This window comes from Amyelois transitella, chromosome 24 (genome assembly GCF_032362555.1).
Source record: "Amyelois transitella isolate CPQ chromosome 24, ilAmyTran1.1, whole genome shotgun sequence".
In the NCBI taxonomy this organism is placed as follows: Eukaryota; Metazoa; Arthropoda; class Insecta; order Lepidoptera; family Pyralidae; genus Amyelois; species Amyelois transitella.
In genome coordinates this window covers 1,460,421-1,525,034 of record NC_083527.1, presented here as the reverse complement: position 1 = coordinate 1,525,034, position 64,614 = coordinate 1,460,421, and the positions used below count along the sequence as shown (strand labels likewise).

General features: G+C 37.1%; 3 protein-coding genes across 3 annotated transcripts; 2 read left to right on the top strand and 1 right to left on the bottom strand.

The window, feature by feature from the left end:
* Window positions 1-17,632: 17,632 nt before the first annotated feature.
* LOC106137107 (uncharacterized) lies at window positions 17,633-21,222 on the bottom strand. Its single transcript, XM_013337871.2, has 3 exons — window positions 20,887-21,222; window positions 19,269-19,433; window positions 17,633-18,410 (listed from the first exon to the last, which is right to left on the bottom strand). The coding sequence occupies exons 1-3, from the start codon at window positions 21,133-21,135 to the stop codon at window positions 18,009-18,011; spliced, it is 816 nt and encodes a 271-aa protein (XP_013193325.1). The 5' UTR covers window positions 21,136-21,222; the 3' UTR covers window positions 17,633-18,008.
* Window positions 21,223-29,176: 7,954 nt separating this feature from the next.
* Window positions 29,177-33,499, top strand: LOC106137105 (trypsin). Its single transcript, XM_060951391.1, has 4 exons — window positions 29,177-29,400; window positions 30,713-30,965; window positions 31,974-32,162; window positions 33,254-33,499. The coding sequence occupies exons 1-4, from the start codon at window positions 29,177-29,179 to the stop codon at window positions 33,497-33,499; spliced, it is 912 nt and encodes a 303-aa protein (XP_060807374.1).
* A 4,156-nt stretch (window positions 33,500-37,655) lies between these two features.
* Window positions 37,656-52,530, top strand: LOC106137106 (probable metabolite transport protein CsbC). Its single transcript, XM_013337870.2, has 7 exons — window positions 37,656-37,956; window positions 43,927-44,111; window positions 44,768-45,079; window positions 47,031-47,163; window positions 48,046-48,254; window positions 51,650-51,838; window positions 52,269-52,530. The coding sequence occupies exons 1-7, from the start codon at window positions 37,776-37,778 to the stop codon at window positions 52,500-52,502; spliced, it is 1,443 nt and encodes a 480-aa protein (XP_013193324.1). The 5' UTR covers window positions 37,656-37,775; the 3' UTR covers window positions 52,503-52,530.
* Window positions 52,531-64,614: the final 12,084 nt, after the last annotated feature.

Below are 64,614 nucleotides of genomic sequence, written 5' to 3'. Positions count from 1 at the left end.
GACTCAGACAGATATAATATTGTTGTATTACTGTTCTATAAAATAAGTTTCATAACTTTCTTTGCTCTTAATATTACCCGCCCTATTCTTAGTGGCCGCCCGCGACTTCGTTCGCGTGGAATCAATCCTGCGGGAACTCCGGGATAGAAAGTATAATAATAAGCATATATGTTATTCTGGGTCTTCAGCTACCTACATACCAAATTTCATCGTAATCGGTTCAGTAGGTTTTTCGTAAAGAGTTACAAACATCCATACCTACTGACATACTCGCAAACTTTCGCATTTATAAATATTAGTAGTATAGAAGGAGAATGATGTTGTTTTTAACAATTGCAAATATTCACTTTATTGAAGATAAGTTTTTGAAAATATTCCCAAACACAAACCTTTTGTGTACAACGTTATATTATTTCCTTATAAGTAAATTTGCGAGTTCAAAGTGTGTTTCGATCAAAGATATTCCAATGTGTTTTTCCACGATACGAGTAGAATGGAATAAATGATATCAATTTAACATAGAAAAATAAGGAAATACGATAACGCGTTGGGCATTAAAATGTTGTTTGTTATCTTAAGTTGTTCATGGTTTTCCAAGAGAATAAAGTAAAATGTGAAATCTCGAGTGAAAGTCACCGACGTGCCCAGCAGATAAGAATCAGACTTATAATAAATAAATAAATAATCTAAACTAGTATTTGTTTACGAGTTTGTTTGTTTGAACGCGCTAATCTCAGTAACTACTGGTTCGAATTGAAAAATTCTTTTTGTGTTTAGTAGACCATTTGTCGAGGAAGGCTTTAGGTTATTTATTATCACGCTGCGCATTAGTATTAGGCGCGAAGAAATAATGGAGTGTTAAAAAAAAAATTTTTTTCCTCCTTGAGGGCTTCAATGATGCCCAAAATAACTATTCCACGCGGACGAAGTCGCGGGCACAGCTAGTTAGTTAAAAAAATATAGTGTGTGTCAGTTACTTTTCTGAATGTGAAGTTTGTAAAAGGCATTGAAGATAAAGGATTACAACTTTTCACTATGAATTTTGCATACCGACACTAAGCCGTTTAATTATATACCTTCTTACTAGCTTTTGCGCTTGGCTTCGCTCGGGAAATTCTAGAAAAAAAAGCCACTCTCACGCATAACTTTCTCGTGAATGTCGTTAAAGACGACGAGAACGATTAGGTACTCTTTTAGGCGATGGGCTGGCAACCTGTCACTGTTTGAATCTCAATTCCGTAATTAATAGCTGAAAGCTAGAGCTAGCTACTCCGCATACAGCATGACTATATGTATGTATGTTCTCAGTTTTATCATCCAAATATGCTGTGAAAATTCACCATGTATAATTTTAACCGAATTAATTAATAATGTAACAGTGTAAAGCGATATGGAAGAGATGAGACAAGGTACAAATCAGTGAGTCCAATTAATCGCTAGAATCGATGCATTTTTCAATCTAGTCATTACATGTGACGATTCGATGCCGATTTTTCTAAAAAAAATGTTATTTTTTTTAGTTTATGCTTTTCCACTAATAATAGCATGCATGAGGAGAGTTATGAATGTGGATGAAGCGAAGGAAGTGTGCAGAGATCGTGGCAAGTGGAAAGAGGTAGTCTCTGCCTACCCCTCTGGGAAAGAGGCGTGATTTTATGTACCTACGTATGTATGTATGTAATGACCATGCCCAGGATCAAATTTTTATCAGGGCTATGGTGTAGCCGATGTATCTTTATTTAATATGTTTTTTTTATTGCTAAGCGATGCTTTTACATAAGGAACACATCGTAAGGAAACTACATTGTGTAATTTATTTCTAAAACGTAGCAACTGCCTTCCCGTCTGACCTCCGTAGCCTTTGCAGACCAAACTAAGCCAAATTGGATCATGGTTGAAAGTTTCCTGAATGTGTACCTCACGATATTTTCCTCTTAATGTAAGAGCATCGGTTAACACTCAAACTAATGTACATAACTTAGAAAAAGAATCATTGGTGAATAATTTAGATTTGTAGAATTTGAGCCAAATCCTCCAAGCGCTTCGTGCATTTTTTATCGGGCACTTAAAAGGTCTATCAACTCTTAATAAGATCTAAATCAAATATAATTATTTATGTTTATATAAAAAAATACAACAGTAATACAAAGGATAGGATAGTTTCAAATATATATTTTTTTTGTTCATAAACGTGGTCATAAAACCAGCTGAACGTGGCCTTTCAGACTGTTAGCTCAACTACCATTTCTTTTTTTTTTACATATACGGGACAAATTATACAGATTGAATTAGCCTCGCAGTAAGTTCGAGACTTGTGTTACGAGATACTAACTCAACGATATTATAATATAATATTATTTTAAAATAGATACTTAAATAGATAAACATCCAAGACCCAGGCCAATCAGAAAAAGTTCTTTTCTCATCATGCCCTGGCCGGGATTCGAACCCGGGACCTCCGGTGTCACAGACAAGCGTAAGTACTACCGCTGCGCTACAGAGGCCGTCGCACTACGCCAAACTACAAGATATACATATATACGTCACAATATGTATGTTTTATATATATTTAGTCGTGATCGTAAAGTATAAACGACCCTAATCCGCTGACCGTTAATTAAAAGACCCGATCGAGCACCGTAGTATCAGGTGACACAAAGCGACATTTCTAATTATATTTCAATCGTTGATTTGTTATTACCTACGAGTAGATTCGTAATATAGTCAGCGTCGTATGGTTTACACTGTACCTATATAGCTTTGTAAGTTATAAACGCACAAGTTGCTAGGGGTTATCGGATATGCTTTTCTTTACCAATAAGTTAGAAAGAGAGAGCAAAATGAGACTTATGCTTTTTCCTTCTTTGTGAATAGAGAAATTAGTGCGGGTTTTATTCGATTAAATGTGAATTTGGACAACTGGTGGTAATTAGATGTTGTTTAATTCAAATGTGTGGGTCGTGTATGCCGTGTGGTTCCCGGTATCAACACAAAAAAGAATAGGACCACTCCATCTCTTTCCCATGGATGTCGTAAAAAGCGACTTAGGGATAGGCTTACAAACTTGGGATTCTTTTTTAGGCGATGGGCTAGCAACCTGTCACTATTTGAATCTCAATTCTATCCTAAAGCCCAATAGCTGAACGTTTCGTGTAAAAACCTGACTCACCTAATCCAGGCTCAAAACAAATGTACATAACTTCGAAAATAGTCATACGGTATGTGGCCGGGGTGGGATTCGAACCTGGGCCTAATTGCGCCCCACGCATTTTAACCCTTACCGATTCGACCACATACGCTCTTAAAAGTGTAATTAAGTACATACATACATATAATCACGTATATATCCCTAGCGGGGTAGACGGAGCCAACAATCTAGCAAAGACTGATAGGCCACGTTCAGCTATTTGGCTTTAAGGTAAAATTGAGATTCAAATAGTGACAGGTTGCTAGCCCATCGCTCTAAAAAGAATCCCAAGTTTGTAATTAAGTATTCTGTAGATATTTAAGATACTTAATTACATTTCGTTTCAATAAGTGGAAATCTTTATACTTACAAATTTTCAAGGAACTCGCTTCATTTGCGCTGTTATGCTACCGTAAGAGCATCGGTTGGTATTCAAACTAATGTACATATCATCGAAAATAATCATTGGTACATGGCCAAGGTGGGATTCGAGCCTGTGCCTTTTTGCGTCACATGCATTTTAACCGACCTGACCGATTCGACGACCGACACACACATACACATAATTACGTCTATATCCCTTGCGGGGTAGACAGAGCCAGCAGTCTTGTAAAGACTGATAGGCCACGTTCAGCTATTTGGCTTTAAGGTAAAATTGAGATTCAAATACTGACAGGTTGCTGCCCATCGCTCTAAAAAGAATCCCAAGTTTGTAATTAAGTATTCTGTAGATATTTAAGATACTTAATTACATTTCGTTTCAATAAGTGGAAATCTTTATACAAATTTTCAAGGAACTTGCTTCATTTGCGCTGTTATGCTACGATCTCAAATTCAGGATTTTCATTGAATACCTTTAGAAAATAGCCCCACCTTTTGTTAGTTACCTTTCCAGCCTCTTTACCATGCAGATGGGCTTTCAGCAAATCGTTTGATGTCTTTAATCTATTAGAGCGAGATTGGTATTAACCTCGCCCGAATTAGGACCAAGGAATGCGAATATAATGGAGTTGAAAAGTTGAACAGCTAAAACTCAAATATCGTAATTAAAATTTTGAAATTTGTGTGAAAGTTTTCATTTTTAATACTTAAAATTGGAGCTGATACTCATATAGTATTTATAAATAACACATGAATATCAACTTCAATTTTCGAGCATTGTAACATGACTCGAAACGTCCGAGATAAAATAAAGGTACGTTACATTACTTACTGTACAGAAGACTGTCATATTCTTACAAGCAAATTTTAGTCAAAAGTATAAGGCTAAGAATTTATTCCATTCCCGTTACGAACTTTAGAAAAACCCACTCTAAATTTATATTCTAAGGAAACACAATATCAGAAAATTTTCTAAAATCGAAAAATTTAAAAATCGAGACGATTAAGAAGTTTCCAGAACCACGAGCCCTCAATGAACATTTACACAATTACAGATCCTGCAAATCAATTTACGGACTCACATAAAGCGTTACAAGAGTTTATACGTAACGTACCTTTATTTTATCTCGGACATTTCAAATCATGTTACAATTTATAAATAAAGTAGTGTAACACGTAAGTTTAAAATCTATTTTACAAGAGATTTATGTACATTTATTGATAGCATTTGGTTTTCAAAACGCATCTTCTGTTTTATTACAAGCTCCTTGTTTTTCGCTTATTAGACTCCGCTATCAATTTCTTGAGGTCATTTTTCATAATTGTGACTTCAAACTGAATTTGAGGTGGAGATTGAACATAAAAGGTCAAATTTATCTTAAATATTTTTAATAACATTTTATTATTAAGTCAGACAAGAGTCTCTTCATGTTATAAACTCCTGGATAATGTTCAAAGGCGGACCAGAGATCACTTCATCTCATGGATGTCGTAAAAGGTGACTAAGGGATTATCTTATAAACTTGAGATTCATCTTTTAGGCGATGGGTTAGCAACTTGTCACTATTACAATCTCAATTCTATTATTAAGGCAAACAGCTGAACATGGCCTGTCAGTCTTTTCAAGACTGTTGGGTCTGTCTACTCCGCATGGGATAGAGACGTGATTATATGTTTGTAAGTATGTATATTTATTTATTGATTTTACCATGAACACATTACCTATTTACAAGTATATTACTTACTCACAAGTAACATACATACATTATAGTACGTCTATATCCTTTGTGGGGTAGACAGAGCCAACAGTATTAACAAGACTGATTGGCCGCGTTCAGCGGTGTGGCTTAATAATAGATAATACTTACATGTAACATACATACATACATAAAATCACGCCTCTTTTCCCGGAGGGGTAGGCAGAGACTACATCTTTCCACTTACAAGTAACGTGGCTATTTATTAAACGCCTTTCCTGTTACCTGAAGCAACACCGCTCAAACTTTTCTTACAAATCGAGTTCCCCTAAGGTGCTATGGCCGGGATTTGCTTGAACTTAATCGTGACAATTTAGAAGTTTCCAGAACCAACCTTTATGGACTCACAGAGCCTTTGAAAGGCCAATCAAGGGAGAGTTACGGCAATTTTCAACTTTCAAGCGAAACATCTTTGATTTTATATAGCAGCTAGCTGTGCCCGCGACTTCTTACGACGTTATTTTGGGCATCATTGAAGCCCTCAAGGATGAATTATTTTCCCCGCGTTTTTTCCTACTTTCTCCATTATTTCTTTGCTCCTTTTAGTTGCAGCGTGATGTTATATAGCTTTAAGCCTTCCTCGATATATGGTCTATTCAATGCAATTTTTTTCAATTCGAACCAGTAGTTCCTGAGATTAGCGCGTTCAAACAAACAAACTCTTCAGTTTTATTATATTATATTATATATAGATCTGTATTTAATTCTCGTGTTTTTGTTTGCTTAAACTAAAACAAATTGGAATCGTTTGGGCATTACCTATTTGAAATGAAAAATGATTAATGTATTTGTTTGTAACTTATTAACTCAATACCTAATACTGAACCAATTTATATAACTCAATAAAAAGAAGTATATGACCACTCCATCTGATACTCATAGATGTCGTAAAACGCGACTAAGGAATGGGTTTTTTTTAGGCGGTGGGCTAGCAACTTGTTATTATTGGAATCTCAATTCTATCATCAAGCCGAAAAGCTGAGTATCCTATCAGTCTTGTCAAGGCTCTGTCTACCCTGCAAGTGATAAAGACGTGACTATGTATGTATGAATGTTAAAATTTATTAATTTAGGAAATTGTTGTTCTTTAGTTCTGTAAAATATGTTTATTTTCCCTAATATTTTTATCAAAGTGCGGATTTTACGAGGCCCTTCGTGTAGACGTTTTGACATATAACATTGTTTATGGGGCGTTTTGTAGATCATTTTTCATGTTGCCCAGGTTTTACCTGAATTTGGTACAAGTGGCAGGAGATAAGTGGAAAGATGTTAGCTCTGTCTACCCTACGGGGGAGTGACATGATGTAATGTTTGTCAGGAGATATCCAGTTTAACGTGATCTTCGAGTTTTTGTGAATAATATATGTGTGTATGTGTATATGCCTGCCGTGGTATAACTAAAATGCCGTTATCTGACTTCAGGATTTACACCTTTTTTACCAGTAAAATAAGAAAAAAAAATCTCTTCCGATCTGTATATACTACTTTTTGGTACCTTTAAGTCATAAATAAGCGTTCTCATTGATGAATGGCATCAGTTTAAATTTTTACCGCAGTTTTTGACGTTTTACTTAAAACAAGGATTTGGCAGATAACGGCATTTTACTTATACCAGGGCAGATGTATGCATGTATTTATCTATATAGTGCCGTGTGGTTCCCGGCACCAATACAAAAAAGAAAAGGACCACTCTATCTCTTTCCCATGGATGTCTTAAAAGGCGATAATAGGCTTACAAACTTGGAATTCTTTTTTAGGCGATGGGTTAGCAACCTATTTGAATCTCAATTCTATCATTAAGCCAAATAGCTGAACGTGGCCATTCAGTCTTTTCAAGACTGTTGGCTCTGTCTACCACGCAAGGGACATAAACGTGACCATATGTATGTATGTATTTATTTATATATGTATGTACGTATGTATATAATACTCTGTTTTCTACAGCATTCAGCTTGTACCACACCGAGACGGAATGATACGTCATCATGTATGAATAGGCTTATTTGTTGTACCTTCAGAACCTGTCTGGAGTCGACCCTTGCTTGTTACCAAGCAGAAACTAAAAAAAAAACACACAATATATAAATACATTAACAAAGTAAACAACAAATTAAAGAAAAACATGTTTTGGAATTATGTAAAATTTTAATTTGTACATACCCACATACATACATATAATCACGGCTCGGGGTAGACAGAGCCGATAACGGAAATGACTGAAAGGAAACGCTCAGCTGTTTTGCTGAAGATGGAATTAAGATTGAAATAGTGACAGGTCGTTAGCCCATCGCCTACAAGAGGAATCCCAAGTTTATTAGTCCCTAAGTCGATTTTTACGACATCCATGAAAAACATATGTATTGGTTTCATTCTACAGTGGCGGGAACCACACGGCACCCGGTTTCCATGACTTGTATATAACAAATAGACTTGTCTGTTTGTTTGTTCAGTAACTAGTACAGTTTCACATGTGCCGTGTGGTTCCCGGCACCAATACAAAAAAGAATAGGACCACTCCATCTCTTTCCCATGGCTGTCGTAAAAGGCGACTAAGGGATAGGCTTACAAACTTGGGATTCTTTTTAAGGCGATGGGCTAGCAACCTGTCACTATTTGAATCTCAATGCTATCATTGAGCCAAATAGCTGAACGTGGCCATTCAGTCTTGTCAAGACTGTTGGCTCTATCTACCCCGCAAGGGATATAGTCGTGACCATATGTATGTATGTATGCACAGTTTCAAACTGTGATTTAACCGATAAACGTCATACGCCAAAACAGGGTGCGTCGCTGATTACAATACAAACAAGAAACACAATTCCAACAAAAACATTGTTGGAAATGACGCCAATTAGTCAGGACGGCGGACGCAATGGTAATTTGTTTGTGTCGGCGTGAGATTGCGCGTTGATGCCGATAGATTTGCTACTAAACTGATCTTAACCACATTATAAATAAATAAATAAATATATATAAATAAATATATACGGGTCAAATTACACTGATTGAGTTAGCCTCGAAGTAAGTTCTAAACTTGTGTTACGAGATACTAACTCAACGATATTATATTTTAAAATAAAAACTTATATAGATAAACATTTAAGACTCAGGCCAATTAGAAAAAGTTCTTTTCTCATCATGCCCTGGCCGGGATTCGAACCCGGGACCTCCGGTGTCACGCCTTTATGAGCCTTCAATCTCTGCCTACCCCTCCGGGAAAGAGGCGTGATTTAATGTTTGTATGAGAATTTATTTAAATGCCGCGTTCAGAATTGAGATTACAATGGCGGGGTAGATAGAGCCAACAGTTTGTAGCGGGAGCGATGATTCGGCTCGACCGCCACCAAAGGAAAGATCTTCTGCCAGTCTAGATGTGGGGTGCCGCGCGACAGACGATGTAGATTCAGAGATTTTATTTATGCTCCAATCCGTATAATTTGATATTGAACATACATACATACATACATAAAATCACGCCTCTTTCCCGGAGGGGTAGGCAGAGACTACCTCTTTCCACTTGCCACGATCTCTGCATACTTCTTTCGCTTCGTCCACATTCATAACTCTCTTCATACAAGCTCGGCGGTTTCGGGTACTCCCACTAGGTCTAGGTCTTCCCACTCCGACCTTTCCCTCCACACTCTCCTTGTATATCTGCTTAGTCAACCTGCTTTCATTCATCCTCTCCACATGACCGAACCATCTTAACATACCCTTTTCTATTCCTGTAACTACATCTTCTTTCACATCACAACATTCCCTTATCACGCTGTTCCTTATCCTGTCACTCAATTTCACACCCATCATACTCCTTAACGCTCTCATTTCCACTGCATTTATTCTGCTTTCATGCTTCTTTTGCCATACCCAACTTTCACTCCCATACATTAATGTCGGGACCAACACGCCCCTGTGCACAGCCAGTCGAGCCTTTTTGGATAGTTTCTGACTGCTCATAAAGGCATGCAAAGCTCCATTCACCATGTTCCCCGCGTTCACTCTCCTTTCAATATCACTATCATACTTGCCATCTGATGTAAACTTTGATCCTAGATATACGAACTCTTTCACTTGCTCCACTTTTTCTCCTCCAATCAAAATATTACATGCTGTCATTTCTTTCTCCATTTCAAAAACCAGTGTTTTAGTTTTACTTACGTTCACTTTCATTCCTTTCTCTTTTAAAGCTTCATGCATACAGTTTACCATCTCCTGTAACTCCTCCGCTGATGACGCCAGTATAACCTGATCGTCGGCATAGAGCAGACATTTGACGAGTAACTCATTCATCCTTAATCCACTTTTAGACTCTTTCAAATCTGTCAAACAGCTATCCATAAATAGGTTGATATTGAAATATTGACAAAATGATCATAATTAGACAGAGGCTTTATACGCTGCTTTTTTACAATATATGTATGTACATAATTCCAACGCCTTCAAAGGTAGATAATGTATTAACAGAAACTAAACTTTTTACTTAAGACCTATTGTAACCATATTCAAGGAATAAATAATTATGATTATAAAAAAAGATTTAAAAGCGTCTAATTCTATGACGTTACCGTGTATGCGAACATCGTTCAATGTCTGTAGCCATCAATACAGCTTTATTTTCATTTATTTGACGATATAGTCTAGAATATGGCGGATTGATAATAATCAGAATTAGCGGTTAACATAACATTTAATTCCGTCTATATCCTCTTGATAATTATAATAATCAGAATGAGTGGTTAATAACATACATACATACATAAAATCACGCCTCTTTCCCGGAGGGGTAGGCAGAGACTACCTCTTTTTACTTGCCACGATCTCTGCATACTTCCTTCGCTTCATCCACATTCATAACTCTCTTCATACAAGCTCGGCGGTTTCGGGTACTTTGGTAAATAATAGTGGTTAATAATTCCGTCTATATCCCCTGCGGGGTAGACAAAGCTAACAGTCACCAAGGGACTGAATTGATAATTATAGAATTGAGATTCAAATAGTGACACATTATTTGAATCTCAATTCCTATAAGTATATATATAGCTTCTTATACAATATATAAAGTATTCTTCTTGTACGCAACAAGAATCCGAAGTTCTTATTCTTCGTATAGCAAATGTCAAAAAAAAAAAACAGTCACAAAATAAGTACCGCCTGAATTCATCCAAAAAGTTTTCCCTACATTTTGCATTCTCAGTCTTGAGTTCATTGGCTCACATTTCATTCTTTCCATAGCGTTGAAATCTATACATTCTTGAGTATGGGGAATGTAATTTACGCTTCATATCGATTTGTCGAGCAAACGGGAATGCCAATGTGTCTGAGAAATGTTTTATTCAATTTCTCGGGTGACAGAAATAACATGCGTATACATACATATCATCACGTCTATATCCCTTGCGGGGTGGACAGAGCCAACAGTCCTGAAAAGACTGATAGGTCACGTTTCAAATAGTGGCGGGTTGTTAGCCCATCGCCTAAAAAAAGTATCTCAAGTTTATAAGCCTATCCCTTAGTCGCCTTTGACTTTATCCATTAGAAAGCCATTCTTTTTTATTTTAGTTCCGGAAACCACACGGCATTAAACAAACAAAAATATGTATATTTATATATATTTGTTACATTTTCACACAAAACACATTTGGCGTAGAAACAAACAATAATTCAAAGTATCCATACAAATTAATGAATCTTTTTTTAAGCAATTAGTGAGTCATATATGTATGAATGTACATAATAGTTGTCACATTTGTTTTCAGCACCGAAATTTACAATAAAACAATTCATACAGGAAGTAAAAACTAGTTAGTAGATAGTAATAAATAACCACAAATAATAGGGAAATGATATTACAAAAATATAACAAAGCTAACATACAATAACAGTTAATTAGCTATAACCACCTTTCCATCAATTTTGTTCAGTTAGCTCAATATTTAAGGTACGATCGAATCGAAGCTTTTTAAGAGAAATTTATTAGTGAAAAAAATAGATAGACAGATCAAACTCTTTATTGTACCAAAAAAGTAACCACTCCAACTCTTTCCCATGGATGTCGTAAAAGGCGACTAAGGGATAAGCTTGCAAACTTGGGATTCCTTTTTAGGCGATGGGCTAGCAACCTGACACTATTTGAATCTCAATTCTATCATTAAGCCAAATAGCTGAACGTGGCCATTCTGTCTTTTCAAGACTGTTGGCTCTGTCTATCCCGCAAGAGATATAGACGTGACCATATGTGTATGTATGTATGTAAGAGTAAAAAATACAAAACAGCACAAAACAGATAGAGATGGTACAAAGGCGGACGAATCTCTTCCAGTCAACCTTTAGGTGGAAGGAAACCAAACAGGAGATAGGCGTTAATATAGATGATAATAAATGAATAATCTTTTAATGCATGTTAGGAAAAATATCCCTCTTTTTCAAAAAGTTAGTGCAACAACTGATAGAAATTTTCGTAATAAACATAAATTAGTCATGCCATATGACTAATATAAAGTGACAGATTGCTAGCCCGTCGTCTAAAAGAAGAATCCCAAGTTTATAAGTCTGTAGCGGGAGCGATGATTCGGCTCGACCGCCACCAAAGGGAAGATCTTCCGCCAGGCTAGGTGTTATGCCTGGGGAACCGCGGCTCCGACGATGTTGTGTCGGAGGTTGTATATATAGCTCCAATCCGTGAAATCTTTGAAATCGCGTCTCAGATTCTTCGCTGCTATTGGTTGAGCGCGTCATTTTCTTTGCGATGATTGACAGTAGTTGTTTGATTTGATGTTTGTGGCGAATGGCGTAGAGATGTCGCCACAGTACTCCCCCCCAAGACCGGAGGTCTGAAGTCTTGATCTTGCTGTGCAATCTGTGCTTCAGTTGTAGCTTGCAAGTGCCAGTTGTCTTCCAGTGAGTCGGAAGTTGCTCGAAGTCCTAGTGAGTCAGGAGTGAGCCGTTGCGTTGCTCGTAGTCTGCGGTGAGTCGAGACAATAGAGAGCGAAGTCGACTTGTTGGCGCCGGGAGAAATCGTGCAGAGCTGCCACGCTGGAGAGAAGAGCGGCCGTCAAAGAGATCCAGGCGTGGGCTGCGGTAGATGCGTCGGTCTTGAAGTCGATGAGAATGAGTGCGGGTGGAGACAGGACCAGGAAGCTCGGTGAGTCGGCTGCGATGGACCTGCTGCGATACCCAGTTGCTGGCTTGCTGTGAGACTGCTTGCAGAGTGAGGAGTGATGCTGAGGATTGGAGTTGATGATGATGGAGAAGGTTGCTTCCGATCACGTCGGGGTCACCAATGTAGCGGGAGCGATGATTCGGCTCGACCGCCACCAAAGGGAAGATCTTCCGCCAGGCTAGGTGTTATGCCTGGGGAACCGCGGCTCCGACGATGTTGTGTCGGAGGTTGTATATATAGCTCCAATCCGTGAAATCTTTGAAATCGCGTCTCAGATTCTTCGCTGCTATTGGTTGAGCGCGTCATTTTCTTTGCGATGATTGACAGTAGTTGTTTGATTTGATGTTTGTGGCGAATGGCGTAGAGATGTCGCCACAAGTCTATGTCTTAATCGCCTTTTACGACATCCATGGGAAAGAGATGGGGTGGTCCTTTTCTTTTTCTATTGGTGGCCGGAACCACACGGCATGAAAATGCGTACTATATTTATTTATATTAAATATTTATATAATAAGTATTCAATTGAAAGTGACCTTAAAATAATCGGCTCTATGACTTAGTTGAAATCAAAGTCAATTACAGATGATAATTAATCTTTTCTTTCTTCTGTTCATTTCTTTATCACCGTGATTTATCAGAGGTAGATTTAATTTGTTAACCAATCTATATTAATATTATAAAGCTGAAGAGTTTGTTTGTTTGAACGCGCTAATGTCAGGAACTACAAGTTCAAATTGCTTTTTTTTTGTGTTGAAAAGATCATTTATCGTAGAAGACTTAAGGCTATATAACATCACGCTGCAACTATTAGGAGCAAAGAAATAATGGAGAATGTGAAAAAAAATCGGGGAAAATTATTCATCCTTGAGTGCTTCAATGATGCCCAAAATAACTATTCCACGCGGACGAAATCGCGGGCACAGCTAGTGCTTACATATTACGGAAAACATCGTGAGGAAACCTGCACATTCAGGCAACTGGATGTGTAACCATGATCCAATATGAATGTCGGTTACCCTATAAAGTAAGCGGAGGTCAGAACGCAGTCGCTTTGTGTAAAAACATGATCTGAGGCAAAAACGTGTAGTGGAAACCTTACCTAACACTGCCCGTAGCGAGCCGGCCATATTTTCCAATATGTAATAAACTTAAGCTAACTAACTAACTAACTTATGGGGTAATCCCGTATCCCAGTGCGTTAGTGGATAAATAAAATGTATGTTGCCGTGTGGTACATACATACATACCTACATAAAATCACGCCTCTTTCCCGGAGGGGTAGGCAGAGACTACATCTTTCCACTTGTCACGATCTCTACATACTTCCTTCGCTTCATCCACATTCTCCCTTCATGCAAGCTCGGCGGTTTCGGGTACTCTTGACCTGACCCTTTACCAGGACGTGCTTAATTTGACCAACATATGTTATTATTATTTATTTATGTACACAAAATTATATAAAGGAGCATTTAATACAGTAATTCTAGTACAAAGGTGCTACATATTTCAATAGAAATCTCTTCCAGTATACCCGTGAGAGGAGAGATGAATTTTGGAGCGGTATGGCGTGTGAATAGATAATATGGTATAGGTATGTATGTATGTTGCCGTGTGGTCTCCGGCGCCAATATATCCTGCTGCTTAAGTGGACACGAATTAAATACATTATTTTTGAATATGTATTTGTAGTGTAGACACCTACATAACAATCATAATAGCGGAAAATATCCTGCACTCAACACAACATTCAACAAAATGCACTTGCATCGTTAGCGCAGAAATCTCAGGTAAAGCTCTCTCAACTTGTCCAACCAGCACTTCGCTCTGAAATAAAATAGAAATGCCATATATTGAAATAAAATAGAAATGCCATATATGTATATAGTTTTGTTGCTTTCATTAAAAAAAAAATGTTTTCAAAATCATATTGCTATGCTGATTGGTAGCCCTTGGGTCGAAAATATATATATGTTTTTGTATGTTTTGTATAACTTTCGAACACTTGGTCTGATTTTGATGAAATTTAATGTGTACTATATAAAAATAGAATTTTTAAGTTCATATGGCATCAAAATCGGTTAAGTATTTTTTGCAGTATTCACAATTTTGGTAAAAATATAAAATGTACGCGAGGTCTTTCGCGACGAACAACTGGTATGTAAGTTAAAAAAGTAGATATCTTGAAGCGAGTAAAGAAAAATAAGCGCATACAATAATTTATTGGCATCTAAATATTTCACAGGCCCGCTTTTTTTGTACGTAAGTAAGTAGGTATGTTTGTAACGCGATAACTTTCCAACCGTTGGTCTGATGAAATTTAAAACGTTTGTAGGTCGTACGAGTACCAGTAGAATTTTTCAAGTGCGTGAGCCCACAAAATCGGTGAACTGATTTTTCGACACACTTAGATACTTACCTATATAATTTTGTGTAAAATTACAGGAGGCCTGAGTTCACGGCAAGCAAGGGTTATTATTCAGTGATACATACATACATACATATGGTCACGTCTATATCCCTTGCGGGGTAGACAGAGCCAATAGTCTTAAAAAGACTGAATGGCCACGTTCAGCTATTTGGCTTAATGATAGAATTGAGATTCAAATAGTGACAGGTTGCTAGCCCATCGCCTAAAAAAGAATCCCAAGTTTGTAAGCCTATCCCTTAGTCGCCTTTTACGTCATCCATGGGAAAGAGATGGAGTGGTCCTATTATTTTTTGTATTGGTGCCGGGAACCACACGGCAGTGTGGCATTCAGTGATATAGACGTGATTATATGTAGTATAGTTAAGTTTGGGATATCAAATAAAAATATTTCTCTTTCTTTCTTTCTTATATTAATGAATTAATTAACCACATTTAGCCGCTTGCTTATTCATCTCGGACTCATGGATAACCTATTAGTGTTCGTTCTGCTCAGCTTTGGAATAACCTCCCACTAGATACGACATCTGCTCTTAACCTAATTTTATTTAAAACACTAATCAAAAGACTGTATTCTGATGCATCTAACAATTGAACTTACTTATATTGGTTCTATCCTTTAGTGCCGGGAACCACACGGCACAGCAGGGTGATGTACAGATTCATTACGAACCACAGCCATGTTCTAATGAAGGGATAAGCTTATAAACTTGACATTCTTCTTTAAGGCGATGGGCTAACAACCTGTCACTATTAGCATCTCAATTTTATCATTATGCCTAACAGCTGAACGTGGCTTGGTGGTTCAATCTTTCAAGACTGCTGGCTCTGTCTACCCCGCAAGGGATATAGACTAGACTATATTATGTATGTATGATATGTAGTCTTCACAAAATTCATTGATTAATAAGTGCCTAGTAGTGAGTATAGGAAATTATGTATGTATGCAAGCATATTGTAATTTTGTGAAAAAATAAATAATAAAAAAAAAAGTTGGCCTCATTTCCTTTCATACAATTCGAGTGGAAAAGGGGATTGACTGTTTACGTGTTATTTCCACTTGTAAAATGTTGCTCGCATTTTTTCGTACGAAAAGCCTTTTTATACTTATGGTTTCACGAGCATGGTTCGTTGAGTTTCACACGTGTATGTGTTTTGTAATAAGAAAATATGTCAATGGTTTGAATGAAGGGAGAATGTATTACATACATATGGTCACGTCTATATCCCTTGCGGGGTAGACAGAGCCAACAGTCTTGAAAAGACTGAATGGCCACGTTCAGCTACTTGGCTTAATGATAGAATTGAGATTCAAATAGTGACAGGTTGCTAGCCCATCGCCTAAAAAGGATCCCAAGTTTGTAAGCCTATCCCTTAGTCGCCTTTTACGACATCCATGGGAAAGAGATGGAGTGGTCCTATTCTGTTTTTGTATTGGTGCCGGGAACCACACGGCACCTATTACATGGTAACACATAATATCAAGTATTTTCCCCAGCGTGGTTAGCGAAGACAATAGTCTCATTAAACTGAAAATCCACGATCAGGTGGATGGTATAAATGGAATTGAAATCCAGATAGTGAAAAGTTGCTAAAACATCGCTTCAAAGAATAATCCCAAGAATATAAACTGTGGCGACGTCACTTACGTCACGTGCCATCAGCCAATCACAGATAAGAATGCGACACGCTCAGCCAATATCAGCGGAGAGTCTAGATTGCTTAAGTAAAGATTTCATGAATTGATGCATAAATACAACTTCCGACGTAAAAGACGTCTGTCGCGTGGTTACAGGCATAACACCTAGCCTTTCCCTTGATTGACTTTAACAATCTGCATGGAAAGAAAATGGGAGCTGATGCACACTTATTTTATATGCTTTTTTCCCGGAGGGGTAGGCATAGACTACATCTTTATATTTGCCACGATCCCTGCATACTTCTTTCGCTTATTCCAAATTCCATACATTTCTATAAATGAAACATTACCTACTTACCTACATACATACGTAAGTTCAAGGTTTGCATAAACCATTATTTATTACAACTCAAAGGGAATCTAAGGTGTGATTGTATGATAAAAGGTGGGACATATGGAATGTAAACAAAGATACACTTTGTTTACGTTCCAAATGACCTGAAAACAAATCGTATGACGCATGAAAACAAATATATTTTTTTTGTGAATGTGCGTCTCGTGTGAATTGCTCTTGATATTGATCAGGCGAAGCGGATGAAAATTAGTTTAGTAGGCAGCCCATTATCTCATTTTTATTTTATATTAGCTATTGCTTGCGACTTCGTTCGCCGTAAAAGACTGATATTCTTAATACAAAATATCGGAGCCCCGCATTGCCCTCTTGGGGCGGGGTGAGTACCTAGAGTATCGGTGGTCGTAAGATTGTCCTGTTGAAATCCATGATGCGATATAGGCACAGGTTCAAATCCCACCTTGGCAATGTAACGATGACTTGTTTCGAAGTCATATGTAGGGTGACATTCAGGCTAGCTGAATGTGTAACCATGATCTAATACTTACGGGTTTATTTTCCCCTGCAAAATGGTGCGGTCGTCAAACGTTAGTTCCTTCTTGTAAATACCTGACTCGCCCAGGATCAATACTCAAGGCATACCCTGGGCTCTCTACTCTCTAGGGCGGTGTAGACGTAACCAAGACTAAAGCCAGGAGGAAGAAGATAGATTAGGTTCATTCTTATTTAGATTTCTATAATAAGGTTCCCTGTAAAAGTATAAAAACGGACTTACCCTCTAATGTTAAGAAAAAGTAAATAATTAAAACAAATTAATTATAAATATATACGGTACGAATTATACAGATTGGGTTAACCTTGAAATAAGTTCGAAACTTGTGTTACAAGATACAAACTCAACGATACTATATTTTATTATATTATAAATACTTATAAAGATAAACATCCAAGACCCGGGCCAATCAGGGAAAGTTCGTTTCTCATCATGCCCTATCCGGGATTCGAACCCGGGACCTTCTGTGTCGCAGCCTACCGCGCTACCGCTGCGCCACAGGGACCGTCACTCTATTTAACGAAACCTAATCCCAAATAAAACACAACACTGCATTTAATTGTCCGTAATAATATGAGAAGTGTGATTCAAATTGCCCGTTTCAGCGTAAAAAAGCGCGTCGTTTATAATTTTTTGACAATAAATCGCCACGTCTCTGGGCATACATCTCAACTTCTCAGCGACGTGTTCGCCGAAAGCGTTGAACAGAGGCCTTAGTTTCGTTGGAGAGTCAGCTTCTTCAGAGTCAAATAGGCCATCGTAATTAGACGATTCATACTCGGGTTTAACAAATTTCCTTTTTTTGTTGAAATTCTTTTTCGTCTCCTCCCGTGTAGGGGTGCTGGAGTCGAATTCGTATAATGTAGTTATTGGCTCTTCCTTCGAGTATTCCGCATTGGAACAGTCATCCTCATTGGAAAAATCCTCTTCTAGATATATCGCAGCCGTATTTTCGTCCTAGAAACATGCAGTATATATGCTTACACACATATAGTCACGTCTATATCCCTCGCGGGGTAGACAGAGCCAACAGTCTTACTAAGACTGATAGGCCACGTTCAGCTGTTTGGCTTAGTGGTAGAATTGAGATTCAACTTGTGACAGGTTGCTAGTCTGTCGCTCTGTATGTTTGTATGCTTGGATCTTCAAAACTACACGACATATCTAAATGCAGTTTTATTTTTAAATAGTGATTTAAAAGGAAGGTTTATAAGTGTAAATGCAAGTCATGCGAAGCCGGGGCAGGTCGCTAGTTTATACATATGAAAACTCCTCTTGAATCACTCTATCCATTTTAAAGAACTGTATCAAAATCCGTTGTGTAGTTTTTAAGATCTAAACATACAGACATAGAGACAGATACGGGCAGCGACTTCGCTTAATACTATGTAGTGATATAAACACATCTATTACATTGCAGGGTAGCCAAAAGTCTTGGAAAGTCTGAAAGGTAACGCTCAGCTGTTTAGCTTAATGAATAGAATTGAGATTCAAACAGTGACAGGTTGCTAGCCCATCGTCTACAAGAAGAATCCCTTGTGAGACTTTTACAATTCCATTCCTCGATTGACTTTTACAATGTGCGTTGGAAGAGAAGCAACTGGCACACCCTATGTTTTTTTCTTTAGTACCAGACCAGTAAGTATAGAAGCTTACACTAAATGAACATGCTGCGATTCCCTAAGTCGCCTTTTACGAGGTCCATGGGAAACAGACGGAGAGGTTTTATTCTTAAGTGCCGGTAAAAACACGGCACTCATACATACTTAAAAGCAAGCCTATTTCCCGGAGGGGTAGGCAGAGACCCGTACATACCTCACTGAACTCATGAGTCTCGCTGCCGGTTTTGCTTTCACTTTTGAACCTTTTTATTTTCGGGTTTCTGTCTATCAAGAACAGCAAAGAATTGTAGTAAAGTGGCGGCGCTTTATCGATCAAATCAAAGCCTTCCTCACCAAGCGAGGCTTTGGCCTGCATCAGCTGGAAAACATTAAAATCATTAACGTACAATCATTAAGTCGTTTCAAACATTCAAATCTTCATCCTTGGTGTGGATTTGAAAAACATTCTTTTTTTTTTAATTTTTTTTTCATTGCTATTTAAAATGATTTTTCAACAAAAAGACGTACTATGAAATATAAATAAATACATACATATATACGGGATAAATTACACAGATTGAGTTAGCCTCGCAGCAAGTTCGAGAGTAAGTTTACGAGATACTAACTCAACGATACTATATTTTATAATAATAAAAACTTATATAGATAAACATCCAAGACTCAGGCCAATTAGAAAAAGTTCTTTTCTCATCATGCCCTGGCCGGGATTCGAACCCGGGACCTCCGGTGTCACAGACAAGCGTACTACCGCTGCGCCAAAGAGGCAGTCAAGATTGTTTACTTTCATTTCAATACCTTAAAAAATGGAGACTACATTATTACTATACTACAAACATACATGTAATCACGTAAATATCCCTTGCGGGATAGACAGAGGCAACCATTTTGAAAGGACCGATATGCCACGTTCAGTTCAATAGTTATTATAGGTACATTTATTTATGAGTGCGAGCCTTTGGTGCTAACATAAGACATGACACGCACCGAGTGAACGACCCTTACCATAGAATATCAAACTTCAGCGCTAGAAGGTGCTATTCTTAAACCAGTTCAATTTATTTCCGACTTCTAACTACATTTCGTCGCGGATTCAATACACAAAATAGTAGTAACTATTTTAATCTCAATTCTATTCTAAAGTCAAACAGTTGAACGTGGTATTTCAGTCTTTTCAAGAATATTGGCTTCGTCTACCCCACAAGAGATATAGACGTGATTATATTCGTGTATGTAAGTAGCTACCCAATATGGTCTTTTGTGTTTATTTTGTTGTTGTCAGTATCAAAATGAAGTGATGTTTCTAGTCTAACACTATTTTTAGGTTATATCTAGCTTAATTTATAAATAAAATATGGTTTGAATTGCGCACGTAACGTAAGTAGGTATCTTTATTTTATGTCGGACGTTTCGAATCATGTAACAATGATCCGTGGTGACCGATTATTAATTTATAAATAGTATAATGAAACGCAAAAGTTCAATAACACTTACTAAGATTAATAAATAAATGCTTCAATTGTATGATAAAGTACTTATTGCTGTATCTAAACCGATTGTAGGTATTTTACCACGATTGTAAGTGTACTATCTAGATGTTAATAATCTATGACCTCAATCCATAGATATGGAAGGCCTTTCCCCCTCCCCTCCCCTCCGCCTCCTGCTCAAATCACAATCATACTTCATTGTCACTCGTCAAGCGATTACGACATTGACATGACAAACTAGCATCATAGCGTCACAATGTTTTTATAGAGATAATGAATACTAAATTGTTAATAATTATAATTTAATTTAGTAAACTTACATACCTTTTTGTGCTGCTTATTAAAGTTACTTCTGATAGAATTAATTTTTCTCTTTACTTTAGCCAAAGTAGCGAATGGGTCATTCTTCTGCATAATCTTCAACAGTTCTCTCAAACAATGAAGTCTTTTGTACCTATTTGTGTAATCTATATGATTAGTCTGCCACAAACACTCCAATTCTTTGTATTTTTGTATAAATTCCGTCATAAACTCATTTCCTTCCATCTCCGTTTCTTGATCGGAGGACGCCATTTTGTTTTACGAACTCGAAACGCGACGTAAGACTGTGGTGAGACGCCCGCTCGGCTAGCGGTTTCCCGCGGAATGAGATGGATGCATGACGGCGGGAGGGGATCGAACGGAGCGTCAGTTGTTCATTGTCAAGTGGTTGCTATCTCTTTCACATCTGCACGTGTCCTATTTTCTGTCTTTTTCACACGTCCGCGTCGACGCGGTAGGTCTAGGTAGCTTGACGCAGCGCTGTGTTCAAGTGATTTGATCAAAATAGATGACACAAGAAAAATTTAACACAGAGCACTGAATACCCCGATTGGTTGCTATACGTTCGTCAAGGCCTTCCTACTGTAGCGGCCTAGTCTAAAAAAGCGTTTATATGTTGGAAACATTAGAAGGGTTTATTGTTAAAATAAATAAATCTGTCTTTTCTTACCAACTTCGTTACTTTTTCTAGTTAAAGTCCATTCGTTCACAAACAGCGAACAACTTCAGGAAGAAAATATAAATCGAACCACTGAATCGGAATCTAATAAAACTCTTTAAAGTTGACGCGCGTTATCACGGCGGAATTTTAAATCGCCATTTTGTTTTTTTTTCACTTATACTATTTTATTTATATGACGTTTTTGTCCCTCGCGGAGTAGACAGAGCCTCTGAATTTTTTTAAACTGAATTCAAGCCATACATCTGAACGTGGTCTACCAGTCTTGTCTTGGACTGTTAATTCTCTCTATCCCGCAACGGATATAGAAGTGATTTATGTATGTATTTAGAGAGTAGTGCAACGAGGAAAAAGAAGCGTGTGAAAAAAATTTGTGTATATAAACATTACGTAGGTATCATAATATAATTGTAGTTATATGGAGCAAATCAAATAAATAATATATCTAGGTATCTACTTTTTATTCTGACTGAGTAAAATTGTTTGAATGTATGCTGGCAAAATTCCCAAACCATTATTGCGCACGATTGGTCTTAACAAAAATTTTCTCTAACTTAAATCGTCATATCGAAATATCTATGCGTTGCCAAAATTTTTGTGGTTTACTTATTTTTATTTCTTTTTGGTCAAGCAAACGTGGAATCTTTTCTGTTATTTAGTTAGTATTTTCGCTGATAACTATATGAAAATAGCTAACGCCCGCAACTTCTTCGACCTTAGATCCTAATATTTAACTTTTTATGTTAATCTAATGTCTTAACTATATTACTTAACTACTATACTTGTCTTAACCTATTTCAGAGTTTCATAAAAATCCGTTTGGAAGTTTTTACGTAAAAGAGAACATACATATATCCCTTGCGGTGTAGACAGAGCCAACAGTCTTGAAAAGACTGATATTGTGCGAGTTTACAAGCTATAATGAAGCGTCATTTGATTTCACAATCGGCATGAGGAACTAAAGAAAATGGTAGACATATTACCTATTTAAATTTTATTAAAAGAATTTCGAAATATTTTAAAATTTCTCGCCGTAAAGCGGGACATCAAAAACCTTAAGGCTTGTTCATTCGGTCTTATTACACGGCTCGAGTATTGATAAATTTATTATCGTATTTCAATGTTTATTGGCTTATTTCATTGTGGGTTGGTGTTTGTAATTCGAAGCGTTTGTGAAGGGAGTCGGGTGAAATTATTTTTGGTATAAAGGTGTATCTATACCAATACGAGCATAATTCGGAGTAAAAAAACACCAGTGTCAAGTATCCGTTGATTAAATTTGTTTCAGAATGTTAAAAAATATATTTAAAAGCCTTGTGGTTCCCGGCACAAATAGAAAAAGAAAACTAAGGCCTATGCCTATGCTTTAAACTTGCGATTCTCCTTTTGGGTGATGGGCTAGCAACCTGTTACTATTTAAACTCAATTCTATCATTAAGCCAAATAGCCGAACATGTCCTATCAGTTCCAAGAATGTTGGCTATATCCACCCCGCAAGGGATAAAAACGTGACTATATGTATGTATAAAATTCTCTAGTTTGGTTTTTATTAGACTTTACATGCAGTTCCTACCAAAAACCTTGATTTTTTTAAACCGGTTCCAAAAGAAATTTTGAGTGAGGTATGTAATCTTTTAGTTAGTGTTCATCTTTAATATCACACCGTGTCCGGGATTCGAACTCACCCTGAGTTTCACCCTTACATATCATATGTATATATATATATATATAGAGAAAATTAGTTAAAATTACAGATACTGACGGGGTAGCAACGCTGTCACTTTTTTCAGATGAACGTGTCCTTCCAGTCTTGGCAAGACTGCTGGCTCTGACAATCCCATAAGGGATTAAGACGTGATTATATGTACTTATGTATGTCAAGTTTCTGTTGATCTAGTAAGTACTGTACTTACAAGGAGGAAACACACCTTAAACTACAATTATAACTCACTTAAGTTCTTTTAAATTGACATAAATATAGCACGCATAATTTTGTTGTTTAAATGCAGGATGCATGCGGGAAAATAACATTAATATGACGTGCTTTGCAGGTATTTAGGTTAACGAAAAGTTTTAACAAACAAAGAGATGATTTTACTGCAATATTTTGTGCTCAGATCGCAAAAGTCTATCATAGAAAAAGTTTAGTTTGAGCGATGGTTTAGCAACCTGTTAATTTCTCCAATCTATTGTCTAAATTACCGATTCCATCATTAAGCTTTCCAGCAAAACTAGGTCTTAACATTATGTGACTTTTGCCTATGTTCCAATATGTCTTTTTGCAAATAAAATTTATCGTCAATATAGTCTATGACGTTTCAATTCCCGCCAAAAAGTCCCTGACTTTAAATTTAAAAAAAAGGCTAAAAAGAGTTTACGTTTATTATGGCATTCATTTGTCTATGAATTAGAAGAAAAATATAATAAGAAAAAAAAAAGAATAGACTTTGAATTTTATTGGAATTTATTTAAAAAAAAAAGGAACAGTAGATACTAACCAAAGAAAATGCGTTCCTATTTCCACAAAACATTTCAAAGTGTTACTGTTTGTAAGCAAAAGATGCAAATTTTGAGACTTAACACAGCACACGTTTCCCCACTGTTTGTTTATATTCCGTCTACATCCTAAACTTATGAAAGTTTCGCCCACATACTACTGAAACGATGTATCTACGTGAAAAATATTTTTATGTTGTTGAATAAGATTTGTGGAATGAATTATTTGCGCGCGGGAAAAAATTTTTCTTCGCCACACTTCACACAGTCCCCTTTTTAACGAATTGAACTTTTTTTAATGGTTTGGATCTTTGTAAGTACCTATACTTCGTTACATGAAATTATTACTTACGTGAATTTGTTACTTTCGTACAAATTTGGGGATATTAAAAAGGTTCACTAAATAAAGGCTATGAACTGACTACCCATAAAAGGAATTCCCATAACAGTTTATTAGGCATAGAACTTTTATTTATACGTATAAAACATTTTTAATTCAGGTGTTGTATAAAGCTTTTAAAGCACCTAGTTTTGCGATTTAAACACGTGCTAAACTTTATTTTCAGTCTGAAAATATTAACGCAAAACTTTCATGTTTCTGTTTTAGTGTTTTAAGGTTCCTTACTTAATATTACTAATCCTTCGCTGTCTGTCCGTCCGTTTGTCTTTCACAAGGCTGTAAGTAAGCCGTGATAGCTAGTTCACTAATTATGCATTTCCTTTGCCGCTATAAAAAGTTTTAAAACAAATACGTACGGGGGATTTCTATACATTAAACTTAATATTACAATTATGTACTTATATTAAAACTAAACCTCATTTAAATTCCTAAACTACAAAATAAAAAAAAACCTGTTATTGAAGGCCGACGGGTCACCCCGCTGGCCGCTCCGTGGAGAGCGGCCGAGCCGAGGCCGCCGTGGAAGCGGCCGCCGCGTCAGGAATATGAGCGAGGGCAGCTCACACTCCTGGCAACGAAGCGGTAGGCGATGGCACCGTGTGGTTTTAGTGGGTTCAAGCCCCACATAACCCGTCCGGCTTCCCGCAGCCGGCCGGGTAGACGAAGGTCTTTCCAAAAGTAAAAAAAGGCAGCATTCCCGCGCTGTATTGCAATAGCAATACGCTGCGCAAGAGAGCTGCCCGCGCGAGGGTCACCCGTCGCCTCTCTCATTATTTTAGATAGATAGATAAAAGCTTTAGTCGATGGGCTAGCAACATGACAATATCAGGAAAATCAATTTCATCAGCTAAATGTAGCCTTTCAGTCTTGTAACCATTGATTTTGTCTACACGGTAAGAGTTTGAAACGTGATAAAGGTATACTAATGTGTTCTAAGCTTCAACTGAAAATTAGCGTAATCCAGCAAAATAAAAAGAACACGTAAATGGCTATATTTATAAAGGACAGGTGTATCAAGCAAATAAATAGTATTATCACCTAGATAATATCACATTAATGTGTGGTGCTGGCGCGCTGGGGCGATAATTCTACTTTACGTGTGGTCCAAGTTAAAAGAGAAAGAGAGTCCAATAACAAATTTACAAATTATACAAAACAAAATTACAAATTCCAAACATACCTTTCATACTGCTTTCATGCTGCAGTGTAGTTTGTTCCGCCGCTTCTTCTACACACCCGCTTTTGAAGCGGTAGAAGTAATAATTAGATTTAATTGATGTGACGGCAATAAGTGATACCTAGTATCCAATTTTGAAAATAACTCTATTCTATTCTATATTATTACTAGCTGTCCCGGAAAACGTTGTTTTCTAAACAGTAGTTAAAAAAATTGTTAAGGGTGGACAACTTATATCATTAAGGGGTATGAAAATATGCTCATAAAATTTCATGACAATCGGCCAAGCCGTTTCGGAGGTGTACGGGAACGAAACACGAGAATTTTATATACATATAAAACTATAACACCGCTACAAAGCTATAACTTAGACCATTTTTCAACGTTACTGTATTCTCGTCTCAATTCAAGAGAGGCGAGCGGGAAACGCAAGCCTGATATATCGCGCCGACTGTACTTCCCAAGGAGATTGTGCTATTTGTCTAAAGCTGGGAAACTTGAAATAATAAAACATTTCTAAGAACTTCATCTTACTCATAGAAATAAACTTCGTATCAACGCTTTCTAAGGGATTTATTTTAGAAAATGTGTGCAGGGAATGCTTTTCACTGATATGTTTTATTTTTTGTTAAACTTCCGTTTATTTTGTATGTTGAAATAAAAAAATTAAATAAATATATACGGGACAGATTATACAGATCGAGTTAGCCTCGAAGTAAGTTGAGACTTGTGTTACGAGATACTAACTCAACGATACTATATTTAATAATAAATACTTATATAGATAAACATGTAAGACTCAAGCCAATCAGAAAAAGTTTTTTTCTCATCATGCTTTGGCCGAGATTCGAACCCGGGACATCCGATGTCACAGACAAGTTCGTTTGTAAACATTTCATTGTGTAAAATGGTATTTCAAAGAAAATGTATAAAGCAATATATAAAAGAAAATTTACAACTTAATTGTGTGTGTTACCTTATACATACAAAGTCTATATCGTTTGTTTGAATCGAGTTTTAAAGTAAGTGATTGTTTACAAGACCATTGCCTAAAAGAAAAATCCCGCGTTTTACCTTTTTGCCAAATAGATGAACGTGGCCATTCAGTCTTTTCAAGACCGTTGACTCTGTCCATCCCGCAAGGGATATAGACGTGACCATATGTAATGTAATGTATGTACTAGATAGATAGATAATTCATTAATTTGATTTGCTACACACAATTTACAATTTCATATGGAATACAAATTAATTAGGTTGTGAGTTGCAGCAATACAAAAAGGTCACAACTCTAGCCTAGTAGGTACCTAGAATTGACATAATACCTAAGCATTGACTTAATTAATCGGTTCACATGTTTCCCTATAATAGCTCCAATTGCCATTTCGCAAACAGTTTTAAAAACACCGCATGTTTGTAGTTTTTCCGATAAACGTTTGTGTTTTCAAAATTTGGGGAACGCATGTGTAAAGTATCGTAACTCTGAAACTAAGAGATTTTGAGAAATGAACTTGTGTTGAGTTTTTGTGAGAACTATTAAAAGAAGTGTTGTGTGGTTCCCGGCACCAATAGAAAAAGAATAGAACTACGCCATCTCTTTCCCATGGATATCGTAAAAAGTGACTAAGGGATACATACATATGATCACGTATTTATCCCTTACGGGGTAGACAGAGCCAACAGTCTTGAAAAGACTGAAAGGCCACGTTCAGCTATTTGGCTTAATGATAGAATTGAGATTCAAATAGTGACGGGCTGCCCATCGCTTAAAAAAAAGAATCCCAAGTTTATAAGCCTATCCCTTAGTCGCCTTTTACGACATCCATGGGAACGAGATGGAGTGGTCCTATTCTTTTTTTTTATTGGTGCCGGTAACCACACGGCATTAAGGGATAGGCTTATAAACTTGGTATTCTTTTTTTAGGCGACGGGCCTATCAGTCGTTTCAAAACTGTTGGCCCTGCAAGGGATATAGACGTGATTATGACGACGTATGTATTAAAAGTAGCAAGTAAGTAAAGTTTGCATTTCCTGAGATATTAACTATAGTACAGCCAAAACGGCTTGACCGATTAGAATAAAATTTTGTAAGTATATAATAAATTAACCTAGATCGAACAAGCTAAAGAAGAATACGGGGATCATGGCAAGTGGAAAATTACAATCTCTGCTTACCCCTCCGGGAAGTAGGCGTTTAAAATGTAGGATTTTATGTTTGTATCAAGCATATATAAATATATACATAACATCACATAGAGATAACATCTTTCTTTTTGACTCGATTCCTTCGTAATTTTTTAAACCATGATCTTAACTTTCTTTACATAAGCTGAGCGGTGTTTGTTTTTATTTTTTTTTTTGAGAATGAGAGGAAAAAAGATAATGAGTTAATAACTGGCGGAGCTGCGGGCAAAAGCTAGTATTTAAAACAAAAAATCGAGTTACCTACTTCTTGTCATATGTATAATAGTTGTGAAGTCGTTGTTGAAGAAAATGCTGCAGTGCAGTTTGTTACCATTTTTTCTGCACTGACACTTTGGGAGCGGTCGTTAACTAAGTTTTAAGTAATTTATTTGACGTCAACCAATGTTGTGAAACCAAAAGATATGACAATTATTAAATAATGTGAAGTGTCCCATAATAATGAATAAAATTTTTGAATCCTAACTTGATCAGGAGTTACACAATCTTATTTTGTCTGTGCAACATCTCATCATACCTACTCTTTAAATTCTTCAAGTAATCAACGGTTATTTTTTAAATTTTTACGAGAACAAGAGAATGGGAATTTTGTTTAGTTAATTGCGGGTAAAGCTCTTGACAAAAAGTTTGTAATAAAAACAAAAAATATTGAGTTACACCACTTCTTGATTAGGAGTGAGTTACGTACACAAACGTATTTCGTCCGTGTAATATGGATTTCCGTGGCTTGATTGAAAAAGTTCGTGAGCAGTTCTCGGCTCGAGCAATTATCATTTATTTCTTCTCTTTTTCATCCATAAATAACTTCTTAAACACGATATTGTGATAAAATGATAGCCATTATCTTCGTTGTTATTATGAAAAACACGATTTGAATTTAAAAAAATATTATTTTCGTTTCCTTCTTACAATGAAAGATATTAAAGGTATTCCATTAAAAAAAAATTGTGTTCAGAAATATTTGTAGGATCTTTTTTTCGTAAAGTCGTTTATTTTTGTTTAGTGATACTGATAAAAATAATGAGAAATCAGTTCATTTTCCCATCATACTCTTTTGAGTTTCTTAATTTTTATACGCATTTCGTCGTCATATCAATTTAGATGTTGTTCTGATACAATTTATCGAAGTTAGTCCATAGTTGCACTAATAAAATTAATGTGTTTTATAATTAAAACTGAAAATTTTCTTTCAGGTAACTACATACTAAACAAGAAAAATGATTGTTGATTTATTTTTAGATTTCCATCATCCATAATTCAGTGTATCCAGTTGCTTTAGAACCCGGGGTCCGCTTCCTAACCTAGCAAAGTAACTACGTAACAATCAAATACAGTCATTATGAATTCAGTTCTCATATTAAATATTATCCTACATTTATTACAAAGTGGTACAGTCCAAGTGAAAAGTGAATATCGCTATAGAGAATTGACAGATCACACTATGGTGACGGACAACGGTGTTTTTCCATTTGTGGCGGCCATTTTGTTTAAATCCGTGTATATTAGTGCCGGGGCGTTGATCAATGAGTTTTGGGTGATAACCGCCGCGGATTCTTTGTATTTGTAAGTATAATTCTTTATTTATCACTATTTATAACATTCTATGGCTAGGTAGGAAAAGGCCTCATAGGCTTCAATGGCTCTGTCTACCCCACAAGGGATATAGACGTGACCATATGTATAACATTCTGCTTCTGTCTGTGAGTAACAAGCCGATATTAACCTGCCCGCCGTTCCATATTATTTTAATTATTGCCCAACAGGGCGCATATTGTTATATAATAAACTATATTGTATATATGATAAACTAAGCATGATTTTCTTTTTTATGAATTTTTGCAATATAAAACTACTCTACTCCATGGTCAAAGGCATACCCCGGGCTCCTCTCCAGATTGATGAGGATACAACCAAGGCTTATATCCAGGAGAAATAAGAAGAAAATCAAATACATTGTTTTTTATTTTCAATATAACAAACACTTTTCTTGCAAACGATACACCGCACCTCAAAAGCATCGTAGTTTGGAATATCAGTCTTCTATAACGAAATTATAAATCCCATCTGTTCTAATTTACGAGCTCATAAATTTTAATTAAATATCTTTTTGGCTAAAACTAAACCACAAAAGCTTGTTATATGATGTAATTAATCCGTTCAAACGTTTTCAGAATTTGTTATTACAACTATTTCAATAGATACTATAATGACCTCTGTGGCTCAGCGGTAGTGCGCTTGTCTGCGTCAACCGGAGGTCCCGGGTTCAAATCCTAGCAAGGACATGATGAGAAACGAACTTTTCTGATTGGCCTGGGTCTTGGATGTTTATCTATTAAAGTATTTATTATAAAATATAGTATCGTTGAATTAGTATCTCGTAATTCAAGTCTCGAACTTACTTCGAGTACCGTGTGGTTCCCGGCACCAATACAAAAAAGAATAGGGCTACTCCATCTCTTTCCCATGGATGTCGTAAAAGGCGACTAAGGGATAGGCTTATAAACTTGGGATTCTTCTTTTAGGCGATGGGCTAGCAACCCGTCACTATTTGAATCTCAATTCTATCATTAAACCAAACAGCTGAACGTGGCCTATCAGTCTTTTCAAGACTGTTGGCTCTGTCTACCCCGTAAGGGATAAAGACGTGATCATATGCATGCATGTATGCAACTTACTTCGAGGCTAATTACCTATAAATTAAGTGACCTGTCAAAAAAAAAATTGAATGCAAAGGTTAAAAAATCAACTAACTAACCATTGAAATAAAAAGACAAGTCTCTGTTCCCTGTCCGAACGGGACTGACGTGTCATTATCAGTCAATCAATCAGTCATTATACTTTATAATAGATAGATTTCATTTCTTCTCTCATTCAGAGTAAGAGAATCAACACGCGTGATGAGAGTACGACTCGGCAGCGTGAACAACAAGAAAGGTGGACAACTCCACCCCGTGAAGACGATCGAAATTCATCCCAATTTCGATGACAATAAGCCCCAATTTGACATAGCACTGGTCTTGCTCCCGAGGAGAGTGAGGTTCACGCCCACACTGAGCCCAATAAAACTGCAGATGTTCCCGAAGAAAGCGGCTGCTACACATTTCTTGGTTAATTCTTGGCCTCCACATGTTGTAAGTAATTTCTTAAAACTATACATACATACATACAAATGGTCACGTCTATATCCCTTGCGGGGTAGACAGGGCCAACAGTCTTGAAAAGAACTGAATGGCCACGTACAGCTGTTTGCTTAATGATAGAATTGAGATTCAAATAGTGACAGGTTGCTAGCCCATCGCCTAAAAAGAATCCAAGTTTGTAAGCCTATTCCTTAGTCGCCTTTTACGACATCCATGGGAAAGAGATGGAGTGGTCCTATTCTTTTTGTATTGGTGCCGGGAACCACACGGCACAAAAACTTCTTAAAACTATATTTATGATTTTCCCTACAATGTCGTAATAGTGATGCTTCAAAATGGCAAGAACGCACGTACATACTATAATTACGTCTTCATCCCTTACCGTATAGACAGAGCCGACAGTCCCATAAAGCCTGAAAGGCCACGTCCAGATATATGGCTTTAGATAACCCATCGGCTAAAAAAGAATACCAAGTTTATTAGCCTATCCCTTAGTCGCCTTTTATGACATTCATAGGAAAGAGATGGAGTGGTCCTATTGTACGCATTTAAGGGGATTAGTGGGAAGGCTGCCAGCCTTCCTTTTTAGATGCCAGGAATTACGCACTTCGTTAGTCGTTCGTAATAAGGATTAACTTTTCGTTAATAATAAGGTTCTTATATTAAATTCTGCCGTGTGGTTCCCGGCACCAATAGAAAAAAGAATAGGACCACTCCATCTATTTCCCATGGATATAGTAAAAGGCGACTAAGGGATAGGCTTATAAACTTCGGATTCTTCTTTTAGACGATGGGTTAGCAACCTGTCACTATTTGAATGTCAATTCTATCATAAAGCCAAATAGCTGAACGTGACCTTTCACTCTTTTGATGACCGTCGGCTCTGACTACCCCGCAGGGGATATAGACGTGATTATATGTAATGTTATGTTTATAACGAGATAAATTTAAAAATGATATGTATGTTGGCAAATTCAAAGCTGTCTTAATCTCCAGATACCCTCAAGCGTGTACCCCAACCACACGGAGTCATTGGACAACGTCAAGAGGAGGCGAATGATGACTGTGTCCCATCTCCACCCGTCATCACAAGTGAACTGCTCGGATGTGTATCAGTATATGAATCTGTCAGCGGGAACAAGTATGCTGTGCCTGGATCCGGCATTAGGAACCGATCCTTGCGAGGTAATTAATTTTATTGTATAGGTTCTTACTGATAAGGAATTTGGGGTTTTTTTTACATACATACATATTGTCACGTCTATATCCCTTGCGGGGTAGACAGAGCCAACAGTCTTGAAGAGACTGAATGGCCACGTTCAGCTGTTTGGCTTAATGATAGAATTGAGATTCAAATAGTGACAGGTTGCTAGCCCATCGCCTAAAAGAAGAAACCCAAGTTTTTAAGCCTATCCCTTAGTCGCTTTTTACGACATCCATGGGAAAGAGATGGAGTGGTCCTATTCTTTTTTCATTGGTGCCGGGAACCACACGGGTTTTTTTAAGGAATAAATGATTGTGATTATGATACATACGATCGTATTATTACGTCTTGCGGGGTAGACAAAACCAACGGTCTTGAAAAGACTGAAAGGCCATCGGCTGTATGGGTTTATGATGGAATTGAGATGCAAATAGTGACAGTTGCTAGCCCATCGCTTATAAAAAGAATCCCAAGTTTATTAGCCTATCCCTTATTTGCCTTTGACGATGTCCATGGGATAGAGATATGCAGGAATAACCTACTGATGTGCTTGAATAATCAAGAATACATACATACATATTAACACGTCTATATCCCTTGCGGGGTAAACTGAGCCAACAGTTTTGAAAAGTCTGAAAGGCCACTTTCAGCTGTATGGCTTTTGGATGGATAATGGAATTGAGACTCAAATAGTGACGGGTCGCATTGCAATCCATTGCCTACAAGAAAAATCCCAAGTTTGCCTATCCCTTATTCGCCCTTTATAAATATAAACTGTGCCCGCGACTTCGTCCGCGTGGAATAGTTAATTTGGGCAACATCGAAGCCCTCAAGGTTGAATAATTTTCCCTGTTTTTTTTCACATTTTCCATTATTTCTTCGCTCCTAATAGTTGCAACGTAATGTTTTATAGCCTAAAAGCCTTCCTCGATAAATGGTCTATTCAACACAAAAATATTTTTCTAATTCGAACCAGTACTTCCTGAGATTTGCGCGTTTAAACAAAGAAACAAACTCTTCAGCTTTATAATATTAGTATAGATGATAAATAAACTAAACATTTTATTTCCAGCGAGACGTAGGCGCTCCCGTGGTTCTCAACGGGGTCCTATGGGGGATCCTGTCGTCTTGGAAGTCCGAAGACTGCGATGTGGACCCAAGCCCAATCCTGGTCACCCTGGTATCAGCTAGGAACATCTCCTCCTGGATTTACACCACGACCAGAGAGCAGAGGAGAAACTTCACAAGGACAGACAAGGCCCAAGTGGAATATGAAGATTATTATTACGATGAAGATGATGATATTAATAATTATTGATAGTGTTTATCGAGTTTTATTGATGTTAAGTTTTACTAAGAGCTGGTTGAAAGATTTGGAGATGATTAAGCAGCCCACAGAAGAAGAAGATGCTAACTCATCCGTGTGAGTTAGTTACAAGTCCATACTTGTAAATAAGAATTAATAATAGATAACTTTTGTACAAAAGATAGCCGCTTCTGAACGATATCCTCCGTTTTTGAAGTCGGTTAAAAATTTTAAACCATTTTCTACAAAAACAATTTCCTGAAAACCGCATCAAAATCGGTTCAGTGAAACGCGAGATAATCGTTAACAAATATATCATCATATCTCTCCCATGAATAGCATCAAAGAAGACAAAGGAATAGGCTTATAAGCTTGGGATTCTTATTTTAGGCGATGGGCTAGCAACCTGTGTCACTATTTGAATCACAATTCTATCATAAAACCAAACAGCTGAACGTGGTCTACCAGTCTCTTCAAGGCTGTTGGCTCTGTCTACCCCGCAAGGGATATAGACGTGACTATATGATAGTGAATGAAAGTTCGTTAATAAACACTGATACATACCTACACACGGTAGTAAATACAAACCTACTGCCTACCCCTCCGGGAAAGGCGTGTATTTAACTAGGTACGTAAATACTTGTGCCGTGTGGTTCCCGGCACCAACAGTGCCGTGTGGTTCCCGGCACCAATACAAAAAAGAATAGGACCACTCCATTTCTTTCCCATGGATGTCGTAAAAGGCGACTAAGGGATAGGCTTACATACTTGTCACTATTTGGATCTCAATTCCATCATTAAGCCGAGCAGCTGAATGTGGCCATTCAGTCTTTTCGGGACTATTGGCTCTGTCTACCCCGAAAGGGATATAGACGTGACTATATGTATGTATGTATGTAAATACTTACTTGCGTGTAAGCATTCAACGCTGTAGATATTTTTAAATAGTTCCTATAAATAGAATTTAATTAACTTCAAGTAAGAAACATGTGTGAAAACGTCGCATAATGCGGTTGAGGCATTACAGTTGCAATAAGTGGAGTATGTTATTTAAAACATAGTGCCGTGTGGTTCCCGGCACTATTACAAAAAAGAATAGGACCACTCCATCTCTTTCCCATGGATGTCGTAAAAGGCGACTAAGGGATAGGCTTATAAACTTAGGATTCCTCTTTTAGGCGATGGGCTAGCAACCTGTCACTATTTGAATCTCGGTTCTATCATTAAGCCAAATAGCTGAACGTGGCCATTCAGTCTTTTCAAGACTGTTGGCTCTGTCTACCCCGCAAGGGATATAGACGTGATCATATGTATGTATGTATGTATGTATAGTGTTTAAAGGATATTTCTATATTTAGTGTTGTTGATTGTATTTTCAAATAGCTTTCATGCTGCTACTTCACTTGGTGAGCGCCGGAGTAGACTAAAGGAGAGGACCCGGGGCGCGCGTTTTTATAGGGCTCCCGGGCTGTGAAGAGGGGGCGCCGGGGTAGACTAAAGGAGAGGACCCGGGGCGCGTGCGCACGCTTTAATAGGGCTCCCGGGCTGTGAAGAGAGGGCGCCGGAGTAGACTAAAGGAGAGGGCCCGGGGCGCGTGTGCACGCTTTTATGAGCTCTCGTGCTGTGAAGAGGGACTCAGGGAAGAACGCAGCGTCACGACGTCACATGAGATAAATACGTATATGTACATATGTATATGTGTGCATAATGCCGACCTACTGAAGTTTACATAATGACTGATGTGATTTAAGTCTAAAGATAATTATTATTTTATTGCTTATTTACTTTAAACATACGTGTGTGAGCACACGTATGTGTATTAAACTACTCATGTTTAGTAGGTACGTCTTTATAGACATCCAAATTATATAGACATTTCAATCTTTAGAATAGAATATAATAGATTTATTTTCAAAATTGGATACAAGGTATCACTTATTGACGTCACATAACTTAAATCTAATTATAACTACTACCGCTTCCAAAGTGCATGTGTAGAAAAAGCGGCGGAACAAACTACACTGCAGCATTTTCATCGGACGTCAATTTACAAATATAGATCTCTTAAATCTTAATCGTGGACGAATGCACATTGTCTACATTAAAAAACATGAATGAATGTAGAACTAACTGTAAGTACACATGTAGCAGAAGCGGTGATTCGGCTCGACCGCCATTAAAGGGAAGATCTTCCGCCAGGCTAGGTGTGATGCCTGGGGAACCGCGCGACAGACGATGTTGTGCCGGAGGTTGTATTTATGCTCCAATCCGAAAAAACTTTGTAGGTAATCGCGATTTAGACTCTTCACTGCTATTGGCTGAGCGCGTAATATAATTCGCTACGATTGAAAGTTGTTGTGTGATTGGCTGTTGTGACGTGTGACATTAGAGATGTCACCACACACACATATTTATTGTATTTATATATATATTTATGTAAAATTATTTAAAGTGCCGTGTGGTACCCGGCACCAATAAAAACAAGAATAGGACCACTCCATCTATTACCCATGGAAGTCGTTAAAGGCGACTAAGGGATAGGCTTAAAAACTTGGTATTCTTTTTTAGGCGTTGGGCTAGCAACCTGTCACTATATGAATCTCAATTCTACTCGTATCATTAAACCAAATAGCTGAACGTGGCGTGAAAATTCATTCATTTCACTAGACTGTTGGCTGTGACTTCCCCGCAAGGGATATAGACTTAACTATATGTATGTATGTATGTTTGTATGTACCTAACTAATTTATCAGTAGATGTTAAAGAAATAGTGAAGTTATCATAAATTTCACGATATTTTTGTCACGAACTGGCAACCAAGTTAACACTGAATCCTTGAGATAAACTTGACATTGATTTAATTTCATATATTCATAGCCTTAGATTATTTAATACATACATACAAACATATAATCACGTCTATATCCCTTGCGGGGTAGAACGAGCCAACAGTCTTAAAAGACTGATAGGCCACGTTCAGCTGTTTGGCTTAATGATAGAATTTAGATTATTTCGTAGGTAACTTATTCGTTCAATTGAGACATAATTGTATAGTTTAGTCACGTCTTTATCCCTTGCGGGGTAGACAGAGCCAACAATCTTGAAACTACATTGAACAACCTATTTTTAGGTGAGCAATTATACCAATATACTTATATACCTTAATTTCGCCCTAACCTTGTGACAGACAGACAAACAAAAATGACTCAGCATACATAAGGATGTACGGTTTGATTCGTGAATGAGTTAATTTTTCGTGGCACCGTGAATAGAATGATATGGAAAAAAAAATAAACTTGCAATATACCTAATACCCTCTTTCTTGTAGGGGTAGGCAGAGATTGCTCTTTTCCTAGTTGCAATTACGAAATTTCATTCATCCTTTTTTCTTTATCCTCCAAGTGTAGCACATAAATACATATACGTCACGTCTATGTCCCTTGCGGGGTAGACAGAGCCAACAGTTTTGAAAATACTGATAGTCCACGTTCAGCTGTTAGGCTTAGTGATAGAACTGAGATTCAAATAGTGACAGGTTGCTAGCGAAAATCTTATCCCTTTGTCGCCTTTTACAACATCAATGGATAAGAGATATAGTGGTACTTTTATTTTTACTATTGGTGCCGGGGTCCACAAAGTTTGGTTTGGTTTAACTTAAAAACTGGTGTACAAATTCTTCGTTTTATGACAAAGATTTTTGGACAAAGTCACCAGCAAAAACTAATAGAATAGAATAGATTTACTATCAAAATTGAATACAAGATCGCATCACATCACTTAAATCTAATTATAACTACTACCGCTTCCAAAGCGCATGTGTAGAAGAAGCGGCGGAACAAACTACACTGCAACATTTTCACCGGACGTCAATTTACAATTTTCCTCTCTGATGTCGAAGGACTCATCAGGAGAAGGCCACATGAATAAATGTAAAACTATTTATTTCAATACGAATATTTTGTCAAATAACGTCAAATAGTTCGAAACATCTGGATTTTTCACTGACCTCCAAAATTCTGTTTGAACTACCGTACACACGGCACGTGCCTTCCGATCATCATTCCGATCCTTGTAGCACAAAGCAAAGCAAACCCATCGGCGTAGCGTTCATCGCTCTGTGGCCTTTACAACCAACACGACTTACCGTATTGACACAAACGCTATCAACTTCAATGGAACACAACGTGCTATTTAAACTACGATTAATTAACAAACATAAAACGTATTTCAAACTTTATTCCCAAAACGATTCAGTGTAATTTCCAATGTGAAAGATAATTTAATTTTAATGTACGAAAACGGTGTGGATTTTAACGCTTTCAGGGCAGTGTTGGTCGGTAAAGCGTTGATGATACATGTTATTGAGAAAATTTATAATATTATGATCGTATTTACCGTGTCAAGTTTTGACGTGACCAAAGAAATTGATAACAGAGTTTATTGGAAGGACTTGTTAGCTGTATTGGCAGGTATTTTTTTTTTAATTTTTATTTTTCTAAGTTTTTAATCCTGGCTGGTTAGAATGAAACTATATTTGAAGTACGAACAAAACACACACGCGCGGGCGAAAACCAGTTACAACATATATTTTTTTTCTAAAATCATTCATTCTTTCATATGATCACCTCTATATCACTTGCGGGGTAGACAGAGCCAGGAGTCTCTAAAGACTGATAGGCCACGTTCAGCTGATAGGCTTAATGATAGAATCGAGATTTAAATAGTGGCAGGTTGCTAGACCATCGCGTGAAAGAGGAATCCCAAGTTTATAAGCCAATCCCTTAGTCGCTTTTTACTACATCCGTGGGAAAGAGTGGTTCAATTCTTTTTTTGCATTGGAGCCGGGAACCACACGGCGCTTATATTATAACCATCTAAACAATAATTAAAAAAACCGAACCATTAAACTGACCAGGATTAATTATAAAAATTTAATTGCGCCTCGTTAATTAGGAAAACTTTATGAAATTACGGTACAATTTCGCGCCGAAATACGGTAGAGTTTATTAAATTTCGGTGTTCTCTCGTTTTAGTATTTTGTTATCAATTAAGTAACCACAAAGAGGTTGATAAACAAACTTAAATTAGAATAATTTAATGTCAAACAGGTTTGTTTTCACACTGAGATGCGACGAATTACATATTAATAAATAAATATATGTATACGGGACAAATTTCACATATTGAATTAGCCTCGAATTAAGTTCGAAACTTGTGTTACGATAAACTAACTCAACGATACTATATTTTATAATAGATACTTATATAGATAAACATCCAAGACCCAGGCCAATCAGAGAATGTTCTTTTCTCATCATGCCCTGGCCGGGATTCGAACCCGGGACCTCCGGTGTCACAGACAAGCGCACTACCGCTGCGCCACAGAGGCCGTCTAGATTAAATTTATAGAAAGACTCAATTTTTTTGTACATACATACATACAGTCACGTCCATATCCCTTGCGGGGTAGACAGAGCCAACAGTCTTGCAAAGACTGAATGGCCACGTTCAGCTATTTTGATTAATGATAGAATTGAGATTCAAATAGTGACAGGTTGCTAGCCCAAGGCCTAAAAATTAATCCCAAGTTTGTAAGCCTATCCCTTAGTCGCCTTTTACGTCATCCATGGGAAAGAGATGGATTGGTCCTTTTCTTTTTTGTATTGGTGTCGGGAACCACACGGCACTTTTTTTGTACTCTATATGATAATACACTGGATGTCTGGTATTTCGCGTAAGTGATAAAGAAACGTATGCATATATGTTTAATATCATCTATCATCGCGGCTCCTATCGTTGTGAACTGACCCTTAGATGAGAATAATTCTGTTACAAACAAGTCTTAATTTTGTTTGAGGTTCACATAGAAATAATACCCATTTATAAATAGGTTGTTAATTGATTGAGTTCAGGCTTTCAAATAAAGTATAGACGAGGTTATATTGTATATGTGCCGTGTGGTTCCCGGCACAAATACAAAAAAGAGATGGAGTGGCCATCTCTTTCTCATGGATGTCGTAAAAGGCGACTAAAGGATAGGCTTACAAACTTGGGATTCTTTTTAGGCGATGGGCTAGCAACCTGTCACTATTTGAATCTCAATTCTATCATTAAGCCAAATAGCTGAACGTGGGCATTCAGTCTTTTCATGACTGTTGGCTCTGTCTACCCCGCAAGGGATTTAGAAGTGACCATATGTATGTATTATATTGTATACCTAGCGCAGATCGTAAAAGCCAATCAAGGGAATGGCTTGTAAACTTGGTATTCTTGTTTTAACTAGTCTGTCACCATCCATCCAACTAAAACCGGTTAGACTACTTATTTATTTATAACTTTCAAAAGTTACAGATTCAACTTATACCTACTACACAACACAAAAATAGCATTTTACGTGTAGGTGTATAATTAACAAACTCAATAGTTTTAAATATAACTTTCGGTCTTCTGGCTCTGTTTACCCCGTAACAAATGAAGACGTGACACGTGTATGTTGATGAAACCAATTGAAACTTCATTTAACATTGCGATCAGTGCAATTTGCAGTTTCATGCACATTCCAAAGTAAATTTGCATGTCAAAGTGCATTTCGGGTATTCAATTCATTATTCATTTATTCAATTCATGTTTGTTTCCCTAGAGCTTTGAACGAAGCTATAGGTTGACTAAACAAATATACAAGGACTGTGATAGAAATAGGTTTAGGTTTTTAGACTTTTACTTTTATAAAGACATATTTTACATCACCTACATAAAAACATTAAAGTTATGAATGTGGATGAAGCGAAGGATGTATGCAGAGATCGTGGCATGTGGAAAGAGGTAGTCTCTGCCTACCCCACCGCGAAAGACGCGTGGTTTTATGTATGTACATAAGAACAGATATACAAGGAGAGTGTTGTGGGAAAGGTCGGAGTGGGAAGACTTAGACGAACGTATCTTGATCAAATTAAGGACGTCCTGGTAAAGGGTTAGGTCAAGAGTACCCGAATGTAATTTACATCACTTACATAAGAACATTAAAGTTATGAATGTGGATGAAGTGAAGGAAGTATGCAGAGATCGTGGCAAGTGGAAAGAGGTAGTCTCTGTCTACCCCTCCGGGAAAGAGGCGTGATTTTATGTATGTATGTAAGTATATAATAAAAAAAAAATAAGTTCGTTGTCACACTAATAAACGAAATATAACTGCAAACGTTCAGTAAATTGAGATTATCGACTAATTGTCTCTTGAATACATCGAATTTTTGATAGCAGGGTATCTTGTTAAATAAGGCGCACACCTTTGCCAGAATTAAAAGTAGTTTTACTAAGCAAATTTTAATGCCGTGTTGTTCCTGGGACCAATACAAAAAAGATAAGGGCCACTCCATCTCTTTCCCATGGATGTCCTAAAAGGCGACTAAGGGATAGGCTTACAAACTTGAGATTCCTTTTTTCGGCGATGGGCTAACAATTTGTCACTATTTGAATCTCAATTCTATCATTAAGCCAAATATCTGAACGTGGCCATTCAGTCTTTTCAAGACTGTTGGCTCTGTCTACCCCGCAAGGGATATAGACGTGACCATATGTATGTATATATGTAATTTTAATGTACATGGGGACATCGGAGTAAGAAAACAGATGAACGTACTTTGGTCTAATTGAGGACATACATACATATAATCTAATTGAGGACGCTTAAACAAAAGTTCCAAGTACCCTATAACCGTCGAGCATGTTACAAGGAGAGTATGAATGGGAACCTTGGTGTGGGATGGCCTAGACCAGTGATTCCCAAAGTGGTCTATATTGACCCCTAGGAGTCTACGTCAGGGAAAAAAAAGTTAGGGGTCCATGAAATGAAAAGGAACTCTGGTATACAAAATCTGGGTAACCTATGTGTTAATCTGGGTGTTCAGCTACCCAAATAACAAATTTCATCGTAATCGGTTCAGTAGTTTTTGCGTGAAAGAGTAACAAACATCCATACTGACATCCTGACATACTTACAAACTTTCGCATTTATAATATTACTAGAGGCCGCCCGCGACTTCGTCCGCATGGAAACCCTATCAATCCCGCGGGAACTCTGGGATAAAAAGTAGCCTATGTGTTATTCTGGGTCTTCAGCTACCTACATACCAAATTTCATGGTAATCGGTTCAGTAGTTTTTGCGTGAAAGAGTAACAAACATCCATACAAACTTTCGCCTTTATAATAGTAGTAGGATTCGTAGGATTTTTGTATGTACAACTGGGAACACGACAGAATGAGAGAGAAAAAGATAGAGAGAGATAGACGATGATTCTCCTACAAAACTGACCTACATTCGTAACATAACGCGGGTAGATCCGCGGGAACTAACTAAATAATCTGTGCCCATAACTCCTTGTAGCAACGAAATGGTTCCTAATTGGAACCAATTTTGAAACCCGACTCAAGAAATTGCTGTCATTATATAGTTATATAGTACTAGTGTAGACGTACATTTTGTTAGGTATACTTACTCAATATTTCATCTACTTGCAATACATCTATACTAATATTATAGAGCTGAAGAGTTTGTTTGTTTGACTATTTATCGAGGAAGGCTTAAGGCTATATATGTATGTATAATCACGCTGCAACTATTAGGAGCGAAGAAATAATGGAAAATGTAAAAAAACGGGGAAAATTATCCATCCTTGAGGGCTTTAATGATGTCCAAAATAATTATTCCACGCGGACGAAGTCGCGGACACAGCTATTCTATACTAATATTGTAAAGCTGAAGAGTTAGTTTTTTTGTTTGAACGCGCTAATCACAGGAACTACTGGTTCGAATTGAAAAATTACTTTTGTGTTGAATAGACCATTTATCGAGAAAGGCTTTAGGCTATAAAACATCACGCTGCAACTATAAGGAGCGAATAAATAATGGAGAATGTGAAAAAAATCGGGGAAAATTATTCATCCTTGAGGGCTTCAATGATGCCCAAAATAACTATTCCACGCGGACGAAGTCGCGGGCACATCTAGTTTTTATATAAGACGTCGTTGTCACATCAATTCTTGTCAAATAAGGGCCGGAATCCCTTTGTTGATTCGTCCTTCAATCATTTTATTCTTATTGCTATGATTGAATTACATTCGCCGTTAGAGTATATATCCATAAATATAGTTACGTCTAAATCCCTTGCGGGGTAGACAGCAGTGAGCTTCAGCGATGCCTTACAGCCTTTTCAAAACTGTTGGCTGTTGGAATAAAGATGTGATGGTTGTATGTTATGTATTATGCAAACATTTCTAATTTAAAAGTCGTAAAAGGTGACTAAGGCATAGGCTTATTAATATTTTTCTATTGGTGCCGGGAATCACACGGCACTCAAGACTTTAGTACCTATCTTATATATTTATCTTTATTATAAGTTAGTCATTATTATAGGAAAACAACTTTCAGTTTATTAGTTTTGCGCGCTCTCTAAAACAGTATTCTTACTCTATTGACGGATTCGTATCACGCGCGTTGGGTTTTCAGACGAGATAAAAATATTTTATTGTTATTGAATGATGATGATACATGTAAGTTTTCTTTGCAAATTGTTAACCATACAATTTATAGATATGTGTATTTCTGTTCGTGATCACTATTTGTCATCTTTTTATTTTACATACATACATATGGTCACGTCTTTATCCCTTGTGGGCTAGACAGAGCCAACAGTCTTGAAAAGACTGAATGGCCACGTTCAGCTAAATTTGGCTTAATGATAGAATAGAGATTCAAATAGTGATAGGTTGCTAGCCCATCGCCTAAAAGAATCCCAAGTTTATAAGCATATCCCTTAGTCGCCTTTTACGACATCCAAGAGAAGAAATTGAGTGGTCCCATTCTTTTTTCTTTTGGTGCTGGGAACCACACGGCACAATTAAAATTATAATAAAGTAAAATAAAAAGTGCATGCCGTGTGGTTCCCGGCACCAAACAAAAAAATAATAGGGCCACTTCCCATGGATATCGTAAAAGGCGACTTAGGGATAGGCTTATAAACTTGGGATTCTTCTTTTAGGCGATGGGGTAGCAACCTGTCACTATTTGAATCTCAATTCTTTCTTTAAACCATATAGCTGAACATGACCTATCTGTCTTTTCAAGACTGTTTACTCTGTCTACCCCGCTAGGGATATAGACATATTATGGAGTAAGTCCTATTATTTTATAATATAAGTTCTACTAAAATTATAAATGCTAAAGTTTGTATGTCAGGATGTCATTATGGATGTTTGTTACTCATTTACGCAAAAACTACTGAACCGATAACGATCAAATTTGGTACGTAAGAAGCTGGAGACCCAGAATAACATGTAGGCTACATTTTATCCCGGAGTTCCCGCGGGATCGATAGGGTTTCCATGCGGACGAAATCGCGGGCGGCCTCTAGTTTATTATAATAATTGGTAATTTTATTTACAGTATGCCTTCCATTCTTGACCTTCGGCATAGCGACAACACTCCTCTCTTTATCGACAGTCGGTGAAACAATTTGGAACCAAACCGGTCTGATAATTGGAGCAGCCGTATCAGGTCCTGTGATGTGTTACGTCATAGACAAATGTGGAAGGAAAATCGGGATTTTCATAGTTTATTTAGTGCAAGGTGTGAGTACTTGTATATTACACTAGCGGCCCGCCCCGGCTTCGCACGGGTGGACATATTTTTGTGTTTTATGTTTTGAAATAAATTTATTTCAAAACAAATTTATGCCTATGTCATTTTTGAAGGTCTATTCTATATCTGTGCCAAATTTTATCAAAATCGGACCAGTAGTTTTTGAGTTTATTCCACACAAACATACAAAAATACAAATCTTTCGTCTTTATTATTAGTTTGGATTTATAGGTACATGTGCCGTGCGGTTCTCGGCATTTTAGAATAGTATCGGGAACCACAGATCTTTTTTACCATGGATGTCATCAAAGGCGACTAAGGGATAATAATCTAGAGATTATTCTTTTTAACCTGTCACTATTTGAATTTCAATTTCATCAATATGAAATGCATCTGAGCATGGTCTAGTCTTTGCGAGACATGCTCTGTCCACCCCTTACGGGGTAAAGACGTGATTAAATGTATTTCTGTAGGAACCTTATCCAAGATCGTGATTATAGCTGAATCCCTGGCTCCACTCCAGAGTAGTGATATCAAACCGCAATTTACGCCAGGAAGAACAAGTGACGTATCACTGGAATTGTAATTCCTCAGATTTTAAGAGAACAAAATAATATTGTGTATAATAATTTTAATCTTTTCACAGACAACATGCATCCCCCTCTTTTTGATACCAAGCACGGCCAGTGTCTTAACTCTGCACATCCTCACTGGCATATCATCTGGAGGTCTTTTCACGGTCCTACCAATTTACTTGCTGGAAACCTTCCCGACGAAGATCAGAGCATCAGCTCTAGCACTAACAACAGTGATGGTATCTACCGGGCTGTTGATGAAGTTGGCGATGAGCGAGGAGGCGTTGATGTTGGCTATGGTCGCTTTGGTGATGATTGAAATAATGACGTTGTCGATTATGGTGGAGTCGCCGAGTTATTTGGTGATTGTTGACAAAATTGAGGTGAGGATTATCTCTTAAGCGATGTTCCTTTCCTCTGGCTTTAGTCCCGATTGCAACTTTACCACTCTAGAGAGGAGCCCGGGGTATGCCTTTGACCATGGATCCTGGATTGGGCAAGTCAGGTTTATACACGAAGAGACTCCTGTCTGACCTCTGTCAGGATGCAATCGGGGCTTATGACAGGAGGAAGAAGCAGAAATCGTTACAATTCCCTAACCTTGCCAAATATCTTATTGAAAACCTTCACTTAAATTACAAAGTGAAAGGACTTAGAACCAATCTTATCTGTATTTATTAAACTTCAAGATATTTTCAAGCAACTGTATCAATAAATCATGTTGTATTTGAAATGGATGGGCACAAATTAAATACGTGATCTGAGAACCGAGTTACACCTGTATTGACGCAAAAATACGTTATGTATGTTGTGTGAACTTATGACATACAAGGTAGCTTTATTTATTTTCTAGACTTTCATCGGAGGCTTTGCTTCTGAAAGTATACAGTAAAGAGTTTTCTGTTACATGTTAACATACATATAATCACGAGCGTCTATGGTCGAATCGGTAAATGTGGCGCAAAATAGGTTCGAATCCCACCCTGGCCATGTACCTACCAATTACTATTTTAGAAGTTAAGTTTTGTATTCAAACTAATGTACGTTATATATATTAGTTTGAATACTAACCCATGCTCTTACGGTGAGGGAAAACATCGTGAGGAAACCAGTACATTCAGTCAACTGGATGTGTAAACATGATCGATCTAATACGGGTTAGGTTCCCTGCAAAGGTTGCGGAGGTCAGACGGGAGTCGCGTGTAAAAATCTGACTCACTCAATTCATTATCCATGGTCAAGGGCTTAACCCCGGGTTCTTCTCCAGAGTGGTGAGGATGCAACCGGGACTAAAGCCAGGAGGAAGACGAAGATAAATATAATCACTTTTATATCCTATGCGGGGGACAGACCAAACAGACTTGTAAAGACTGATAGACCACGTTTAATTAATGGCTTAATGATAGAATTGAGATTCAAATAGTGACAGTTTTCATAAACTTCAGGTGAGAATCGTGAGTTAAATAATTAAGGTCACATAACCTTGATTCGTTACATGTTTCAAGTTCAATACCAAAGGGTTTCACCCCAGAGAATTACGTGAGTCTCATTCGTAGTGAAGTTATTATGTAACTTTACTTATATTTAACACATATATAGACGTAAAACATCTGATACGAAGTTATATGACGTCACACATCAAGTATTGTTTATGTTTAAAGATATTTAATTCTCAAAAAATTATGATAACAATTCACTTAAATGAGACAATATTTTTTTACTAATTCGATAATTTACACATTATCTATGTGAAAATTAATTAAAACAATATAACGATTGTTAATTTAGATAATCTCTATTAGAACAATTTACGATCGAAAATTAAAATTCATTTAAGTATTTCAAAATTCAATAAAATTGGAAAAACAAAATTGAAACTAAAAATAGAAGAGTAACTTTGTTATTTCCTAGCAAAATTAGGACTGACATTAGGAAATTTTGTGTGAATAAAGTTTACTAATCCGAGGTTAAACATATAAGCGAATTTTCGTATAGAAGGGAAAAATTTTAAACTTGTTTCAACGCGCACCGCCAAAGCTGATTAAATATAGAATGATAAAAAATACATAGAATGATAGATACCTATACCAGATTTTAAACTTTTCTGTTGCAATATACAATTTGTAAATAATATAATTAAACGCGCCATTATTTTATTCTCAGTAACTACGGATCATTCGAACATGATTCGGAACGTCCGAGATAAAATAAAGGTACGTTACGTACGCTTTGAATCAAATTTCTAATTTTACCCTTCCCTACGAAAATTTGCTTGTATGTTGTAGTACCTCGGAAAATAGATATCTATAATTTTCATGTTTTAAATTATTTTAGGCTGCCGAAAGTGCTGTAGCGAAGCTAAAATATACAACCAAAGATGGACCAGCAGTTAAACATGAAGTGAACATGTTGAAACAAGAGAGTGAAAGAGCCAGGGCTAATGGAAAAATAACATTGTATAGTTTTTGTAAGTACCTATACTAATTGGGAATCGCAACCAAAATATGCGGCGTTTATGAAAACACTGGAGGCCGCCCGTGACTTCCTGTCATTCCTCCTGAAACCCTGTCAATCCCGCGGGAACTCCGGGATAAAATGTAGCCTATATGTTATTCTGGGTCTTCAGCTACCTAATTTTATCGTAATCGGTTCAGTAGTTTTTGCGTAAAAGAGTAACAAACATCCATACTGACATACAAACTTTCGCATTTATAATATTAGTAGAATAGAGCCGAAGTGTGGCCGGAACTATTAAATTGACTTTGAAAAATATTATATTTCAAGTTATGATAGTGCAAGTTCTAACGACGTAGGTAGTTATCTATTAGTCCAGAAGAAATAGGTTTATTGTAGAATAGAATAGAATAGAATAGATTTATTTTCGTTATTTTTTGTATTATTAAATACTAGGATTTAGTCGGCACCTACACCTTTTAGTTATTTATTTCTTTTTCATTTATTTATTACAACGTGTTAATAAGCTTATCTCAAAGAAACATCGCTTAAGTACTTACATGTAAATACACCTCGTTTGTGAATTTCGCCAAGGAACAGTTAGTATGATTAAGTTATATTAATTAGGTAATTGTATTTAGGTATTAATTTATAATTAAGTGGATAGTCTAAGACTACTACACCCACGAATTTAGCTCCTCCTGCAAAATAATAAATACAGATTTTTCTTTAGGTACTTAACCTGTAATTTACAGGTTATTTATTTATTTATTTCAATTTTATTTCAAGCATCTGAACTCATACAAATTTTGTTAGCATACATATTACAGTAGTTTAAAATCTAGGGTTGTTGTAACGTAACCTGACAATTTGTAAAACTTTTTTCTAATTCCAGTCAAAAACCGGATTTGGTTGGACATAACAAAAATTGGCATCATGCTCTTCACGATCAAAGAGTTATGTGGAAGCATCATCTTCCTCGATCAGGACAAGACGCTGCTCCAGCTGGGTCTACCTTCAGACCCTGACAGGATGCTGGTGGTGACAGCATGGTGCGCCGGTTGTATATTCTGTTTGGTCTTCGTTAGTTTTGTAGAGAGGAGGGTTAGTAGATACTAATTGTATATAGTATAGATATACTTACTCGTCACTATCACTACATAGTATAAAACAAAGTCGCCCATTTTGTCTGTAGTCCCTTCGTATGCATAAAACTTTAAAACTACGCAACGGATTTTGATGCGGTTTTCACTAATAGAAAGAGTATTTTCTCCGACAGGTTTTTATATATAATTGAAATACATTGAAACTATATTAGCTGAGTTATAGCGATTTATGTCCAAGAAGTCAGAAAAAAAATCTAATTGAAGATTGCATTTGTGCGTGCGCCGCTTATACCGTTGGATACAAGTAAGAACAATAGCAAAAACATTGGTCTTTATTAGTTCTACAAAAAAGTCCGCGATGACATATATCCAGCTTTTTTATTTAAGTCACAAAAACTACTTTTCTGTATTAAAAAAACATTTAATTCGTTGGGTGATGTTTAACTGGTGATATAACCAATAATACATATATCCTTATCAAAATAAGTAAGTTCATCATCACGAGCATTTAATTTAGATTATTTTTGCAGTTTACAGTGTGTTATTTAGACATATAGTTTAGGAGATATCACGATATTAGTATTGCGGCACGGTACGGGCCGGCCGCGGCGGCGGGGGCAGCGTCCCTATAAAAATGGTACATAAAAAATAAATAATATTAAAAAGTAGGTACTACGACTTTGATCTATACATATAAGACAAAAAAAATCTGTACATTACTTAAATATTTTTTCCAAAAACTGATAGGGGGGGCGATCAAAGAAGAGTCACAGAAACCAAAAAACATTTTAATATTTTAAACGCGGTTAAGGGAAAGAGAAGTTATTGTGAATTGAAAATTAGTATCCAATATGTGTTGGTGCGTTGACTGTATTTGTCGAAGTAGCGGGATACACGCAAACGAAGTTGCGCGGGTCAGCTAGTATGTTATAAAGCTGAAGAGTTTGTTTGTTTGAAAATTTCTTTTCGCGTTGAAAACACCGTTTATCGAGGAAGAAGGCTATACAACATCACGCTGCAACTATAAGCAGCAAAGAAATAATGGAATATGTAAAAAAAAAACGGGGAAAATTATTCATCTTTGAGGGCTTCAATGATGCAAAATAACTATTCCACGCGGACGAAGTTGTGGGCACAGCTAGTCAGTTATATTATGTATTCATAATTATGATCACTCCAATAATGATAGTTCCAATATAAGTGCACAAAAGCAGAATAAATTCGGTGTAAATGAGAGCCGAGCTTGCATGAAGAGAGTTATGAATGTGGATGAAGCGAAGGAAGTATGCAGAGATCGTGGCAAGTGGAAAGAGGTAGTCTCTGCCTACCCCTCCGGGAAAAAATTTTAAATAAATAAATATATACGGGACAAATTACACAGATGCAATTAGCCTCGAAGTTCGAGACTTGTGTAACGAGATACTAAGTCAACGATATATACATATACATATATGTATATACGTATATATGTATATACGGGACAAATTACACAGATTGAGTTAGCCTCGAAGTAAGTTCGAGACTTGTGTTAGGAGATACTAACTCAACGAAACTTTATTTTATAATAAATACTTATAAATACTTATATAGATAAACATCCAAGACCCAGGCCAATCAGAGAAAGTTCTTTTCTCGTCATGCCCTGACCGGGATTCGAACCCGGGACCTCCGGTGACACAGACAAGCGTACTACCGCTGCGCCACAGAGGCCGTATAGATATAATATAACTATTTTACCTATGTTATCGAGTGACAGTATCTACCCACTTTGAGGGATAACATTATTAACGTGCCGTGTGGCTCCCGGCACCAATACAAAAAAGAATAGGACCACTCCATCTCTTTCCCATGGATGTCGTAAAAGGCGACTAAGGGATAGGCTTACAAACTTGGGATTCTTTTTTAGGCGATGGGCAAGCAACCTGTCACTAGTCGAATCTCAATTCTATCGTTAAGCCAAATAGCTGAACGTGGCCATTCAGTCTTTTCAAGACTGTCAACCGCGCATGGGATATACATTCAGTCAAAAAAGTATCGGGAATGGATTATTTATTTATGGTTCCAAATTAAAATTTTTGTTTTTTTTGTTGTTGTTAGATTGGCACAACTGTTTTCCATTTTGGCGCGGAGTTTGAGTTGCATCTGTTGTTTACATTAAATACAGTGCTATTTTTAGTTATATCATATCTAGTGTGTATTGCTAATTTCATAATGGATAAAAACATCGAACAAAGAGTTTGTCTTAAATTTTGCATTGCCAATGGAATATCGTGTTCGGAGTCACTGAAAATGTTACAGAAGGCTTACGGTGAATCGACTTTATCAAAAACTCGTGCTTATGAGTGGTACAAAGCGTTCAAAAGCGGTCGAGATGTGATGGAAGATTTGCCTCGCTCTGGTAGGCCATCAACGTCTGCAACTGAAGTTAACATCGCAAAAGTGAAGGAAATAGTGACTGAAAATCCTCATTCAACTTTGAGAGAGATAGCCACCGAACTTTCTGTATCTCACGAGTCGATCCGTACCATTTTAACTAATAATTTGGGTATGAAACATGTTGCCGCTCGGCTAGTCCCAAAAGACCTGAATTTTTTTCAAAAACTCAATCGCATGAGAGTCGCTGAGGACATGCTAGAACGAGTCAATTCCGACCCAACATTCATGAAACGCATTGTTACTGGTGACGAGACGTGGGTTTACGAGTTTGACATGCAAACTAGTCAACAAGCTTCGGAGTGGCGCCTTCCAACTGAACCGAAACCGAAAAAACCACGCCAAAGTCGTTCAAAAGTCAAAGTCATGTTGACTGTTTTCTTTGACTATCGCGGTGTTGTGCACTCGGAATTCTTGCCGGAAGGTCAAACGGTAAATAAGGAATATTATTTGAGTGTTATGCGGCGTTTAAGAGAGCAAATCCGACTAAAAAGGCCAGATTTGTGGAAAGAAAATTCTTGGATTTTGCACCATGATAATGCACCTTCGCACAAGGCCATCATTGTGAACGAATTTTTAACCAAACACTCAACAAATACCATCGAGCAACCACCATATTCACCAGATATGGCTCCAGCCGACTTTTTTCTTTTTCCTAAACTCAAATTACCACTTCGTGGCACCCGTTTTCAATCGGTAGAAGACATAAAAGAGAATTCGCGGCGAGAACTGACCTCAATTCCGGAAACAGCGTTTAAAAATTTTTTTGATGATTGGATTATTCGTTGGCGTAAGTGTATCGTTTCTAAAGGAGCATATTTTGAAGGTGATAAAATAAATTTGGATGAATAACAAACAGTTTGTGTATTATTGATCTTTTCCTGCTACTTTCTTGACAGAGTAGTATATAGACGTGACCATATGTATGTATGTTTAACGTGTGTGTTTATATTGTTCTAGTACCTCCTTACCTTCGGCTACGTAGTGATGGTATTATCAATGGGAGTACTAGGAGTTTACACACAAGCTGACCTGACGGTGAAGACTCTGAGGTGGCTGCCTGTGGCTGTACTACCTATTTTGGTGTTCGGTTACGGCGTGACGTGGGGAATGCCAACTATTATAATGGTGGAGATGTATAACTTGGAGGTGATTTGATTGATTTTTTTTTTCATTATTTGTGGAGAATGCCTTGTGGCATTAAGTCCACCTGTTGTACTTTGTACGTGCATAACATTCAAACAAATTATTGAGTGATTGAGTGAGTATTGAGTGAATATTGAGTGAGTGATTGAGTGAATGATTGAGTGAGTGAGTGATTGAGTGAGTGATTGGGTGAGTGATTGAGTGAGTGATTGAGTGAGTGATTGAGTGAGTGATTAAGTGAGTGATTGAGTGAGTGATTGAGTGAGTGATTGAGTGTGTGATTGAGTGAGTGATTGAGTGAGTGATTGAGTGAGTGAGTGATTGAGTGATTGTGTGAGAGATTGAGTGAGTGATTGAGTGAGTGATTGAGTCGTTGTGTGAGTGATTCTCGCTCTTACCAAATATTACCTATCTATAACATATTCTTTTACAGATCCGAGCCACACTAATCGGAGTACTGTACGCATATTCAGAAATTGTGAAACTAGCCCACGTACACACCTTCAAATACATTGAAGATTACATGGGAACGTACACCGTGTTCTACATATTCGCGTGTGTGAACCTTTTTGCAGGGGTGTACGCTTTGTTCGCGATACCAGATATAAAAAATAAGAGTGTTAGACAGATTGAAAGGCAATTGAAAAGGATACCGATTTTGAAGTGATAAAAAATATATATAAAATTGATGCATTCACGATCATTTTATTTGAACCCTGATCTTTCTCGCCCTGTCCAGTGGTTATTTTGGATCCACCTCTGATCGTGTTTGAAAATATATTGCCGTGTGGTTTTGAGTAGGACGACCACATAACTATCTAAGTGGATATCGAAAATGTTTACGGCGAGGGAAAATAACATGAGGAAATCTGCACATTCAGCTACTGAATGTGCAACATGACAAAGTTTCGGAGGTCCGACTGGAGTCAAGATAATAATGTCAATTATTAAATGCTCTATCACTAAGCCAAACAGCTGGAGCATGGCCTATCAGTCTTTTCAAGACTGGTGGCTCTGTCTACCCCGCTAGGAATAAAGACGTGATCATATGTATGTATGTATGTATTAAATGATGTTTGACATGTTCCATAATACCTGAAGAATATTTTTTTTTTATTTGTCTTTCTTTGTGTAAAATGTTCTCATAAATTATTAGGACAAATTACGTTATCTTTACTATCGGTTCCAAGTCTGTATGGGAAATCACCACTTTCAGCTGTTTGGCATTGAGATACAAATAATGAGTCGCTATCCGTTAGTCGCCTTTTACGACATCCATTGGATAAGATGGAGTGGTCCTATTGTTTTTTTTTTAATTGAGTCCTTATTAAAATTACGAATGCTAAAGCCATTTTAAACTAACTTCAAATTTTAGAAACATTTTGATTAACTCTCAGACAAACTTTAGAATTTCTTAAAAATCAAAGTTAGTATAAATGCCTTTTACCTTCAAGATCGAATGTTCAACTTTTAGTTTCAATTAACTTTTGAGTAAACTTAAATTTTACATCAACAGTTTTCTTAACAATACCTATAAAAACTTTTAGGCAGAGACTACATCTTTCCACTAGTCACGTTCACTGCATACTTCTTTCGCTTCATCCACATTCATAATTCTCTTCGTGCAATCTTTATTCTGAAACAAAACAGAACAAAAGCTTTTTTGGCACATTTTTAGTAGGTACTATATTATCTATGCTAATTACAAAATGTACTGCATATAATTTCTTTTTATTATCTGTGGAAACACTACTGCCATGTTAGTCGTATTTATTTTCGGCCTGGCTTGTCGCAATTTGAAATTCAAATTTGGTAACTTTGTTCCAATTGAATTTAAAAAAGTGTACTAATAATGAGACGCGAATGTAGAAGAAAGTACGAATAATTTTGTGTTCTAAATTTAAACATAGTAGAAAATTACATTGTGTACAATGACCTGTATATCATCATCTAACCGAAAGTACACCTTCTATGTGACCCACTGTATTTTTTTTTTTCAAATCAAATATCTTTATTGTGAAACACATGTAGGAAAAAAAATAGGTCAACAATAAAATTATAGGTATCACTGTGCCCTGCCCATATGGACGTACAATATTTCCTTTATAATATGAAGATAAAAATCAATTAATTAGTAATACAATTTTTTACATTTTCAAGTAGATACTAGCATCTAGTTCATTTCATTCATTAAATTAATCTTGGGCTTCTTCTTATAGGCGATGGGCTAGCAACCTGTCACTATTGGACACAGCTGGACGTCGCCTGTCAGTCTTTCAAGATTGCTGGCTCTGTCTACCCCGCAAGGGATATAGACGTGATTACATGTATATATGTATGTATTTCATTTAACTAAATATTTCTTTAATTATATTAAAACTAACACCTCCAAACCAAACAAACAAATGTATATTACAAAACTACAAAGATTCTGTTTTGACATTTCTGAAAAAATTTTTCAACAACACATTGAATCCTAAAAATCTCTTAATTTTTAGGGCAGTCGATTCAAATTCTATGTATTTCAGCATTGCATGCCGCGTGCCAGCAATCATTCTGCGCAGTGACGCGATTTATCTCACAGTTTGAAGCTATTTTTTACCCTTTACAAGCTATGAGCGATGAGCGATTATTATGTAATATAGGCTTATTATTTTCTTCCGAAGGACTATTCTGTCTGTTTGCCAAATTTCGACAAAATTGGTCAAGTAGTTTATGAGTTTATTCGACAAAAATTCAATTTCTCTTTATCAATATTCATAAGTTAATTGATACTCGTATTATAAAGAAATATGAAATACACTACGCCTGCGACTTTTCCCGCGTGGAACGAAAAATCCCGCTGATTTTCTTGCCCGTGAGAATTTCCGAAAATTCTCAACCACTCTGCACCCAAAGACACACATAAGGAACTTAGTACACAGAATTTCATATCCAGCTATTTAGGCTTTGCGATAATATTCCAGTCAGTCAGTCAGTGTGCTCTTTTATTTATTTAGATATCTCAAACGAAAAATACGTGCGATCCCGTTCTTATCTGCAGTCATAGTTTTAAAACTCTTACGGGTTGAAATAGGGTGCACTGTGGTTCCACTAAATTCACACACACGTGCATATTTAAAAAGAATATATATATATATATATATATATATATGATGAGATAGGCTTTTATACTTGGGATTCTTTATTTAGGCGACAGGCTAGCATCCTGTCACTATTTGAATCTCATTTCTATCATGAAACCATACAGCTGAATGTGGCCTATCAGTCTTTTTAAGACTGTTGGCTCTGTCTACCCCGGAAGGGATATAGACGTGATTATATGTATGTATGTGCTAATTATAAATTATGTCACTTTATTTAACATGGCGTTAAATTCGTCGTCATTTTTTAGATGGCGCTAAATTCACGGCATAATTCACGCGGGCGGAGTTGCGGATAAAAGGGGGTATTTTTCTACCGCTAAGTCGATAACTTGGGCCAACATTTTCACCCTCTCCTTGGCAACTACGTGCACGCTTCACTAAATAGCTGTGAATTCGGCGCGATAAACATCTATTTAACGAATTTTTTTCATGCGACTAGTCGCAGATTTGTACAATATTATATAACAGTAATAATCGTATTTCGCAATATATGAGACGTGAGACTTAGCGTACGCTTGAATTAATAACAAGTTTCGAATACATTTGTAAGAAATGTGTTATAAGAGGTCTTATGTTAATAATATATTGACAGGCTTCTGTTCTTTTTTTTTTCAGAATACTATGTTTTTTGTATGCTTTTTTCGTCAGAACATTAACTATACTAACATTATAAAGCTGAGGAGTTTATTTGTTTGCTTGTTTGTTTGTTGGAACGTGCAAATCTCAGGAATTACTGGTTCGAATTGAACAATTCTTTTCTTGTGTTTAATAGACCATTTATCGAGGAAGGCTTAAGGCTGTTTATCATCACGCTGCAACTATTAGGAGCGAAGAAATAATGGAAAATGTGAAAAAAAATCGGACAAAATTATTCCTCCTTGAGGGATTCATGGATGACCAAAATAACTATTCCACGCGGACGAAGTCGCGGGCACAGCTAGTTTCTAATATAATAATAATTAATAATTTCTTCCTTTGCTTTAGTTTTAATTTGAGTTCATTTAATTTCTCAATTATTCCTCTCGGCTTTAGTCCCGGTTGAATCCTCAGCTCTCTGGTGAGAAGCTTGGAGTATTGCATTGACCATGAACCCTGGACTGGGTGAAACAGGTTTTTACACGAAACGACATCCATCTGACCTCCGCAAACTTTGCAGGGAAACTACATATATAAACTATAGAAATGTATTCCAAATAGGTATAAGGACGGTTATAATTTACAATTGGCTAAGTGATGTTGGGTTGAAGCGTACCTATTTTAATTTTTAATTTAATTTTTCACTTTATCTAGACATAAGAGTATATGTATTTATCTGTTGAGCCAATAGTCTTGAAAATACTAAAAAGCCACGTTCAGCTGAATGGTCTAATGACTGAATAGAAATTCAAATTGATAAGTTGTAAGCCCATCGCCTACGAGAAGAATCTCAATTTTACTAACCATTCCCTTAGTCGCCTTTTACGACACCCATGGGAAAGAGATATAGATATGAACTCTCAAAAATAATGCTTCATGAAAAACTTTACGCACTGATTTTGTATATATTTTTATCTTTCCTGTCAGGACTTGGGATCACGATGATTTATTTATTCGTCGTACGTCAAAATAAAAAATTAAAAAGCTTTTTCAAACGAATCTGGAATCTGAATATCGGGACTAAAAATATTGTTTGTCATTTCTGTACATGCTCAATTCTACGCTGAATTTTTATTGAAAATGGTTGAAAAACAAATTCTTTTTATTGTTTAGTCTGTACTGGATGTTTCACGTTTTTTTTTAAATAAAGATATATATATACATATACATTCAGTCAGGAAAGTATCGGGAATGGATTATTTATTTATGGTTCCAAATTCAAATTTTTGTTTTTTTTGTTGTTGTTAGATTGGCACAACTGTTTTCCATTTTGGCGCGGAGTTTGAGTTGCATCTGTTGTTTACATTAAATACAGTGCTATTTTTAGTTATATCATATCTAGTGTGTATTGCTAATTTCATAATGGATAAAAACATCGAACAAAGAGTTTGTCTTAAATTTTGCATTGCCAATGGAATATCGTGTTCGTAGTCACTGAAAATGTTACAGAAGGCTTACGGTGAATCGACTTTATCAAAAACTCGTGCTTATGAGTGGTACAAAGCGTTCAAAAGCGGTCGAGATGTGATGGAAGATTTGCCTCGCTCTGGTAGGCCATCAACGTCTGCAACTGAAGTTAACATCGCAAAAGTGAAGGAAATAGTGACTGAAAATCCTCATTCAACTTTGAGAGAGATAGCCACCGAACTTTCTGTATCTCACGAGTCGATCCGTACCATTTTAACTAATAATTTGGGTATGAAACATGTTGCCGCTCGGCTAGTCCCAAAAGACCTGAATTTTTTTCAAAAACTCAATCGCATGAGAGTCGCTGAGGACATGCTAGAACGAGTCAATTCCGACCCAACATTCATGAAACGCATTGTTACTGGTGACGAGACGTGGGTTTACGAGTTTGACATGCAAACTAGTCAACAAGCTTCGGAGTGGCGCCTTCCAACTGAACCGAAACCGAAAAAACCACGCCAAAGTCGTTCAAAAGTCAAAGTCATGTTGACTGTTTTCTTTGACTATCGCGGTGTTGTGCACTCGGAATTCTTGCCGGAAGGTCAAACGGTAAATAAGGAATATTATTTGAGTGTTATGCGGCGTTTAAGAGAGCAAATCCGACGAAAAAGGCCAGATTTGTGGAAAGAAAATTCTTGGATTTTGCACCATGATAATGCACCTTCGCACAAGGCCATCATTGTGAACGAATTTTTAACCAAACACTCAACAAATACCATCGAGCAACCACCATATTCACCAGATATGGCTCCAGCCGACTTTTTTCTTTTTCCTAAACTCAAATTACCACTTCGTGGCACCCGTTTTCAATCGGTAGAAGACATAAAAGAGAATTCGCGGCGAGAACTGACCTCAATTCCGGAAACAGCGTTTAAAAAATGTTTTGATGATTGGATTATTCGTTGGCGTAAGTGTATCGTTTCTAAAGGAGCATATTTTGAAGGTGATAAAATAAATTTGGATGAATAACAAACAGTTTGTGTATTATTGATCTTTTCCTGCTACTTTCTTGACAGAGTAGTATATAGGAACCGTACGTGCAGTGTGGTTAAAAAGAATAAGACCACTACCTACATCTCTTTCCCATGGATGTCGTAAAAGGGAATAAGGGATAGACTTATAAACTTGGGATTTCTCTTGTAGGCTACCTAGTTACCTGTCACAATTTGAATCTCAATTCTATCACTAAGCCAAATAGCTGAACGTGGCCATTCAGTTTTTTCAAAACTCTGTCTACCCCGCAAGGGATATACACGTGACCATAAGTATGTATGTTACGTCTATATCTACATTGTATGTGTATATGTATGTATATCCTCAGTCTACACAGACAAAACCGCAGGCTATATAAAGTTTAAACTATAAAACGGAACATCAATCACTGCCTTCAGTTACGTAGGTTGTAAACGGTTTCGGAAACTATAAAACTGTTGTAAAGTAAAATTGAAAGTTCGTAGTTCAGAGGTCGCTGGGTTTTAGGACAGCTGGTGGGTTGAACAGTTTATTTTCCAGCCATAAACATGTTGATCTGGTAGAGGGGAAAAAAAACAGTTTGTGAAAAAAAAAACAGCCAAGTGCGAGTCGGATTTGAGCACGAACGGTTCCGTACCATCATCACGTTTGTAACTGCATATTTATTTTCATTTATTCACTCATTCATTCATATAGTCACGTCTATATCCCTTGCGGGGTAGACAGAGCCAACAGCCTTAAAGAGACTAGTAGACCACGTTCAGGTGTTTGGCTTTATGATAGAATTGAGATTCAAATAGTGACAGGTTGCTGCCCTATCGCCTAAAATAATAATCCCAAGCTTATAAGCCTATTCCTTAGTCGCCTCTCACGACATCCATGGGAAATGAGATGGAGTGGTCCTATTCTTTTTTATTGGTGCCGGGAACAACACTGCAATTTATTTTTTATCAATACATATAATAAAACAGTGAACAAGTTTTTTCTGTACATTGAGTATATTTTAAAAAAATAATCTATAGCGATATAAAAATAGTAAACCGAGCATGAATTTGAAAAAAAAATTCTGTATGTTTGTTTGTACACGCTAATCTCCGAAACTACTGAACGGATTTGAATGAAACTTTTCGTTGTATAGCTCTTATACCTGGCCAACATATAGTGGTATAATTTATTTTGTAATCTGGTACAGCTGATATCAAACTACTACTATCGGGTACCACGAAACCCTAAATATGCAGATGCAGCAGAGTTAAGTCCTATTTAAAAGTAAGAAGTTTTAATGTCAAACACGAGACTTCATAAATACTCGACAAAGCTCCAATCTTCGCTGCATACTACGCGCAGAACTTGCACAAAAGCTTCATAGAAACTTTCAAAGTTAAAGTTCGCTTATTTCATATTTTCCGCCCTAAACTTTAACGGGAGCTAAATTACTCTCTCATTGTGTCAAATTTACAGCAGTTTGTTGTAAATTGTTTTCAAACAGTAGTTTTAATTTACCAAGACATAACATATCATAAAATCATGCCTCTTTCCCGGAGGGGTAGGCAGAGACTGCATCTTTGCACTTGCCACGATCTCTGCCTACTTCCTTCGCTTCATCCACATTCATAACTCTCTTCATGCAAGCTCGGCAGTTTCGGGTACTTTCGACCTGACCCTTTACCAGGACGTCCTTAATGACCAAGAAATCACGCTGGTTAATTATATTTTTAATCTTCCGAAAATTTTACTTTTCAATTGTAATTTATTTATTGCATATCTTAATGTACAATTAAATTCAAAGCCATGCAGCTGAAACATGGCTTCCAGTTCTTTCGAGATTGTGGGCTCTGCCTACCCTGTGTGGGATAAAGGCGCGACTAAGGGACAGGCTATAAGCTAGGGATTCTTCTTTAAAACGACGGGCTAGCAACCTGTTACTGTCTTAATTTCAGTTCTATCATTAAGCCATAAAGTTAAATATGTAGATCAAAACAATAACCCTCATTTTCGTAGTAGTCGGGTAAAATAGGATTATTTTTAAACCTTCATGGTTTTGATTCAATAAAGAACACCCTTAAATAAATAAGTAAATTCAAAATAAAAGCTTCTTCTACCCATTCTCTTCTATCATCGGCTGTGTCATGTATCTAAGATTTTATCTCCAAGATATAAACTAACGTACGCACTCTCTGCTTTTACTTATTATAATTTTATTATCTAACGGTGTTAATATCTATATTTGAACAACGAGCGAACGAGACGGGCCGTTGGGTACCAAAAAATTGGGTTATACCATTTAATCCTGAAAATGTTCTAATCCGAACCAGCGAGACACTAAACAAAGTATTATGGTACCCGTGGGATTTGAACCTGTGACTCACGTAGACAAACTTGACGAAGACAAAGATACGTACGTAGGCTTGGTCGTCTAAATTATGTATTTAGTACGGAAAGATTAAATAAAACATGTTCGTCCTGGTTTTTGAAAATGAGGTTATTCACGACAAAGGTCATGAGGTCCACTACATAGATTTCGGAAATCAGACGGAGTCGTTTCGTATAAAACCCTGAATCGTCCAATCCAGGATCATGAAAAATAGCGCACCTAGGCCTCTACTTCAGCCAGGAGGGAAAGAAACACAAACATCTTTTCACTTGCCAAGATCCCTGCACACTCTTTCCCTTTAGCCACATTCATGACTCTCTTCATGCAAGCTCGTCGATTTTGGGCCATGTATACCTACCATATCATGTATCTGACCATTCCACAAGACGTTGCCGATTTAATCAAGGTCCGTTAGTCCAGAAATGGGAAGGCCATTTACATACATAGTCACGTTTATATCCCTTGCGGAGTAGACAGAGCTAAAAATCTTGAAAAGACTGAAAGACCACGTTTAGTTGTATGGATTCATGATGATATTGAGATTCAAATAGTGACAGATTGCTAGCGTACGATTGTCTGTGACACCGGCGGTCCTGGGTTCGAATCCCGGTTAGGGCATGGTGAGAAACGAACTTTCTCTGATTGGCCTGGGTCTTGGATGTTTATCTATATAAGTATTTATTATAAAATATAGTATCGTTGAGTTAGTATCTCGTAACACAAATCTCGAACTTACTTCGAGGCTAACTCAACCTGTGTAATTTGTTCCGTATATATTATTTAAAAAAAAGGCATTACAATTTCTTGTATAAAATTAGGCTAATTCGAAAAATCTTTGTCCAAAAAAAAATAGAAAAAAGATAATATATTTTTACAGCCAGTTTGTTTGAGTGTCACAATTTGTGAAATGAAACAAAAGCTACCCAAATATACTTTCGTAACTTCATTTCCTCCAGGGACCTGGGGGTCTGTTCGCAAATGTTTAGAATTAAAATATACAAGGACAGTAGGATTGGGAACCATGAAGTATGTGCCGTGTGGTTTCCAGCTTTGAATGGATCCACTCCATATCTGTCCCACGGATGTCATAAAAGGCGACTAAGGTATAGGCTTATAAACTTACGATTTCTCTTGTAGGCGATGGGCTAGCAATTATTTGAATCTCAAAGTGACATTTCAGTTTTTTACAAGACTGTCAGCTCTGTCTACCCCGCAAGGGGTAGGGGACGTGATTATATGTATGTATGAATCTCAAACAGTGAGTGCCCAAAATTTATAATTTCATTGTGAAGTTGAAAATCAAAAGTTAAACCTTGATAAATCAAAGTGCTAATTTGCATGATTTTCAGCATGCAAATAAAATAGAGTTATGTTGCTTTTATACCTCACCAGCGACTCGACACGGCTTCGCATTTATAAATTTAAACCTTTTTTAAGCAATTACATACATATAATCACGTCTATATCCCTAGCGGGGTAGACAGAGCCAACAGACTTGAAAAAACTGCCAGTCAACCTTCAGCTGTTTGGCTTAAAGATAGAATTGAAATTCATGTAGTGACAGGTTGCTAGCCCAATGCCTAAAAGATGAAACCTTAGTTTATTAGCCTCTCTCTTAGTCGTCTCTTACGACATCCACGGGAAAGAGTTGGAGTGGTCCTATTCTTTTTTTCTATTGGTACCGGGATACCACACGGCATATAGCTATTACAATATCAAACAAACAGCACAAAAGTGAACAAACATGTTCAAACATGTTTATTTATCGTGGAAGGAAGCCTTGTGTTGGAAAATCTTGTATTTCTGCTTGTGTTCGTACCGTACAATTCCCGTGTAAAATGTTTCTATTTTCATTTTCCGTCTTCGATTTCCTGGCAACATTTCTTTAATGGCGGCAAAATTTTATATAATGTTCATTTTTCTAGAAGCACAAATAAGTGCATTCCAGCTGTTTCTTTTTCCGCGTTGACTGTGAAAATCATAAAAGGGAACCACTTATGAACTTAGAATTCTTCTTTTTATAGGCAACCAGGAGGATTTTCCAAAAATTCCCTGCGGACACGGGAATTAAGGGGATTTTATGTTTTACGCGGATGGAGTCGCGGGCGCTCTTACGGTGAGGGAAAACATCGTGAGGAAACCTGCACATTCAGGCAGCCGGATGTGTAACGGTAACCTCTGGTTTACCTGCAAAGGTTGCGGAGGACAGATGGGAGTCGCTTCGTGTAAAAACCTGACTCACCCAATCCAGGATCCATGGTCAAAGGCATACCCCGGGCTCCTCTCCAGAGAGGTGACAGGATGCAACCGGGATAATGTCAAGAGGAAGAAGGAGTCGCGGGTGTCCTCTACTTAACATATTATATAAGAACCGTGTGGTTCCCGGCACCAATAAAAAAGAAGAATAGGAGCACTCCTTTTTTCCATGGATGTCCTAAAAGGCGACTAAAGGATGGCTTATAAACTTGGGAGTCTTCTCATAGGCGATGGGCTAGCAACCTGTCACTATTTGAATCTCAATTCAATCGTCAAGCCAAAAAACTGTAGGCCTATCAGTCTTTTCAAGACTGTTAGCTCTGTCTACTCCGCAAGGGATATAGACGTGACTATATGTATGTATGTATTATATTAGTACAAATAAATATATATATACGGGACAAATTACACAGATTGAGTTAGCCTCGAAGTAAGTTCGAGACTTGTGTTACGAGATACTAACTCAACGATACTATATTTTATAATAAATACTTATATAGATTAACATCCAAGACCCAGGCCAATCAGAAAAAGTTCCTGGCCGGGATTTGAACCCGGGACCTCCGGTGTCACAGACAAGCGTACTACCGCTGCGCCACAGAGGCCGTCAAAGAAGTAGTATTAGTAGTAGGCACGAGAACACGCGGCCGATCACCAACTCGCTGGACTGACCTGATCAAACAACCTACTGAGTCTACCATGGTCTAAGTGTACTCGCAACGTCTATCACAGGCAGAAATGGAAGAACATCACTGAGAGAACAGTCCTCGGGAAAGAACATGACCCGCCGAACACCACTCCGTGAACCTCGTCTGCTCAACCTGTTTGACGGCCTCTGTGGCGCAGCGGTAGTACGCTTGACTGTGTCACCGGAGGACCCGGGTTCGAATCCCGGCCTGGGCATGATGAGAAAAGAACTTTTTTCTGATTGTCCTGGATCTTGGATGTTTATTTATATAAGTATTTACTATAAAATATAGTATCGTTGAGTTAGCATCTCGTAACACAAGTCTCGAACTTACTTCGAACTCAGTCTGTGTCATTTGTCCCGTATATATTTATTTTATTTATTTATTAACCACGACCACTCTGACATGAGTGTTCGACTTAAAAGAAGAATAAGTATTATGTTACATTAGCTATCCTAGACAGTCTCAGTTTCAAGCTTTTAAAGATAGTTGGGTAGTTAATTTACTGAACTTTCATTAAACTTAATGTTAAACCGATTATAAAATAGAAATGCTGCGTTGCCTTAGCCTGTTACGACCGCCTCTAAAACTTTATAACACTAAGATTAGTTTAAGTCGAAAAGTTATGGTCAATATGGTCATAATCCCTCTAGGTTATATCCCCATTGAGTTTCTGGAGGAGAGCCCAGGGTCTACCTCTGATTATAAAGTCAAGGTATTATACAAAGCGACTCCCGTCTGACCTCCGTAATTTTCTTCAGGAGAATCTTACCCATATTGTATCATGGTTATACTATTCTAGTGATCCGCCCCGGCTTCGCAGGGGTAGCACGTATAAATATAAACCTTCCTTTGAAAATCCTTTTTCCAACATTTCAAACAGGAACAAAATCCGTTCACAACTTTTCGAGATGTGCCGTGTGGTTCCCCCAGTACCAGTACAAAAAAGAATAGGACCACTCCATCTCTCTCACATGGATATCGTAAAAGGCGACTAAGGGATAGGCTTATAAACTTGGGATTCCTCTTTTAGGCGATGGGCTAGCAACCTGTCACTATTTGAATCTCAATTCTATCATTAAGCCAAATAGCTGAACGTGGCCATTCAGTCTTTTCAAGACTGTTGGCTCTGTCTACCCCACAAGGGATAAAGACGTGACCATATGTATTTATGTTAAGGAAACAATCTTGCGACATATGTTCAACGAGATTGCTAGGCATATTTACGACGGCGCAAGC

Bases quoted from the DNA above. Each gene is read 5' to 3' on its own strand.
- LOC106137107 (XM_013337871.2), bottom strand. From the start codon at position 21,135: ATGGCGTCCTCCGATCAAGAAACGGAGATGGAAGGAAATGAGTTTATG. The intron at 19,434-20,886 runs GTATGTAAGTTT...AATGTTTTCCAG, and splicing joins TTAATAAGCAGCACAAAAAG to CTGATGCAGGCCAAAGCCTC. The intron at 18,411-19,268 runs GTATGTACGGGT...GCATGTTTCTAG, and splicing joins AGACTCATGAGTTCAGTGAG to GACGAAAATACGGCTGCGAT.
- LOC106137105 (XM_060951391.1), top strand. From the start codon at position 29,177: ATGAATTCAGTTCTCATATTAAATATTATCCTACATTTATTACAAAGT. The intron at 30,966-31,973 runs GTTGTAAGTAAT...CTTAATCTCCAG, and splicing joins TTAATTCTTGGCCTCCACAT to ATACCCTCAAGCGTGTACCC. The intron at 32,163-33,253 runs GTAATTAATTTT...TTTTATTTCCAG, and splicing joins TAGGAACCGATCCTTGCGAG to CGAGACGTAGGCGCTCCCGT.
- LOC106137106 (XM_013337870.2), top strand. From the start codon at position 37,776: ATGTACGAAAACGGTGTGGATTTTAACGCTTTCAGGGCAGTGTTGGTC. The intron at 37,957-43,926 runs GTATTTTTTTTT...TTTTATTTACAG, and splicing joins CTTGTTAGCTGTATTGGCAG to TATGCCTTCCATTCTTGACC. The intron at 48,255-51,649 runs GTTAGTAGATAC...ATATTGTTCTAG, and splicing joins TTAGTTTTGTAGAGAGGAGG to TACCTCCTTACCTTCGGCTA.